At 36.0% G+C, this 72,089-nt stretch overlaps 3 protein-coding genes, 1 long non-coding RNA gene and 1 pseudogene across 4 annotated transcripts; 4 read left to right on the forward strand and 1 right to left on the reverse strand.

Moving 5' to 3' along the window:
* The first annotated feature begins 1,944 nt into the window (after window positions 1-1,944).
* On the forward strand, window positions 1,945-9,047 carry LOC147531517 (uncharacterized). Its single transcript, XR_015227141.1, has 5 exons — window positions 1,945-2,985; window positions 6,998-7,097; window positions 7,823-7,884; window positions 8,721-8,791; window positions 8,871-9,047. It is a non-coding gene; the product is annotated as an uncharacterized LOC147531517 (long non-coding RNA).
* A 23,118-nt stretch (window positions 9,048-32,165) lies between these two features.
* LOC147531518 (uncharacterized) lies at window positions 32,166-35,250 on the reverse strand. The gene is made up of 4 exons (XM_086649731.1): window positions 34,737-35,250; window positions 34,031-34,536; window positions 33,833-33,964; window positions 32,166-33,383 (listed from the first exon to the last, which is right to left on the reverse strand). Exons 1-4 carry the CDS (start codon window positions 35,248-35,250, stop codon window positions 32,166-32,168), a joined length of 2,370 nt encoding a protein of 789 aa, XP_086505857.1.
* A 2,206-nt stretch (window positions 35,251-37,456) lies between these two features.
* LOC147531519 (uncharacterized) lies at window positions 37,457-38,254 on the forward strand (annotated as a pseudogene).
* Window positions 38,255-47,239: 8,985 nt separating this feature from the next.
* Window positions 47,240-49,657, forward strand: LOC147531520 (GDP-L-fucose synthase 1-like). The gene is made up of 3 exons (XM_086650702.1): window positions 47,240-47,593; window positions 47,953-48,476; window positions 49,029-49,657. Exons 2-3 carry the CDS (start codon window positions 47,978-47,980, stop codon window positions 49,475-49,477), a joined length of 948 nt encoding a protein of 315 aa, XP_086506828.1. The 5' UTR covers window positions 47,240-47,593; window positions 47,953-47,977; the 3' UTR covers window positions 49,478-49,657.
* Window positions 49,658-57,133: 7,476 nt separating this feature from the next.
* On the forward strand, window positions 57,134-64,763 carry LOC147531521 (gamma-glutamyl peptidase 5-like). The gene is made up of 4 exons (XM_086648958.1): window positions 57,134-57,624; window positions 58,792-58,968; window positions 63,225-63,392; window positions 64,499-64,763. The coding sequence occupies exons 1-4, from the start codon at window positions 57,289-57,291 to the stop codon at window positions 64,598-64,600; spliced, it is 783 nt and encodes a 260-aa protein (XP_086505084.1). The 5' UTR covers window positions 57,134-57,288; the 3' UTR covers window positions 64,601-64,763.
* Window positions 64,764-72,089: the final 7,326 nt, after the last annotated feature.

Consider the following 72,089-nt stretch of genomic DNA (forward strand, 5'->3'; position numbering starts at 1 on the left):
AACATTATCAAGACATGGTGAATGATGCTTTTCTCTTCCATTTTTCCTGTTCAATGAGCGGAGGTGAAGTTTTTCTACGGTAATTAAGCTTCAATTCTCATAGTTCTTTCTAAATTTTATTGTTAAATGATGTTACTTGATTGCAGGTACTAATTCAAAACTGACATTTTAAATTTTGTTCTTATTAGGTATCTCCCGCGACGGGCTTATGCCAGTCGTGGTCGAAAATTTTCATAGTACAAGAACAGTGGGTTCAAGCATTCGCTCTGATGCACGTACTACATCGTCTGCGTAAATCGTCGTCTGATGTCACACACACCGGACGAAAATCTAGACGTGCTAGCACCACATATACTGAAATAGGCAAAAAAAATGCTAGCACGTCTAGGTTTTCGCTCCGTCTTTGTGACATCTGACCACGATCACTTAATTTATATATAACTAATTTGTTTTGCTTGGGGGTTGTAAAATAATGTAGACATGTAGTATAGGAGATGCTCAATTGGGTTCCAAGGTGATTCAACATAATTCAATTCAACATTTAGTAACCTTCTAAAAAAAAAAAAAAAAAAAAAAAGATTAAGTGGGTAGAGAGATCTACATCCACGTCTCGAAAAAGAGGAACTGGCGAACTGGGAGGCCACTCTTTTAATAAAATAATAATAATGTTTCCTTAATGAAGTAATCATGCTATAAATTGAGTACCATTCAATTGCATCTTCACAAATCAACCATTGGAGGCTAATTAACTTTAAGTAATTGAGATTATGGCGAAAACTTCTCTTATATGCTTTCTCTTTGTTTTGGCTGTCATCTTCGTTTTACGTAAGTAATGTTTGTCTCTCTTGTATTATAAATGTATATATTCTTTTTCACTTAGTTATGTAGAGCAATCTGACTTGAGTTTCCATTCTAACTTAAGATAAATTGCATACTCCTTTTTCATAAATTTCACTTGTTGAATATTATATGTGATAAAACTTTTGATTTGATTTGTGCTGACCCGACCTGTAAGGAATCACTATCAAGAAAAATTGGGTCGGAGTTTCGAGATCTGATTCAAGATTTATCCTAACTAATAATATGTAGGTGCATATGTGTTACTTAGGACCAATCCAGTCCTTATAATATAATGATCGATGTAACAAAATTTCAAAATAAAAACTACTATGTTTCTTTAAGTTGTGATTAATCAAATTAATGAAGTAAATCTAATTACTGTAGAGATGGGAATAGCTGTGGAGGGACAAAGTTGCCAGCCCCTGGAATGTAATTCCTTCCAGAATTGTCTAAAAACGTGCACAGCGTCACTGGATTTTGAGCTCACTGTCATAAGGGGTGACCCGGCTTTCATTTGCAAATGTTAAAGGACTGTTACGTTGTGTGTGGTGATGATTTCTTGTTGAAGATTGATTTCTTTTCTCTTTAGTTTTTTTCTTTTAATAATTGGGCTTGTTAGACCCCTAATTTGTATTACAATACATGTAATTGCATGGTTGTTGAATGAATGTTTATGAATAAAATGTGTCATTTTGTTTCTTTGTCCTTTCACTTAACAATAAATAAAAGTAATTTGGGGGGAGACCCTAGTCTGTATAACAAAACAGGATGGGTTGTTTGCTGACTAGGACAAAATGAACGCTACATGAGTAGGACAAAAGGACAAAATTAATGCACAAAAACAAATCCAACCATCCATCCGTATCCCTTCTCTTTTCCTCTACCAAACGTCATAACCCTCTTTCAAAGAAAAAAAACCGCCTCAACCTTTCCATTTCCCTTTTCCCTCTCACAACTTTATTCTTCTCTTTCGCTCTGCAACACACTGTATGTAATCGCTCATCCTCATCTTCAATCGTCCTCTCTCCATTCTCTCTCACGTCTTGCCAACATTGAAGGTAAGATTGTTCTTTGAAACTAATCACAAATTTTTGGTATTTGATTTTCCAGGCGAGTCAGGTTCAAATTATGCGAAACATAACAAACACTGCTTTAGTATTTAGATACCTTAAATCATTAGGAAAGGGATGGATTTGATTTTCATGTAAGAATTGACGAGTTTCAGGGTTCATTTGCTTTGTGAAAGTAAGATCCATTGAAGGTCATGACCAGCCATATTTGACTGTCTGTGTCCATTCTCGAATTAGGCATTTACTTTTGTTCATGTTACAAGCTATGCATATTCTTCTTCCTATTGAAGGTTTTTTTTAACATATTCCTTCCTCTATCATTCTTTCAGCTATTGTGCATTTACAATCATTAAATGGTGTTTTCTTCATTTTTGCCATGACAGAAAAATAGACCTCTAAACTCTCAAAAGGCAGCTGATGCTTTACAAAAGTACAACAAAAGAAAAAGATTGTTGTGCAAAAGCAATTCTAATCTATTTTTTAATTTCTCTTCCTAATAGTGAGTAATAGTTGAAATCATTGCGGGTTGTTCTTACTCATCCGTTCTATGATAATTAGTCACTGATTTTAACCTATTTATTCCGACTCAGATTTGGAAAGAACATTTCCTTAGAATGAACTCATTACCTTATCCCGTTTCTACAATTTGGTGGGTTTAAGCGAATATGTAAATTTGATAAGGAAGCTTACGGAAATTGCTTACACAGGTTATATTGTCATTATTATTATTGTTCTTCATTCTCAAAATTCTCGGATTTTTGCTTCTTATCTTATAACGGTTGGGAAAGCTTCTTATGAGATATCATAATAGTTTATCATTATTATCTTATAAATAAAACCATAGATTTCCTTTATTAATTTTGGTTTTGCTTGAACGTTGCTCATCCGACCATATTAAAATCGTCCTTCTTTACTTCCAACATTTGAAATTGAGAGTGTTGCAGCGACAAGCTTATACTTACTAAGTTACTATTTCTTATGAAGCTACCATTCCTACGGGTCTCTCAATTGTTCGCACCTTATGTGGGTTACCAAAAACTGATGACAAGATTCTATAAACTGAAGGCTTATCCCGGTTCACTACTTTCCACCTTCTCCAAAAAGTCTTATTATCTTACTTCAAGTTCTTTTTATTTACTCTTTCAACAAAACAAAAAGTTATTTTTATTTAGTAATATGTCGTTCCCTCTGTTCTTTGCTATTCCAGTGGAACTTTGAGTTATATCTTCAACAACCTTATAGGAGCACGAGCTTTCAGTGAAGCTTTTTGATTATGTTGGTGGCATTTCCTATCCTATTTAGCATATTTCTGAATGTGATTTCAACACAGTGCTCCATAAGACTCGTATACATAGGTTAACTTGTGGAGAATCATTATTGCAATTGGATCATTCTTTTCCTGGTTTTTTTCCCTATTTCAAGGCCATTATGATGCAGGCGCATCCGAGACGGGCCCGCGAACCCGCACGTCCATGGCCTAGTCGGCCATGCTAGTAATTTAGAAAGAGTCCTAGTTTAGTATAGATTCATAATGAATCCAGGTTTAGGAAATTACCTTATGTTAGTGTTTCTATTATTTAGGAAGTTTCAATGTTTGAGTATCTTTAATATTTAGGAATCCTAATTTGAGTCTATCTAGGAAAGTCTAATATCCTATAAAAGGAGGTCCAGTCTATTTTTATATCCACATTGAAGAGAAAAACCTCATTGAAGTTAATCAAGTTTACAGTTATTTTATCGTTCTTTTATCGTTTTTTATCGTTCTTTGTTTATTTTATTGTTTTCTTTTAATTCCGCTGCGTTTTACATCATGTGGTATTCAGAGCCACCAAAGTTTTGGGTGAATGATTCTAGAAATTTTTTTCCAGACGAGTTAAATCAGTATCAATCATATTCTATTCCTCAAGAAGATTATAATCAATCAGATTATACTCGTGAAGGAATAACGAATCAATGCTTATGCGCATCATGTTTGTATGCGAATAGAGATTCGTACAATTATCATTGGAATCCGGGAGAAACCGTACGAGAAACCCCATCACAACCTCCACCTTCTTATTATCCGACAACAACAGCACCACCACCACCACCACCACCGTACCCTAATTATACACCACCACAAACTGTCTCCTTTTTTTTCAGAAACGCTTCAATCGAACTATTATACACCACAACAGCCTCCTTGGCAATACCAACCATCACCACCACCACCAGTGTGTTATACACCTTCACCTCCATCTTATTACTATTCTATGTCATATTCACCATCACCTCCATCTCTTTCTTCTCTTTCCTATTCACTACCACAAACACCACAACCAACTCTCCATCAACATCAAATTGATGCACTTCAGTTGGATCCAAGTAATCCAAATGGTTTACTTCCATACTCGATGAACCTCTCATCTCAATACTTGGATAATGATGATTGCATGCTTCAATCTAGTCAATCTCTGGCTGGATTAGAGAAGCCCCTTATTTCCGTCAACCATGAAGAAATAATAAAAGAAGAAAAGAAAATAAAAAGTAGTCAAAAGTGTTCCGAAAGCTCTCTTATTGATGAATTGGAAGTTGATGAAGATGGGTTAAGTAACCTAATTCTAGATGAATTACAGAAGCCACTGTTTCCTAATTCACAGTCTTCTAATTTGGATGTGATTAGTGATTCGATTGTTACGACTACTAGGACTGACGATATGAACAACCGAGCTGCTAGTGTCTTAACTAAAGAAGATGATTCTGATGATATTAATGAAGAAGTTCACAACGAAAACAATAATCTTTCACTATCGGAGAAAGAAAAAGAAATTTGTGTTGAGATCATTGTTAATGATCAAAGAAACAAAACTACTCCATCTTCTGTTGCTTTCGCTGATTCCGAACGTTTGATCGAAGATGCTTCCAAGAAGCAAGTCGCCATGAACCCCATTAACACTATTTTTGATGCCAAGCGAGTGATTGGACGAAGACTCCTTGATCCCACTGTTCAGGCTGATATTAAGCATTGGCCATACAAGATTGTTGTTGGTCATGGAGATAAACCCATGATTTATGTGAACTATAAAAGTGAAGATTTTGATAATAGAATCGTTTATCACTTTGTTCAAGAATTCAGGAGAAAGAACATAGAAAATATAAGTGGAAATCCTAGAGTTTTGAGAAGATTGAGAACTTCTTGTGAAGGCAGAACTCCTTCGTCTACGGCTCGCACACCAGTTGAAATTGGTTCTCTGTTTGAAGGTATTGACTTTTACTTCACCATTACTTTTGATAAATTTGAAGAACTTAATATGAATTTATTAAGGAAGTTTATGGAGCCAATTGATAATTGTTTGAGAGATGCTCAATTTCCCAATTTGTATATGAAGAATCTGGACCAGGATATAACAAAAGAATTTCTTAAGAACAAGTTCTCTGAGTTTGGAAAAATTGCTAACCTGGTTATTATAAAGGATGATTATGAAAATTCAAAGGGTTTTGGATTTGTTAATTTCGAGAACCCGGATAATGCAGAACAGGCAATGGAGGAAAAGAAGAAGGATGAAGAAGGTGACATTGAAGAAGTAGATGATGAGAAAGAAACTGATTCTAAGAAAAAGATGAAAGTGAAAGAGGTCAGCCATGAATGGAAACTAATCAACAAGCAGGCACCAATTTGGCTTCGAAAACCAGAACAAGTCACCAAGGACGCATATATTTCTTTCTACAAGCGTCTAACTCATGATTGGGAAGAACAACTTGAAGTCAAGCACATCTCTGTTGAAAGACAACTTGAATCCAAAGCAATTTTCTTTGTACCGAAGAAAGCTCCTTTCGATCTCTTCGATACGAGGAAGAAGATGAACAATATCAAGTTATATGGCCGAAGAGTCTTACATCATGGACAACTGTGACGAACTAATTCCTGAACCTGTAGGGTTTGTGAAGGGTGTTGTTGATTCAAATGATCTCTCACTCAACATCTCGAGGGAAATACTTCAGCAGAACAAGATTCTCAACGTAATTAGGAAGAACCTTGTCAAGATTTGTAATGTATTAACTCAGGAATATCATAAGTTGACTTATTATGATAGAATTTTCTTCCATAAACTTCATGAAGATGAACGTGGGAAGGAAGGTTTTGAGTGTCATATCAACACTATACGTTTCAACTTAATTGAAGTTGGTTACGTTTATACATTGGCTCTTGATGACGAGTTTTTTTCAGATGGCGAGATGGATGTTCTTCATTCACTGAAGTTAACTTTGCGAGAATCATTGTCATATAAGATTGAGTACGAGGTTGGCGATTTCTTCGTCGAATTACTAGATGACGGTAGATGCAGAAATTTGTTGGATTTTTATTCACTACTATTGATTTTGCGAGAGTCTTCGCAGCATAGGTTTCGGATTCTAGTTGGTGATTTGGTCCATTTTTGTCTTCTTCGAAGTTTCGGCAACTTTCGTGAAAAATGGGAATTAAGGATCGGTGTGGCGAAATTTATCGTATGCGGTTGCGTCAAATTGTTTTCTTCATCGAAAAGGTTCGGGACGAACCTTCTGGGGAAAGGGGAGCTGATGCAGGCGCATCCGGGACGGGCCCGCGAACCCGCACGTCCATGGCCTAGTTGACCATGCTAGTAATTTAGAAAGAGTCCTAGTTTAGTATAGATTCATAATGAATCCAGGTTTAGGAAATTACCTTATGTTAGTATTTCTATTATTTAGGAAGTTTCAATGTTTGAGTATCTTTAATATTTAGGAATCCTAATTTGAGTCTATCTAGGAAAGTCTAATATCCTATAAAAGGAGGTCCAGTCTATTTTTATATCCACATTGAAGAGAAAAACCTCATTGAAGTTAATCAAGTTTACAGTTATTGTATCGTTTTTTATCGTTCTTTGTTTATTTTATTGTTTTCTTTTAATTCCGCTGCGTTCTACATCACATTATCTATCTTTAAATTCTAATGGACTATCAAGTCTACTTTATGGTCGAGCAGGTTAGATCTCTAGTATCTCCGAAAAATTTGTGATGTCTAACCAACTTTATGTATTTGTGCTTTGTAACTGACTTTTGGTCTGTTTTGATATAACTATATTTGCAAGACATCAATACTGAATTGGTGTTGCCGGGGTCATAAGCAAGAAATGCAAAACTGTAGTTTCAGAATACAATAAAATGATGTTGGAAATGTCAATAAGCCAGGTATATTATATACCCCTTCAGTCAGACAATATACTAGGCTAGCCATTTTTTTTTTTGTTGAAAAAGCTTGCGTGTGTAATGAATTTTAGCCAAATCATTTGTGAGAGCCTTTGTAACACAATTTATTTCTATGTATGATCAAACACAACGGGGTTGAAGTGGCACAATTCAATATTCCATCTTCTTGTATGCTTCTCGAAGAGTTAGTAATTTAGCACAAGAGCATTTACACTAATGCTCTGACCTAGATCAACATTGGAATCAAACACTGTTAGCTTCATCTATTAGGAAATAGGGCCCCACAAAAGTAATATGTCAAATTTTGCTAATTCTTCTGTCCAAGTTATGCTTCTTATTTAAACAAAAAAAAATTGTGCTTCGTTTGGTGTCATATTTTTCAGTTATGATCACATAAACTTGCTATAGTTGGTCTACATGAATTCGATAAGAAAAGTTGTTCCACTATTTGTTGTCGTCACCCCCTAAGTTTTTAGTTTATGTTAGTTATGCTCTGTTATTAAGTAACAAGCAAGAACTAATTTTATTTCGAACTCTGGTTTAATGTGTAATGTAGCGAATTCCAAGTGTAGGATCTCAATCTTATCTCACCAATTTAAAGAAATAAGTAACACTTAAATAGTACTTAGGAGTAATTAGGAGGGAGTGACATAAGAAGGTATCTTAACCTTCCAGTGATAAAGATTTATATTTGTATGTGGTTGTAGGTTCAAAATAAGAAGGCAAGGAGATACCTAACTAGCATGAGAATCGGGCAACTGTTGAATAGGTATTTATTATACAACCATGAATACAGATTCTGATTATCTCAATAAAAAATGTTGGTCATATGCTTTCATATTGATTATGATGTATTTTCTAAATCTTTAAATATAGAACTTGCAATGAACTTGAGCTTGGTAAAAATAGTGTCTCACCCGAACTACATTGGTCTTAAGATGAAGTGTTGCATGAATTCTGAAGTTTTACCCATCTTTTTTATTTACAGTTTACTAGAAACTTTGAACATCGGAAGTTCCTAAGATCATTAGACTAAGACACCCTGCCCAATACGAATTAGGCTCTTTGGTGAATGAGAATTTTAACTTTGCAAGCATGCTCACCTTTTATGTTATAAACTTCGGCAATATCTAAACAACTTTTTGTGCTAGAATTTAATTAATGAGCATCATTTGTTTTTTATATGAATACATTTGGTTTTCCTTTTGCGGTATAGTTCGTCAATCTTTAGCGTTGTTGAGTTAAGATTAAGGGTCGTCCATTACACGAGAGATTAATGAATCTTGTGAACTGATAATCATGGCATATTAGTAAAGACTTGAACTGAAATTTTCTTGATTGATCATTTCTCCAGAAAACTGATTTTAGTCAATGAAAATGCACACTTATGCACTTCTTGAGTGCATTGGCTATTGAAGTCCATGAGAGAAAAATGATTTTTTTTATGTTATTTGTTTGAAGATCGCTATATAACATTTATCCAAATTACAGTTCAGATGGGATCTGCTTCTACATTTCCAAGACATATATAAACTCATCCTCTCTTTCTACCCGAGTTGAATAAGTGATAGTCCTCTTATTTGTTTTTAATTTTCTTATGTGCAGTATATTTCACTGTTATTCATTGGGATGTTGGTTGTGATATCTGTTCGAGACTTTTGACAAATCTAATGAAGGTAGCAAATAGTTCTTTTTACTTTTGTCTATGCTTCTTTTTGAACTCAATTATTGACCTTATATTTTTCCTCCCTACAGTTCTTTTTTGTCGTTTCCCGAGTTGGGAATGGAGGATCATTAACAAATGTTGTAGTTTTTCTGTCTGAAATAATGTAAATGTATTTCATTGCATCAATTCCGTTGACAAGGAAGAGTCTAACAACTGAATACATGTATTCTCTTTGTTAAACATTGTTAAGATTTTCATTTATATGCTTGAGTAGGTTATCTTTGTATCATTGTAAAACTAACGAAAGTAAACAAAGTACTATAAAAATAGGAATTAAAGTTTCTGAGCATTTTTCACTGCATGAAATAGATCCTCGTAGTTACATTGGGTCTGATGGTGTTTCGAGATAACCAGGTTATATAGGTGTATGATAAAGCTAGGTATTGGTTTTGATACGAGGGTAAACTTACAATTGGGTACAACCATTATAAGTCATGTTTAGACTTTAGATATGATGGCATGATAAGCTAGGTAACTGCTTGTATCTGCAAAGTGCAGATTCTGCTTAGTATCATGTTGTTCCTTTTACCTCGATATATGCAACTAAGTAAGCAGTCTTTTTCTTTTTGATCTCTACAACCAATTGTTCGATGCCATATTTGGAGGGAGTGTTTTCCTTTCTATGCTTTCACTTTCCGTTCATTACATTAGGTGGCAGGCTGTCAAACACTCCATTGATTGATCTGTTTAAATCTTCACATTTCTTCATATATAATTTTTGTAACACAACAGAGCAATTTATTCTTCATCTTCTTCTTGAGTCCCATTGTTGTTATTGGCAAGAGCCCATTGTCTGTTTAGTTTGTGGGTGTCTTGAATCAGTTTGTAATTATTTTTGTGTAATAGAAAAGATATAGAATTTAGGCCATTACATTGTCAAAAGTTCAAGACAGATTGGAAATGTAAACTGTCTTTTTATTTCTTGTACTTTATAAGAATAACCGTCTACTACAAACTCGCAATTTAAACCACAGTTTAAAGTGATATGTCTCTTTCTCATTCATGTTTTGATATTGGTCTCAACGTTCACATAAATGAATTTTGCTATGGATCTCTCAATTAGAAGGTTTAGAACTAAAGGTAAAAGTATGTATTAGTAAATTAGTAATGGGTTGTATATCATTCAGGAAATGGGTTTCTTTTCAATCACTAAAAATCCTTAGTTTCTTCTTTGATCTCACATTAAGTACATACATTACATTTCCAAGAGATTGAATTTTGCTATAGAGCTCCAACAGGCTGTAGCACTCAAGTAATATGTTATAGTTAAGCCACAAAAAACTCATATCTCTCAAAAAGTCTATTGTTCTTATTATGTTTAAAATCCACTTCTTAATATTGCAATTATAAGACCTTAAGGAGAGAAATAGAATCAACAAAAGAAGTAACACTAAAAGAAAATTTGGTTAATGGTAACTTTTGCAATTGTGTAAAGTGCTTAATAAATTTCACCGTGCCGAAGGCACGGGCTATACCTAGTATATATACATGTCTTGAAATATATTTTGTCTATATCGTATTTAAAGAATACATAACTCGAGTGAGAAGCTAGTAAAATTTTGGTGTCCAGGTTCATCAGATCTTAATCGCATGTTCTGAGCAAGGGTTAGTACATCAATCGAATCCCACAGAGGCGATCTTCATAGTGAATCCCTAACTATTTTCTCTCTTACACCTTTTGGGATGACAAGAAGTATTTGACGAAATCGCCACCCAAAACGCCAGTTATACCACCAAAAGGTCTATTATCATCATGAACATCTTAAAGATGCGACTAACGACCTCAACGCAATATCTATGTTACATTGGTACCTCATCCCAAGTAATAAGCCTTTTTCCTTCAAATACATCCTTCCTATTGCGAGACCCTTCCGTCTCATTTTTCAAATATTTAGAGCTTTGTGCCCCACAAAGCATTGTGGAAATTTTTGATAAGTACAGGCTCTTGCTGCTGGATACGATTTACAACACGAAAAAAACCCCATTAATGTTGATTTTTGTTATGCAACTCTAGATCAAAATAACATCCGCTCCCTCATTAGGACTAAAAACACACATGATGCATCCTTGGGAGATGTAATGCAAACATTATGGATATTGTTCATGTAATAAGTCACCAAAAATTCTCTATGCAGCTTTTGGTGATGCAATGTACCTTGAATCATGATAATGTCGAATTTCATCAATCCATCCATCCAATATTCATCGTTGTACGATCATCTCCTTTACTAAATATACTTGTGAATATATTTCACACATTGTACACTTGCACAGAATTCTACATTGACGTGACAATCAAACAACCTAGAAAGATGTGGATTGTAAGGCATTACATTCCTATTGTTAACCGACTGCCCTCTGACTGTAAAAATTCGACCGCCGTTAAGACAACTGTATATTGGATATCCGTTGATTCACCCAAAAAAGGTAACCGCGTAAGTATGCAGGCGTCAAGTAATAAAACCTGGTAAGACCGGGGTCGATCCACAAAGACTAGTCAAATCTATTCTCGATCTAAAATTAACACGACTTTTTAGATGATTTAAGAAAAATAATAAACTTACTTAAATGACGAAAAGGTAAACACTCGAAAAGTACTTACGAGGTAAGAAATCTAGAGTTTTAGAATCCACACATAAAATCACTTTTAAGAACAAATAATTAGACAAATTAAATCTTTCTTTTTATAACTCAGAATTCAAGATAATGAATTATCTGAATTCTGGAAGATGTTTTAGTTTAAACCGATTGATAATCATAAACTTGTAATCGTTTTATTTTGTAAAACAAACTCTAAACTATTGTCTATCAATCGATAAACATACACCATCAAAGAACTTAACCTAAGTATGGTACATCAAATTAAACGAATAGACAATGAAAAGATAAATCAGTTTACAAACTAAAACAACTTAAACCTTAAGGCACATTAAGAGATTTGATCAACTAACAATATGTCTCTACAAGATCAAGTATGAGTTTCACCATAAAACCCTAGATAAAGAGGTTTAGTTATTGATGTTCATCAAAGAGAGTATAAAGTGTTTCATTATAAAATATAGATAACAAGAATAGTAAGACTAAAAGTGACCAATTGATCCTCTTGATGAAGAAGACACCAAGATGATGGAATCCTCTCTTTGTAGAGCAATTCTCTCTACAATTCTCTCTTTGAAATTATGCAACAAAATGTGAAAAGGTAATTACCTCAGACTTTGAATATTTCGGCTATGGTCGAAATTGATAGGAGAGAGAGAGAGAGAGAGAGAGAAAGAGAGCAAAACCGTGAAAAGCGAGAGAGAGAGAGAGAGAGAGGAAGAAAAGAGATTATGAGAAATTGTTTCTCTTGTGTTTATTCATGAATTCTACATGGTTATTTATAGGTTTACAATGAGTTGTCAACTATGTTTAGATTACATCAAATCTTATATAAAATCCTAACTATGCTTAACACACAAAATCACAAAATTCTACATGAAATCATAACCCTGATCCAACCGGTTGGTGTTGATGGGAGTTGGTCTTTGCTGGGCTTCTCGGCTTCAGTGAGCTTGGTGTATTAGGCCTAGTGTGTGACCTTAATACTCCCTCGCAAGTTCGAGTAAAAATGGATAAGATACCCAACTTGTCAATTGTCTTCTTAAATGCATCAACTTCTAGTGGTTTTGTGAAAATATCAGCGAGTTGTTCAGCAACAGGGGTAAAGTGCAGAGCGATGACATGTTCCTTGATCTATTCACGAACAAAGTGACAGTCAATTTCAATGTGCTTGGTTCATTTGTGAAAGACTGGATTGTTAACGATGTGAAGAGCAGCCTTGTTATCAAAATAAACAGACATAAGGGAACCGTGATTAATGTTAAGGTCGCGAAAAAGATATTTGAGCCATTGAAGCTCGCAAGTGAGCTGAGCCATAGCTCTATATTCTGCCTCGGCCGAAGATTTGGTAATGTAGGTTGTTTCTTGGATTTCTAGGAAAGTGGACTGGAGCCAAGCATAGTGAAGTATCACGTAGTAGAGCGACGAGAAGAAGGGCATCCTGCCCAGTCGGAATCACAATAACCAGATATCTGAAGTGAACTGGTAAAAGAAAGAAATAAACCATGGCCAATAGATCCTTTGATGTAGCGGAGAACTCGGTGAGCAGCATCAAGGTGGATATTACTTGGACGTTGTAAAAACTGACTTAACTTGTTAGCCGCGAAACAAATGTCAGGGCGAGTAACAGTGAGGTAAAAGAGGCATCCAATCAGACGGTAAATAGTGGGATCAGGAAGTGGATCACCATCAGACGGATTGGGACGAAGTTTCTGTTCCATTGGGAACGGAGAAGTGCGACAAGCGGATAAGCCAAAATCTTTGATGTTGTACAAAACTGACTTAACTTGTTACCCGCGAAACAAATGCTAGGGTGAGTAACAACGAGGTAAAGGAGGTGTCCAATCAGACGGTAAATAGTGGAACCATGAAGTGGATCACGTCCAGACGGACTGGGACGAAGTTTCTGTTCCATTGGGAACGGAAAGGGGCGACAAGCGGATAAGCCAGAATCTTTGATGATGTCAGGGGCATACTTTCGTTGACACAAAAATATGCCTTTACAGGAAGGAGAAACCTCGATGCCCAAGAAATATTGAAGATGCCCTAAGTCTTTTAAAGAGAAGGTCTGATTGAGAAACGATTTGAGTTTGGAAATGGCAGATTCATCATTTCCAGTGATAATAATATCACCTATATAGACCAAGACATAGAAGAATGTAGAAGAAGTGCAAAAAGAGAAAAGTGAATAGTCAAGAAAGGGACTGAGTAAAACCTTTCTTAAGGAGGACTGAAGAAAACTTGGAAAACCATTGAAGAAAAGCCTGTTTGAGGCCATAAAGAGATTTATGAAGGCGATAGACTTTGGACTTCCCCTGTTTGGAAAATCCAGGAGGAAGTGATGGGCCTAAAAGTTTCCTAAAATAGGTCACCACCCGCAAGTATACGGGCGTCAAGTGATAATTTCGGTAAGACCGGGTCGATCCGCAGAGACTAGTCAAATTCGCTCTAAGACTTAGAAGTAACACGTTTTCTTTTAAAATTGGGTTTTTTGGTGATGATAAAATCAAATACTAAAACAAACAATAAAAATGAACTCAAATGGGGGGAGGAATCTAGGATTTTAGAATTCACACAAAAAATCACTTTTTGGAACAAATACTTAAAGTGATTAATTCTCTTTTTTATAACTCAGAATTTCGGATAATGAACTATCCTAATTCCGCGAGATGTTTTCGTTAAAACCGAATAACCATAACGATGTAATCGTTTTGTTTTAAATAAATAAATTTCGAAACTATTATCTATCAACCGGTAAGTATACATCATCAAAGGATTCAACCTAACTATTTTCCCACAGAGAAAGTATAGATATGAATTGAAAAGCTATTTAACAAACTAAAACGAATTAAACTATGAAGCATTAATCAAGAGTTAATAAAAAAATATATCTCTAAAAGATCAAAAATGGGTTTCATCGTAAGATCCTAGATGGAGAATCTTAGCTAATCATGATCGAGATTTAAACAAATACGAAAAGTAAGAGAGAAAATGGAAGAAGAATCATAAGTTTTCTTGCTGATTTTCCCGCCTATCTGCCAAACGCGCCTTAGGAGAAAATGATTTTCTCATCTTCTCAGAAATATTTTCTCTGTGGGAAAATAGTTTTGCACTCAATTTTCTCGTCTTCTCCAACTCTTTTCCTCTCTCTAACTTTCTGAAAACTGACTCTCTCTCCTTCTAAACTCTTCCTTTCTCCCTCTATAACTTTCTGTTTCTTCCATTCTCTCACAAAAATTCAGAAAACAGTAGCAAAAGAAAAAAAGAAAAGATGATAAAACTCTTGATTATAATTTCTCAATCACAAACAACCACTATGTCTCTCCTCTATTAATCTCTCTTTTCTCTCACAAAAAAGAAGAGATTACTAAAAAGAAATAAAAGATAATTTTCTGTTCAGGCCCGAGCTCTCTGTTAAAGCCGAGATGCTTGTTCTCTGTTAAAGCCGAGATCTCTCCCTCTCTCTCTCTCTAATCTTGTTGTTCTATTGAGCTCGAGAAGATCCTCCAAGATGAGATGATGAAGAAATTGATGAAGCTCCCCCTTTATACTTCAATGGTTGGCTCTCCAATTGAAAACAATAGTGAGAAGAAAGGAAACAAATAAGAATCCTCCAAAAATCCCCTAAAACCAGCAATGAATCATTCCCTGAATTCTCTCTATATATTCGATTAACTCCAGAAAGATATTGAATTCAAATAATTTCTTTCCCTCTTCATCTCTCAACCAATAATATAATCTTCATGATTCTTCCTTCAACATGAAATCTGTGAAATATATTTCTCAATGTTGCTGCTTTCTCTTAACAAAACCCTTTGAATTCAACATTTTAGAGAGGAGAAAGGAAATAAATCATCTCTTTCTATCTCTCTAACACCAGCTTTCAACCGAGAAGATCAAGCTCTCTCTCTCTAGATTTATTCAGCCAACACTATGTTATTTCATTCCCCCTTTAACCCTTGATTTCTTTCTTTTAAATTTCTTCTCACTTTCCATCTCTATCTCTCTCTCTCTCGATATCCAACCGAATCTCTCTCTCTCTAAGATCTTCCAAAAACCTCTCTGATTTTTAATCTTCTTTCTCTAGAATAGAGATTATCTTCTATCTATCCACCTCTTTCCTTTTCTATAATATCACGTTCCCTCTCTCTCTCTCTTTATTTATATTTTTGAATTAGAAGATAAGAGAGGAAAGTGAAGAATAGGAAAGAGGAGAATCGCCCAAATCTGGGAGCCAACCTGTTAATGACGTGTTGGCAAGGGGAGGGGAATTTGCTGCAGATGGGTGCATCAAGAAAATGTGCTAGCTGTTGTTGGATGAAAGCCATGTGTGCTGAATCTGTCGGATCTCGATAAGTCACGGTTGGTTGCATGGTGATATCTTGTGCTCGGGTGTACCGGATCTGATGCTCTTTGAGAATCCCATGTACCACCTTTACTGACCGAACATAGCCCACAACTGATCCGGACCATCTGATTTACTTCCCTCCTGCGTGCCATGTGTCACTGACCTATTTAGTCAACTAATTTTGGAACCAAACTTTGACTTCCTCCATTTCTCTAACAAGAACTCCGATTTCACTTCCGTTTTCGCCTACGGACTCGTCATGTCTAGTTTTCATTTGAGCACTAAAATTTCCAGAATACCCTAACCTCCAAATGATCGAAATGCCCATAATGCATCTTTCTCCCGATTTTATCTGTTTTCCGCGTTCAGTCCTGTAACAGACATCTGGATAAAAGAAACACACAATTCATCAGAGTAACTGCTCGAAATGGACTAACTAGCCCGTGTAAAGAGATTAAGATGGGACATTTTCATGTCTCATCAGGAAGTTTCATGAAGACCTCTTCATCGAGGTTCCCCTGAAGGAAATAATATTATTGACATCAAGTTGATGGAGGGACTAATTTTTTATATTTGCAAGCGATAGGAGGACACAGACTGTAACTAATTTGGCCACAGGGGCAAATGTGTCATGGAAATCGAGTTCCTCAATTAGAGTGTACCCTTTTGCGACAAGACGACCCTTGTACCATTCGATAGAGCAATCGACCTTGAATTTTATTTTGTAAACCCATTTACAGTCAATAACACGTTTGCCAGAAGGGAGATCTATAATGGTCCAAGTGTGTTAGATTCTAAGGCGGAAACCTCCTTAGACATTGCCTCACACCAATGAGGCGACTTCATTGCCTGAGAGAAGGAAGAAGGTTCTATTGTGGAAAGCACACAAGTGAGAAAGACTTTGTGAGATTTAGAGAATTCATAAAGGATAAATAATTGGTAAGGGGATACAGAATTGTGGAAGGAGGATAACTGAAGGGATAGCTGTGACAAACGTAATCATCGAGATGGGAAGGAGGGCGACTAGTACGTTGTGGTCGATGAGAAACTACCGAAGCGTCATGAGTGAGTGCCTTCAAAATCACTAGATTGGAGGTAGGAAAAAGAGGTGATCGGTTGGGCTGAACAGGGGTTGCGGAAGCGGTGCCTGTAGTGGGTAAGGGAGTGCCCGCATTAATTAAGCCTTGGGTCGTGGTAACGGTGCTTGTAGCCGATGATGGAGTGCCCTCAACGGAATGGAGAGTAAACGTGGTGCCAATAGAGCCCCGGTTTAGTTGTCTTGCCAAAGTGGAGGCGTCGCTAGCAGGCGGAAGAGATAGGGGGTCCATAGTGGCCATAGACGAGCCTAGTGACAACGGAACAATGAGTTTAGATGCGGCTGGGAAGATAAAACTTCCATTGTCTTCAATGGAAATCGATGAGTGTGAGAGAGAAGGAATCGAAGTAAGAGAAGATGAGGAGCGCATGAAAAGTTGTCTTCGTGAAATAAGACATCCCGTGAAGTGATAATTTTTCGAGAAGAGAGATCATAAATGCGGTAACCCTTTTGTCCATGTGCGTAGCAACCAAATATCCCCTCAGATGCGCGTGGGTCTAATTTAGTTTTAACAATGAGGCGCCTAGTATACCAAAGGCAACCAAAAACTCGTAAGTTTGTGAAAGAGGGAGGAAAGCCCAAAAGTTTTTCATGAGGAGAAACTCCATCTAAAAGACGTGTAGGTAATTTATTTATGAGATAGACGGCGGCGAGAAGACATTCTCCCCAAAAAAGAGAGCGAGCCACCTCGAGGATATGATAGTGTTTCGTTCTACATCTCCATTCTTTTGGGGTATGTGAGGACAACGAGTCTGATGAATGATTCCGTTGTCCTGAAACCATGATTGAATTTCTTTGTTCATAAACTCCATGTCGTTGTCAAAATGGGTAGTCTGCATTTTAGGAATGGGAATAGAACTATTACTGATACGAAGATGAGACATAGAGGTATTAAACTGAGTAGATACAAAGTTGGTAATATTTGAAAGAAACCGAAAAGTGTCAAATTTATTTGCGATTAAGAAAATCCACGTACAACGAGTAAATCATCGACTAATGTCAAAAACTAACGGGCAACCAAAATGAGAGTGAATAAAAATGGTCCCCATAAATCTGCGGGGATAAGTTCATAAGAACGAGAAGATGAAGATTTACTTGAAGTAAAAGGTAAGCGAGAGATTTTAGATAGATGACAAACATCGCACGGAGTTTTATTCATATAAATAGATTGCATACAAGGAATCTTTAAAATTAAATACTGAAAACTAAAAATTGAGGGATGGCTTAGGCGTCAATCCCACACATTAAAAGAACTATTACTAAGCTTAACACTCGAAAGTGAAAAATTACATATCCTAAGATCCGTGCGAAGAAAATATAGGCCTTCGTGTTGATCACCAAGTCCAATCCTCGTTCTCGTCGTTGGGTCCTGAAAGATGCAAGAAGGAGCATCAAGTGTTACAAGACATTCAAGAGAGTGAGTAATTTGAGAAACAAAAATTAAGTTAATTTTGAATTTCAGAATATGTAAAACATTACTTCATTAAGGTAATGTTTAGTAGTAAAAGAAACAGAACCGATATGATGAACTCGAATGCGAGAACCATCCGGGAGTTGAACAAAGTAATTCGGGGGGGGGGGGGGGGGGGGGAATCAAGGGCCGACCCTGGGCCAAAGCGAGCAAAGCCTCGCTTTGGGCCACCAAAATTCAGAGGCCACATTTTTTAAGGTGCTTATAGTAAGTTCAATAAGTACTTACAGTATGGGCCCAAAACGAAATTAGCGCATACGAGAGAGGCCACGTTCAAGACGCGTTGCCCGCTGACCCTCTTTTGATTTTTTTTCCCTATAAATGGGCCCCACCAAAATTCTAAGGGTGTGTTTGATATCTCCTATTTCCATGGAAATAAAAAATGTAATTCAAACAACATAAGGACGAAAATGTAATTTTGGTAACATAAAAAAAAAATGTCATTTTGACTACATAAGGAGTAAATAAAAACTCTTAACTGAATGTTATATTCGTAGAAGTTAGTTGTCAACCAAATAACAGAGTTCGTAATTTTACGGAATAATAAATCACTATCAAATGAAATAACTCTTATTTCTACATAATAAATTCTGTTGAAGACTTTCCATGGAACTCTTTTATTTCCATGGAGTTATTTCTTTGATGTCAAACACAACCTAAGTTTTTCAACACTCTAACCTTTTGATACATATTTGTTTTTAACCACCACCCTTGTGCATCTCTCCTAACTCCTTTTATACGGCTTATCTTACTCCCTTCTCTCAGGTCTTTTTTCTTATTCACCTCATCCCTTTTCATCCTTCTTAGTTCTTATTCACCAATACCTAATTAAATTACTAGTATAAAGTTCAACGGAATAAACGACTTAAAGTCCACATAACTACATCACTTATACCTTTAATTGTAGGGTTTTATACCCTTATACTAGTGTTTATAGCGGAAATAAGACATCTAATGTCTACACTAGTATTCCCAGGATCACATGCAAAACTAGTAATTAATCTAATGGAGATAGTAGATTACCTTAATCGCTTTTCCCTCGAACTAGTTGAATTGATTGAAGAAGACCAAGAGCTTCAATTGTAGCTCCTCTACTTGGGACACGAGCAACCAATTTGATCTCCCACCTTGTTGTATAGCTAGCACACCAATGGTGGTTGGATAATAAGAAGACCTTCTTCTTGCTTGACTAGAAGATAGCTTGGGAATTAGCTCACTTTCTCCTCTCTACTTGATGTGGTAGAGTAAGAAAGCTTAGAGAGAAATTCCACACCTTATTCTCTGCCCTAAGAGTGTTTATATAGAACTCTAATAAGAATCCACCTCCTTTTAGGTTTCCTAAAACACCCTTTAGAATAAGATTTAGAGAAATAGTCGAAAACAGCAACTATTGGTATTTTCTCAATTCCCTAAGGATATGACGTCCAAACCCAGCAAAAATTGGCAGATTTAATGTTCATAACATAAGGAAACGTCCCTCCAAAAATCAGCCCAATCCGAGCCCTAAAAGTGCCCGAATCGGCCTAGGCCCAAAAACCCTGTTTTTGGCCTTTTTGTACTATCTTTGCCTAATTCCTTTTTAGGCCTATGAGATATGTTTATGGGACACTCCCATGATTATATCTCACTCCCACTAGTCATATCCTAGATCAATTTGTCACTCTTATGTGTAACCCGTTGTAGGATCCGATCGAAGTTAGCCGCGAATTACTTCGTAATTCGACGATCGTAGTTGGTCTCTAGCTACAACTCTACGATCCCTAAATCAATCGGACTTGATGATCTTCCACATCAATTATCCTATCCGACAAATTGTTCGCATTGACACCTTGGTCGAAGGACATCTCCTTCAACTCCTTCATTAATAACCGAAGTTCAATCAACTATAGATTCCACTTTCTATAGGAATAATAAAACTTGAGACCTCAAGAATTTTTTGAGTTTATGTCAACACAAACAACTACTTAGGCAACTAAGTGTTGACCTATATGTGTTTAATTGTGTTACTAGTTTGTCCCATCCATATAAAAAGTATGATCTTCTTGTGGATATGTTATAATATATTAATGTTTATTATAAATTGAATTTCATCTATTAATTTTCATCTTGTTTTTCTTAAGTTTGATTAATTTAATCATTTTTTTGAGATGATTTTCGTCATTTTTCGACATGCTAAAGCTATGTCGATTGTCAAATAAGAGTTGGTGAAGAAATAGGAGTTTTCATTCCAGATATGCTTCTTTAACAGCGAAACTGATTCTTCTCATCAATGAAAGTTCCAAATTTTGGTCTACTGGCGAAATTTTTTGTGTTCTCTCCCTAATTATGTAAACATAATTTTTCTTTACGTAACTACAAAAGTTTAAATATCTCGTCATCCCATTAGTATCACAAAAAAGGCGTACGTTTCTGTTGGCTAACTATTGGATGAATCGGGTCAAGATTTTCTTTCTATTGAATGGGCTTAGGAGCGCCTTAGGTTCATGACAACCTAAGGTGAACTCTGAATTTGCGTTTAAAACAGGGGGCCTCATTTTTGGACTTCGGTTCTGGCCACCGAAAAGTCAGGGCCGGACCTGGGCAGTCACATAAGATGTAAAATGAGATAAAGAGGCACATATGTGTTTCGCAACTCCTGAATCAATGACCCAAGGGAAAGAGAGGAAGTTAATATATGTGAGGTTGAGGCCCGATTCAATTTGAACATTTGGGTGCACGGTGGTGCCCATAGAGTGACATTGTTGATCAAGGAGGGACATCAGGCTTTGATATTGCTCCTGAGACAGAGACGTTGCTAGAGGCCCACCAGTGTTTCCTTGCTGCTCGGCTTGGCCATGATCGGTAGTTGTTAGTGGGTCGACTGCTCGATTGGGCCTGGGACAGTTTCTTGGGCCTGTTCGGCAGGGATAACCGTGAAGCTGAAAACATGTTGTCTTAAAATGACCGTGTTGATGACATAATCACAAAAAGTTCTTGGATGCTTCGACCGTGGTCGGTCGATTTTTCTGATCGAGAAAGGTGTCGTTCGGTTTGATGGACATGAAAGGCAGCAACCTCGGGTTGATTGGTAGTAGCCGCCATGATGTTTTGTTGGACCTCTTCTTGTTTAACAAGTGAATGGATTTGTAAAATCGAAGGAAAAGGATCCATGAGCAAAATTTAACTCCGCATTGCCGAAAAACGGTCATGACGTCTTTGAAGGAACTCCACGACGCGTTCTTGATTAAAATGATCAATGATCGATTTCCTATGTCAACAAATACACGGGGCGACAACTAATAATGATTGGAGTTCATCTTGGAGAGACTTAAGATGAGTGAAGTAGGAAGAAACATCGTTTCCTTCTTGTTTGAAAGAAGAAATAACACGCTGTAACTGATAAATCTTTGGTGCATTCGTTTGAAAGAATCTATCATGAAGATTACGCAATATATCGACCGCATTATCATCATAGAGAATAGAAGACCGAATGTATTGAGCAACGGAGTTGATAATCCAACTACCGACAAGAGCATTACACCTTTCCAATGAGTGTAGTTCAGAAGCAGAAGAGGGTTTTGGAATTGAACCATTAACAAAACCTCACTTGTCTTTACCACGAAGTGCCATCTTCATGGCTCTTGACCAGGCGCCATAGTTATCTCCGGTTAATAGGAGAGTGATGAAAACCGTAGTAGGGGAGTCAGAGTGATGAACATCAAACACCGGATTAGAATGTGGAGGTGTAGTAGGAACATAATCAGAGGAAGCATCAGTGGGAATTGACATTATGAAAAAAAATGATATTTGCTTTGAAAATAAAATCGAACGTAGCTCTTATTGAAGGAGGTGTCCTTCGACCAAAGGTGCAATGCGGTGCAGTGCGAGCAAATAGGAAATTGATGAAGAAGATTATCAAGTCCGGATGATTTAGAGGTCGTAGTGTTTAGCTAGAAACCAACTACGATCGTCGAATCGCAAAGCAATTCGCGGCTAACTTCGTCCGGATCCTACAATAGGTTATACAAAGAGTGTAAACTTGATTGGAAGATATGATTAGAGGGACGAGACATATATAAATGGGTAAGACCTTATGTCCAAAAGGCCTAAAACAAGTTTAGGCAAAGATAGTACAAAATGCCCAAAGAAGGGAAACTTGGGCCGGGCACCAAAAAGGATGTTTTGGGCCCAAAAGAGGACCGGCCATGCTTGGTCGTGTGCCCCTATAGGGGCTGGCCATATCTGCCCAACATGGGGATGTTATGGTCGGCCAAGAGAGAGGGAAAGATAAAATAGAAATAGGATTCTATTTTTTACTATTCCCTAAATCTTATGCAAAAGGGCTTTTAGGGAAACCTAAATAGGATTTCACTCTAACTTAGGGTTCTATATAATGTCTCTTGAGACTTGTATAAGGTGTGGAAAATTTTTTAAAATGCTTTCAATCTCTACAACATCAAGTAGAGAAAGAAAGAGAGATAATTCCCAACACTATCTATCTAGTCAAAGAAGAACTGTTCTTCAATCTAACCACCGTTGGAGTACTAGATAACAACAAGGTGGGAGATCAAGGTGATTGTTCGGTGTCCCAAGTAGAGGAGCTACAATTGGAGCTCTTGGTCTTCTCAAAAGCGATTGGAAAGGTTCGAGGAAAAAAATAACGATTAAGGTAATCTCTAACTCTTGGTTCATTATTAGCTTATGCATTATATCCTGGGATACTAGTGTTAGACATATTAGATGTCTGAGATTTCGCTAACAACAGTAGGAGACACCATAACCCAACATTGGTGTCAGAGCCTCTTGCACATAGCTAATTTTTGTTAAGTTTCAGACTAATCTATGTTTTTTTAGATAGATAGTTATGTCTAAAAGTTTTGTAGGCATCAATTTGATTAAGTTTTGAATATGATTTAAAGTTATTGAGGTTGATTTCAAAGTTGACTAATGAAAAAGTTTCAGAACGGTTCAATTTTGATCTATTTTGATTTTTGAAAAGAGTTGTTTTTACCAAATTTAGAAATTGTTTAAAAACATAATTTGGGTTTTTAGAAGTGTTCTAAATTGATGGGACATCAGCTTATGAAAGCTAAAAGAAACAAAAAATTTAGGAAGCTTTTAATTTTGGAACTTCCCAAAATCAGGCCAGGATGCGTCTGGGATGTGTCTCAGTCTCATTGACCGAGACCTCCTGGACCCGTCTAGGACGCGTCCAAGGACATCCGAGTAGGGCTCGGTCTTGGATACTGAGACGCTGGGATCTCAGACTCGACCAGACGCGTCTGGAATGTCCTGGGGTGTCTCGGTCTTAACTGAGACGCCTTAATCAGACCCGTTCTGTTGATCAGACGTGTCTGGGACACGTTAGAGACAAAGACCAACATCCTAGCCTATAATAAGGGCGCGTCCTAGCCAAGATCGGCATGGGACAGAACATGACGGCTTAAGGTCGTGCCATGTCCGACCCATGCCGAAGGCCTTCTTTGGCCGAGGCCGGGACAAGCTCTTGGGCCTTGACCAAGGTTTGTCCCAGGCCGTTTTGAGCTAGTTTATGGGCCTTGATTCGAGTGGGATTTTTGCGCCTAAAATCTTATTTTACTCCCGGTTCAACCAAAAACTTTCTGAAATTCATCCGGACCATCCGAAGGCCCAAACGAAATTTCTCTTAAAACTGATTTTGGAAATCATAAAAGACAACAACTGATACACACCATTAGTCAAACTCTTTGAATATAGACTTAAGGTCCGGATGTGACATAGAGATGTCGACAAAAACATCTCCTAAATAATTATGCATATATAATTGTTAGCCTTGAATATAATATGAATGCATGTAATGTGAATGAGGAAACTAGTATGGCCATAAAAAATTGTTCATTCATTCTTGTTTTAAGCACGGATGGGTGCACATTGTAATAATTTTAATTTCAACTTTTTTAGATATGCGTATCGTTCGAGTCTTGTAATTAGAGTTTAGGGTCTATGAGTCCATTTCTCAAAAATCACCACCTGGCTTGCTCTAGCTAAACAGCCCCGACAAGCAGAACTGCACCAGCGCAGTTTAAGAGATAAGGCTCTGAAACAGCTCAGCCAAAGTCAGCTTCAGAACGCGGAGATTGGTCACACGGAAATCGGCCCCGAAACCCGGAGGTCATCAAAACCAAGGGAATAATCGAGCCTCACGAAACGGCTCTGGTCCAGGTAAACCCGTTGTCTTCAGGGTTATTTAAATTATTTCATGCTTAGAACGTGAGAGTACTTCCACTCCTTAGTTTCTTTACTTTCGACTAAAGAGTGGCGGGACTCATATGATGAGGCACAAAATGTCCAGACGTTGACTAAAGTCGAAGTCAATAATGGACCAGAAGTCCAGCGGGTCAACCCAGCTTAGGGCAGCAGGATTGCTGAACCCGCAACGCTCCGCCACGAACTGGGAGGTCGGTCAGGATCAGCTAAGAGGTATCAACCAAGTTTCGTTTACAACACAATTAGATCAGCCCTAGACCCTCTAAAGGAATGAGGGGGTCCACGTAAGTTAGGTTGATTCCTCACGCCCTAAACGGGAAAACATAAGCGCGCTACAAACTTACCGACTCAATCCCGAAATCTCCCTAAAAGATCTCAGTCGGCTAAAGATCTTAAGTGTTTAAGCAAGCTTGGACTTCAAGTCTCAAAGGAGGAAACATCTCCTAAAAGATCTATCACCTCGGCAGGATATCTACGAAGGATCCTTGAACTTAGGACTTTTATCCTAGATACGAGATAAACTAGAAGGGAAATCCTAACCACGAACAGTGGAAAACTTCCCTAAACAGTGGATCACAACCACCTAATCTACACCGTATAATCACAGTCGGTCTAATTCAGCCTATAAAAGGACCCTCCATCGTCTTCCACAAGACATCTTTGAATACACTGAGTTCCCATAACTCGCCCCTAAAAGGTTCAATCAATATTCAATCTTTTACTGCAAAGAGCAACCTGATTGTCTTGAGCATCAGAGCGGCTTTCGAACCCTTTGCAGGTTTTCCCCCAAGTTCACAGGGATTCAGGAGCGAGGAGCAGGATTAAGGAGCAGGAGCGGGAGCAGGCGAAAGGATCTTAATCAACTTAACGGAATATCGATCATAACGAATGTTGTCATGCAACAAGTCCTTATTTTATGACTGATTAACGGAAAGGAATTTTTCGACATCAGCAGTTCCCGCACATTCTCCAATCTCGATGTACATCATTTTGCTCATGTTTATCTTCCCTTCTCTGAGTCTTTGGTCTTCCAGCAACTCTGACTAGTGTAGGTGGCTTCACTACTTATAAGCTATGATACCAAACACAATAATAAGTTTGACATGCATAGAGATATACAAAAATATTTATAACAATGAGAGTTAAGCTATATCTCATTCCATTCTGTCTCATGTTCAAATGGTTCGATGTGCCCACTGCAAAGACCTCATATAAGCACTTACTAGGTGACACAGATCAACGTAGCTACAAAATCAATGAATTATTGGTATGTACAAAGCAAAAATACTCATATCTAACATGCATACCTATTCAAATTAATTAGGTACTCTCAGTGGTATTAGCACTACCCCAACGTGAACACAAAGAACACCCGCAATCTGTGAAACACAACATGAGCAAGACATACCAACTTTCCATGCCATCTCTTTCACATATCTTACTTATTATTTAGTTGTTGATGGCTCACAATTATATACATGATACTTTTCTGTAAATCCAATATCGCCTTGACTCGATGAACTAATAAGGTGACCTCCCACTCCTGAGCTTTCATTTTCTCTCATATAACAGCCTCATAACTATAGTTTGAAAGTGTTCAACAAACTTACATAGTGGTCGGAATAGTGGTTAAACCATCCAAGCGTTAGATGCTTGAGAGAAGTTATTAGTGATATGTTCATACTTTGATGTGGTATCAAAGTACGAGCTTGCCAATGATATATATTTTCTCTATTCATCCATACTTTCGCTTCTTTCTTAGTGGGTTCTAATTTCACAAACCAAGATTTACATTCGACCTTATTGTAGGATCTATCAGCCTTCCATTCAATGCTTTCCAGATTTGATCTGGGATGAGATTTCTTGAAGTTCTTATACATGTGCCTGAAACAAAATATATAAAAATGATTAACATTACCAAATACATTACTAACAACATCTATCAATCCCTTTTGCCTATTTTGGATGATTGTCAATGGCTTCAGATGAAGCATCAAATGCGCAACTACAGTCCTAAGGAAGGATGTCCCGTTTTCCTTGCAGTTGTTCATGCAAAGATAAATTGCAACTGGGAACCACCCATTATTGGCATAAAGAGACCTGATACATAGACACATTTTCCTATACTTATCCTTCAGAAAACACCCATCGATACCTAGAATTGGCCTACACCCACTAATAAATCCATACAAGCTTGCCTTGTACGCAATGCACAATGATTTGAATTGGCTATTTCTATCATCCCTACTAGATGTAGCAATACTCCTTGGATTAGACTACAAAATCTACATGCACAACTCAGGTAGTGGCCCATCGGATTCTTCGTAGTTGCCTATGATAATCTCAGGGCATTTATGCTTCGCGTACCAAGAGGTCCAATAAGACATCCTTGTCTGAAAGTTACGCAATACAAACTTTGTAATGTCTTTTGGCAGTTTATTAGGATCGTCATGGATGTCCTCAAGAATTTTGGGAGCGACCCAATTGTTATTCGCCATAGGGTTCACATGGTCAGACACTGACTGGAAAGTGTGTGTAAAAGTACCAGTCCTTAGCCTGAAAGTTTGTTTATCAGATAGGGTAATACAATAAACTCTCCAGCTACAGTTTGGGTCTCACTTTAACCATTACAAATTAGTTCTTAATAGCATGTTCTCTTATGAAAGTCTAACATTCCTCCATACAAGATCATTGTCTCCCAACAGATAATTAATAATTGTCATATATAGGATTTTCAATGTCATCATTTCGTACAAGTTACTTGTATCTGTGAACTCCTCGTAGTTTGTCACATTCAATCCTATTCTATTTCATAAAGATGATCCAACTTGGTTCAGATTAACCTTACGTTCGACATGTCCAAACAATTCACTTAAGTCATCCTCATATTCGTCATCCTCATCATTGGATCCACTTGGATCCAAAGTAGAATGATAACCCTCTTCTGGATCTAACGAATCTATACCAAGGTCCTTCGAAGTTCTTACAAAAGTTGGAGACAATCTTAAGCGTTCTTCAAGGTTATTCATGAAATTAACAATTGTTACCCAATCAAATTTTACCTCTGGAAGGAAGTTTTCCAGATCTCGTTTAATGGACAAATTCTATTTATGTTCAGACCCTCATGTCTTATATAGAAGAAAAGATGACATACTACTCTGAAGTTATTAATTATGTTAAAATCCATAAGAAATGTGTGTTCATTCATATTCTAATGTTTATTCAAACAAACAAATCTCTCACATCAATCAAGATTAATTTTGGGGGCATTTATTCGTTAGCCCAAAAATTCATTTGATTGGATTTTGGCCCCCAATCTTCATCTCTCTTTCTTTGTTTCTCTCCCTCACAGTCTCTCTCTCTCTCTCTCTCTCTCTCTCTCTATCTCACTCTTAATTTGTTGCTCTCTTTTTCTCGGTCTTCTCTGGCATTTTAATAGAAAACAGTTTGAGCATCTTAAATGTTCCCATATTTGCTATACATATCGATTAAATCATAAGATACAAAAATATCATGGTCAATCTCATGACTCCATTCTCAATACACAACCATACAACTGATTTCCTGCAGAAATAAATATTTACTCTTCCAATGTGGTCGTGTGGCGATGGTCTCTTTGTTCAAATACTTGCTCTTAATATCATCTTCTCAATTTTATTCATTTGGTTTGTATTATTATTCACAACTAAGTATAGTATTGCATGTTATTCTTTGCAGATGCACTCAAACTCCATCGATCAAAGCATTCTAGGGCATCACATTTGATTTCGAAATATAATGAATTCATTTAAATTTTGGTTTTTTTTGGTTTTCTTCCTCATACTTTCATTTTCTATAGGAGGAAAACAAATTATTAAGAAGTCAGCTTCATTGGATATAAGTTTAGGTATTTCATACGATTGTGACTTTGTTGATGTCATTATGAAAATTGAATGCTAACTTTGTTGTGACGAATATCAATTCATTTGGATGGAGATTCATTTTGTGTTTCTTTAAATGTTATTTATTTATTTTCAAAAAATTCTTATAATGGTCATCTCCTGCTCATTGGATTTTGCAATAATTAGGATTTTGTTTATGGGTTCTTAATTATTGATGTTTGCGGTTTAATTTGGCCATATAAGATAATTTAACTTATTATAATGATTTTACAAATAACATGTTTTGAAGATACTCAAATATGAGATTCTCGAAGGCAAAGCATGCTAAAAAGTAATCTTTAAAGGTTCCAAGGAAGGAGATTATGGTTTTCAGCTGCTATTTATATTATATTCGCAAATCTAATTGTTGTTTTAGCGTAACAATTTAGTTTTTATTTAGGTTATTACTTGATTAAGTAATTGTTAGTTAAACTTTTCTAAAAAAATTATATTGTAAATCCCAAATCTCACTTTTCCACCGAAATAAATGTGGCATAAAATTAAACGCTACAAAGCCCCCTTCCTTTTCTTTTTTCTCTCTCTAAAATTTATGTCGTAAAAAGGATGGTTTGGTGGTTGTCTAATGAAAGAGGTAGGCTGGTTTCAACTGTTGATTTATTTCTCTTCATCTCTCTAAAATTTTTGCGTTGCGTAAAGGGCATTTCGCTGCCCGCAGGGCGGGGACTATGTCTACTTTTAATACAATTTACCTTGTCAATTATAAGATTTGTATTAAAGCTGATTCAGCTTATACATTTACTTTTGGCCCATAATATTCTAAATTTTATCATATCAACTTTTTAATGTCGTTAATAGCCACTTATACTTGAGTTTAGTTGATTTTTTCCTTAATCACATTTTTAAATCTACTTACTTATACAACCCATTAGGATACATAATAGAATGATAAAAAAGGTTAAGATTCATATAAACCCAACGGTATTTGGTATTTAGTATTTAAGTACAGTCTGATTTAACTTTTTTTACAAGAAAAAAGAATCTCATTCCCATATAAACATTACTCTACTTCTAACTCTCATTCTTTATATTAATACATCAAACATAGAAAGTTATGACATTCATGGAAGACAAATCTGAGTTTAGACAGAGAAACAAAGAAGTAAGAAAGATTATGGATTCACTGGAAACAACCCATCTCCGAGAAGAACATGAAGTAAAAGAAGAAGAAGAAAAGGAATAGTCCCGTTTGGAAGAGCTAGAGGAGATATTAAATTATAGATTTTACGACAACAAATTATTATTAGAATCACTAACCCATCCTTCATATTTTTATCCAGAGAAATTAAGTTCTTGCGAAAGATTGAAATATATACGTGATTCAATTCTCAATGTGGTAATGGATAAATTACTTTTTTTTTTTTTACTTACCCAGATTTAAGTCCGGGTCAATTAACACGTTTACGAGCGGCTAACGTCGACATTGAAAAACTCACTCGGGTTTCAATAAAACATGAATTTTATCGGTTCCTTAGGCATAAAGCTCCTCTTATCATTGAACACGTAAGTATCTATTTTTTCAAATTTATTTTTCTGGTTGTTTTTTAACAGTATGAACTTGTGGAAGTTTTAAAATAATATGATTAGTTTTTGTTGATTAGTTTAGGTCATTATCAAGTTATGTAAAATCTTTTGGGAGCCAAAAAAATGGCGGCATGTATAGAGACCTTACTTGGTGTAAAGAGGCACCAAAAGTTTATTTTTCATTTTAATGTCTGGCATCATCCTTAGTTCTAGGGTTTTAATGGAACCTGAGGTCCAATGTGAATTTTTTTCAATAAACTGTTACATGTAATATGTAAATTTTTATGAACTGATTTAGGGCCCGACACTAAAATATGTTATATGAGTATATATGCTACATACGCTACAATTAGTACGTGCCACAAGTGAATAAGCAAGATTGAATTCGAATACCAAATATTACTAGGTTAGGGTACCCACTAATTTAATACTATCGTGTACTCGTGCTAGATGATTTAGTAAAATATGAAAGCTGTTTTTCAACTATAATAAATAGAGGGTTAATTGTTAAATCTGTGAATTTAATTTATCTTAATTCTTAGTTGTTTCATTAGTATTTCCACTTGACTAAACTATCTTTTTTTTTAATATTCGACTAAACTATTGTGTTTGAATATGAGATCTGAGAGTTCAGTAAGGAAATCCTTGATTACCCAATCCATTCGAATGAGCTCGTAGATACACCAAAATTTCTTGCTGATATCGTTGAATCTATCATGGGAGTTATTTTTATCGATAGCAATTGCTCAATTGACAACGTATGGGAGGTAATTATATTTTAATCTTTAGTATCAGTGACCTTATATCTAAGTATTAATTATTTACTAATATTTATGAGGATCTCACATGTATTTAAAGACTTACTACAACCACTAATAATTGAATTCTTATTTCTATATATCTTAATTCATCTTATACATCTCTTTATATAGTCTAAATACAAATCAAATAATAGAAATACAAATCAAATAATATATATAATCCTAATATATTATCCTAATCTTAATCTAACAATGGGAACTAAATATTAAGGATAAAAATCATATATTTCCTAATTCCAACACTCCCCCTCAAGCTGACGCGAAGATGTTGACGAGACCCAGCTTGACAAGAGATCACTGCAGTAATGACGGACCAACAGGTTTGGTGAACATATCTGCAGTTTGATTAGCCGGTGGCACAAAATTTTGTTTGATAACACCTGAGCGCATTTTTTCCCGAATGAAGTGGATATCCACTTCTAAGTGTTTTGTTCTTTCATGAAGGATTAAGCCAGATGATAGCAATATGGCAGACTTGTTATCACAAAATAATGTAGATGAGATCGTTTCAGGAAAGCCCAATTACGTTAGAAGGGAACGAAGCCAAACGATCTCACATGTGCCTTTGGCCATGGCACGATATTCAGATTCTGCAGAAAATCGTGAGACAACTGCTTGCTTCTTACTTTTCCAAGCTATAAGATGACCACCATTAAACACACATAAACCAGAAGTGGATCTCCTATCATCTTTTGATCCTGCATAATCAGCATCAATAAAGCAAGAGAGACCGGATTGTTGACCTGTGACATAAAAGAGACCAAGACCAAGCATGTCTTTAGGTACCAAAGAATGTGGTAAACAACATCCAAATGTGCAGTACGGGGTGAGTGCATGAACTGACTTACAACACTTACTTCATATGTGAGATCTGGTTTTGTGTTTGTCAAGTAAATTAGGCGACCCACGAGTCGTTGATATTGTGATGGATCTGGTAATAACTCTCCAAACTCTACCGTTAAATTAAGATTTGGGTCCATAGGAGTAAAGGCAGGCCTAGATCCGAGCATACGAAGAAGACCCAAATCCTTAATCTCGAAAAATTTCTTAAGGGCCTTTTTAACTTGAACCATACCAGACAAGTCATCTCCGGTAATTATGATATCATCAACATAAACTGAAAGGATAATACACTTTCCTTCGTGGTGGCGATGAATGAAACATGTATGATCAGAGTGACAATGTGCAAATCCTAGAGTTTGGACCACATCACTGAAGCGATTAAACCATGCTCTAGGACATTGCTTAAGACCGTAGAGGGATTTTCGAAGGCGACATACTTTCCCTGAATACACCCCTGAGCCTAAAATCCCGGTGGAGGATCTATGTATATAGTTTCTGATAAGTCGCCATTCAGAAATGCATTTTTGACATCAAGTTGATACAAAGACCATGAATAAGACGTTGCAAGAGATATTAATAAACGAACTATGTTTAGTTTATCAACGGGAGCAAAGGTAGCGCCAAAGTCCTTTCCAGGTACTTGAGTGAATCCTTTTGCAACAAGGCGGGCTTTGTATCTGTCAATAGTACCATCTGCCATGTACTTCACACTAAAAACCCATTTACACCCTACTGTGCATTCACCGGGAGGTAAAGCAACAAGTTCCCACGTCTGATTATGTTGAAAAGCATCCATTTCAACTTGCATAGCAGCCACCCAATTAGGGTCCTGAAGAGCTTCGTGGACAGAGCGGGGAATAGAAATTGAATCAACCTGAGTAATAAAAGACTGGTATTGACTAGAAATACCCTGATAAGAAAGATAATCAGAAATTGGATGGTTAATGCTACATGTAAGAAGGTATCGAGAAGGCAGGCGTTGCTCCCGAGTGGGATATCTAGGAGGGACAATGTCAGAAGCTAAAGGGGATGAAGGGTTACCTGATTGCCGAGAAGAGTCTGGCAACGGATTTTGAGAGCTTGATTGGTGAGAGTAGACTCGTAGAGGAGCAACATCTTCGGCACCTGGAGGCAAAATTCGACTAGAGGAAGCAGAGGAGGACAATGGAGCAGACTCAAGGATAGGAACTGGTCGTGGAAGAAAAGAATTGTCCTCCTTAGAAGGCTCCCTAGCAGTATCTGAGAAAAATAGAACTTCTTCTAGAACGGTTACATTCTTAGAATGATAAAAACGACATGTGATGGGATCGTAACACCTATATCCTTTAGACATTGAGGAATGTCCTAGAAATACACACCTAATAGCCTTATCATCAAGTTTGGTATGCGTAGGACTACGGTTTTGGACGAAACAGGTACATCCATACACACGAGGTAAGATAGGAAATAAGGTGCTATCTGGTTCAAGGACATGGAAAGGAGTCTTTCCTTTCAAGACCCGACTAGGGGTTCTGTTGATAAGAAAGACTGCAGTAAGGACTGCTAAGTGCCAGAAGGACTTGGGAACACTCATACCACGCAAAAGACATCGAACTACTGACATAATGTGACGGTTTTTTCGTTCTGCCACACCATTCTGCTCTGGTGTGTATGGACATGTAAGTTGTTGAAGAATTTCCTTTTTGTTAAGTTCAGAACGAAATTCATTAGTTATATACTCTCCACCATTATAAGATCTAATGTTACAGACCGTAGTGTTGAATTGAGTTTTGATCATTTGAAGAAAGTTGGTAAAATGAGTGTAAACTTCTGATTTTGATTTCATTAGATAAACCCATGTGCATCGAGTGTAGTCGTCAATGAAAGTGACATAATAACGATGTTTGGACAAGGCTGACACTGGAGAAGGTCCTCAAACATCCGAATGACAGAGATAAAACGCACTAGGTGCACGATGCATACGAGGAATATAAGACGTATGAGTATGTTTTGATAATTCACAAACCACACAATTAAACTTGAAATCTGAGCAAGCTTTATTTAAAGAGGAAAACAGCCAACATAAATTTGAAAGTTTGCATGTCCTAAGCGTGCATGCCATAAGTCTAAAGTTTTTAATGAACAAACAGACGAAATCGAGGAAGGTAAAACAGAAGCTTGCAAACTAGATGAAGATACATGAGAAGGCAGTGGATCGCCAAAGTAGTAGAGTCCATCACGCTCATATCTCTTATCAAAAATCTTCTTCGAAATCAGCTCCTGTAAAACACAAGAGTCGGGTAAGAAAATGACGACACAATTTAGTGTTTTTGCAAGACGACTCACTGATAAGAGATTATAAGCAAACTTAAGAACATAGTGCACTGAATGAAGAGTTATATCAGAGGATAACCGAGCACTTCCTTGACTACAAATGGGCATAAATGTCCCATCAGCAATACTTACTGTCTGATCAACGGGAGTAACATTAGAGGTAAAAGTAGAAAGCTCACCAGTCATATGATTATTGGCTCCCGAATCTAAAATACAAGTAGGCTGATCTGACTTACCATGAAGAGCAACGGAAGTACTAGCAGCAATAGCAGCCATAGGTTCAGAAGAACGTGTTAAGCTCAAGTGTAATTGCAATTCAGCAATCTGGGACTGCAATTGGGTGTAATCTGGTTGAGTAACAGGAGTAACAGCAGCAACAACACCAGTATGAGTAACACCTTTACCTTTTCCTCGACCATGACTTCGAAAAACTTGTTGTTTCAATTCCGGGTGCAGAACAAAATAACGATCAATGAGATGACCAAGCTTGTGACAATGTTGATAATATGGGCGATTACCTGCTGGATGTGTACTTGAGCAGGCAAGAAAGGCCACCTGATCTTGATTTGGAGAGACAACAGGAGGTAGTTGCGGTGGCGATAGGAGTTGACGTCATCGATCATCACCGTCCACAGTAGAAAATACCTCATACAATGATGGCATAGGAGATGTGTTCAAAATCTGCGTTCGCAGTGACTCAAACTCAGGTTTTTTAAACCCATCAAAAATTGATATGTGTAACGTCGATCAAGACGTTTAGACTCCACTTCAGCATCATGTGGGAAATCACTTAGAGGTTCATTTTGAGCCAATTCTTCCCATCGTGTCTGGAGGTACCCAAAATAACCAGCAACAGAGACACCTAAAGCTTCTTGGGAGGCATGAGAGATATCGCGATAAAGTTCAAATATTCGAGAATCACATCGTGCATGAGCATACATTTTTTTTAACGCTGTCCACAATCCATAAACTGTATTATGATACTCCATTGAGTTAAACATCAATCCTAGGATAATACAATTATCTACATCCCATTGATCAAAAGCGGTATCTGTTTCAGCAGGTTGAGGCTCATTTTCGAGAATCCATCCAGTCTTACGTTTTCCACCAAGATATAGACGGAAAGAACGGAACCAAGCATGGAAATTTTTTCCATTAAGAAATACACTTGTAACACGGTGAGTTGGTGCTGGATGGGAGAGAGATAAATCTGTACGAGAAGCTAAAGCCATTGCTGTCCTATAACCAGCTCTAAGAAAAAAAAATGCAGATTCGAGACAACACATTAATATAATGAATATACCAGAATTCCCAAGACTAATTATGATAAATTTAAATGAAGAGAATGATGATTTAAATGATTAAAAAGAAAAATTAAAATTAAGAATCTGAATTCAAACCTAGGGTTTTAACTTGAGAAGTTAAAATGAAGAAATCAGAACAAGAGATTCAGACCAGGATAAGTTGATTTTGGTTTATTCTTGTCTGGATCGATCGTCACGAAGGAGAGGAAGACTTCTCAAAGTTAATAACAATCACCCTAGCTCTGGTACCAAATTGAATTCTTATTTCTATATATCTTAATTCATCTTATACATCTCTTTATATAGTCTAAATACAAATCAAATAATAGAAATACAAATCAAATAATATATATAATCCTAATATATTATCATAATTTTAATCTAAAAATGGGAACTAAATATTAAGGATAAAAATCATATATTTCCTGATTCCAACACTAATAAATCTAGAAAAGATGGGGATTCATCCAGTGACAGAGCTTTTTGAGCTATGTCAAAAGAATGGGAAAAAAGTTCAGTTCGAGCGAAATTCATGGAAAGAAAATTCATGTATGATGTTTATATAGATGATATTTTATTCGCTACAGAAAAATATCATCAGAAAAAGATATTGCTCAAAATCGTGCAGCTAAAGCCGTTTTAGAACATCTTAAACGAAATTTAAACTAAAACTTTTTTGCGTTAATTTGTTGTTATTTTCAGGGATGATTGTAGTAAGACAGTAATTCGACCTGATGTTGGGAATATTAAGAGTTCATTTCAACTGTGGTTTGGAATTTAGTTTTCTTAATTTGCTAATTTTATCCACTAGAACGTCTGTTATAGACCCACAAAATTAATGATTCGGAATTTTAGGTCGACCCTCTCTATCTTAATAGATTTTTTAACTCTTTTGATGAACGATGAATTCCCATTTAAATCTAGTGTAGTTATAATATTTTAGTCTTTTATATCATTCTAGCATCCATAACCAACCTACTCCCTTATTGCGTCTTTTTTAGTCCAAATTTTAAAGCGAAATCGCTTTTTTACTTGGGGATGGATGGTATGAGATGGTGAAATAGATTCGTATAGAAATTCTGAAAGGTATATATACTGATAGGAGTACCTCTTGGATCTCAAGATCAATATGTCTCTTGTAGTTATAACTCTTGAGTTTAGCAACGACATCAATCCCTTGTATTATAACAAAGGAAAATGACTATTTGGGATTAAAAAGATATAAATATAATAAAATAAAGCCTACATATTTCTCTTGTACATAATTTTCCATTAGTAAAATAAAGCCTACATAATTTTCCATTAATCATTAGCTAAGCCTACATAATTTTTCAATCAAGGAATGAAACTACAATTTCTCTTTGTTGACCATAGAAATTATACTTAAGTTGTTATAAGAGCTGAAAATTTTCATTATAAAACTCCTCAAAATAGGTTCAATCTACTACTGGGTTCACATATAAGAAATAAGTTGAATTACAAACAAAAATGTTTTCGTGAAGTCATTAATTTTTTTTTGATTAAGTACTGTAACAACTATGAACAAAGACATAATATAAAAATAGTAATGTTATAACATGATTATGTGATTCATATAATAGTAAAGTTCTCGAGTTAAGCATCTCCACTATATACTAATTTTTTTTTTTTTGTGTAATTTACAGTGAAGGTAATGTCGATATATAGTTCAACATCGACTTCTGATACTTCGACTTGCAGTCACGATTCTGATAGTTCGACTTGTGATGACGATTCTGATAGTTCAACTTGCTCATTAGATGAGATAGCAATAGTGATACCTCAAAATATGAAATATCAAAGAGCTTGGCAGGAACAGTTGCATTATTTATTCAACCTATTGCGGCAACTACAATGGTGCACAAAAAGCGCAAGTGTGGTGGATCGACCCAGTAAGATACTATATTCATCATGATAAAAAACATTTCCATGATATAATTATAAATGACTATTTCAAAGGTGAGGATTCGAAGTATTCACCTGAACATTTCGTCGTCGTTTTCGGATGGACATCAATCTCTTCAATCGAATTTTAGATGCAATTATGAAGAATAATAAATATTTTACACAAAAAGTTGATGCAATTTGAAAAGAAGGACTGAGTAAACTACAAAAGATGATTGCGGCAATTCGTATGCTTGCATATGGGTGTTCAACTGATCTTCTTGATGAATATGTTCAAATAGGTGAAAGCACTGCTATTGAAAGCCTTAAACATTTTTGTGATTCTGTAATCTAGATTTTTGAGAAAAAATATTTGAGAAAGCCCAATAAGGATGATATCAAGAAGTTACGAAAAGAAGGAGAAAAACGAGGTTTTTCTTGTATGCACGGTAGTCTTGATTGCATGCATTGGCATTGAAAAAATTGTCCTAGAGAATGACATGGTACACACACAAATAGTTTTAAAAGGGTTCCTACTCTCATTTTAGAGGTTGTCGCATCAAAAAGTTTATGGATATGGCATGCTTTCTTCTGGTATGGCAGGTACACATAATGATATAACTGTTCTTGACAGATCTCCACTATTTGATGACCTTGTACATTTAGTAGCTCCGTCGTGTAATTTCACATTACAATGACATAGTTACAATACGGGTAACTAGTTGACGGATGGAATTTATCCAAAATATGCTACTCTGATTTAAATAATTTCTCAACCATCTAGTATGAAAGAGAAAATATTTGCGAAGCAACAAGAAGTCGCAAGAAAAGATGTGGAACGTGCGTTTGGAGTGGTGCAAGCAGATGGCATATTATCAAGGGTTCATCACGTATGTGGAAGGTAGAAGATCCTGGCAAGATTATGAAGACGTGCATCATCTTGCACAATATGATTATTGAGAGTGAACATAATCAAAGAATCGATCCTAAGTGTTTAATTAACTTGGGCTTCAAGAGTCTCAAAGGATGAAACATATCCTAAAAAATCTATCAACTCGACAGAATACCTATGAAGTATCCTCGAACAAAGGAACTTTTAATTATCCTAGATACGAGATAAACTAAAACGGAAACCCTAACTACGAACAATAGTCTCAATCACGAACGGTGGATCGTAACCGCCTCATCTACACCGTCTATCTCAGATTCTAAATCGGCCAACAAAAGGGTACCTCATCACCTTCACCAAGTAAGCTAAATACGCCCCACAAGGATAACTCAATACTCAATCTTTTAACTACAAAGAGCAATCTGACTGTCTTGAACATTAGAGAGGTTTTCGAACCCTTTGCAGGTTTTCCTCCAAGTTTCTAAGAGCAAGGAGTGGGAATCAAAGGAAGGAGAATCGTTCATCCGAACGGAGCATCTATCAATCGGACGATCCAGTATGAAGGTCTCCATTCCCTGACTGATAATCGGAGGTGATATTTTTCGACATCAACACTCGGTATACCAAAATTGTAAAGACCAAGCCCTAGGCCTCCGATACTAGACATTTTTTCTTCCTTATGTGGTTGATTATCCGATATGATTTTTCATTGTGAGTTGTAAATAGAATGATCTTCTCGAAAATAAAATCAAACATATTATTGATTTTAGTATGTACACAATGCGGTGCGAATAATGTATAAACAAATCCAACTGATCTCGTGCAAAGTTTAATTTATATAGACCAATGTTTGGGGTGAAAGTATAACTGTTGAAAATACATTGGTATTTGATGAAATGTGAAAGAACATGTGGATGCGTGTAACGCAATGTATAACATGCGCGGAGGACTAACTAATTTGTAAGTAAAATTCAAAATGGTCTGAGTGGTTGGATATGTAGTTAAAATCACAAGATTGAAAATGCATAGTAATTTGAAATATAAAGAATGTGTGGATATGAGTAACACAATGTATATGCTTCGCACAAAAGTCTAAGTAATTATTGCATTTCGCAAATTCGAAAATGCATCAAAACACTTTTGAAAATAGTATCTACAATTCCTGATATATTAAGTAAACATTTTTTGAAGAGAGAAAAAAAATCGATCAATATTTGAACTTTTGTGCTTTTTTACAGAAAATATCAAGATTATTCTCACTAAAACAAAACCAAACGGTGTTTTTCACCAAAAAACATGAATAAGTTTGTGCATATTAAGCAAATAGAGTTTAAGAACGAAAAAAAAAATGTTTCAAAACCCATTAATGGTGGTAGGAACACAAAGTTCTTGCATGAAAAAAAACCTATTAACGGATTAAAAAACACAGTTATGAAGAATGTTGAACTTAGAAGGGTGATAAATAAGATCCTAAAGGCTTTCTTTGTTTTTGGTTTTGAAGTAAAAGAGGTTAATTGGAGGGAAAAGATGTTGAAGATGATGACGACGATGGAGATGACCATGAAGCAGGTGGTTTGAAAGTGGTTAGCATACTGTTTGAAGGTGGATTCCCGGTTTGAAGGTTTCCTATAAGAGATAAGAAGAAATTTGGTTTTTGTTGACATCGAAATTTGTCTTTCTAGAAACAGTCAAGGGGTTGAGACTACTATGTTTGAATAGCGTTTTTCTAACTCTCGATTTGGGAGTGAAACCTACAGGAAACTCGGAAAACCTCTATAATGTTCATGTCACCCAGATTGCCCTTCAAATCAAAATATTGAGTATTGAATGAACTCGAATTTATGGAGTTGTGACTTATTTATCGATTTGGTTTGTGCCTTCTTCGAGGCAATGTAATTACCTATTGATTGACAGTGTTGATGAAGTGGCTAAGATCTACTGTGTTAGATTGAAACTAAATTATTTCGTAGTCGTGAGATATTAAGATTCCTCTTTGGAACAATCCCGTAAGTTTGATATTTAAAAAGTAAAAAACTTAAAGATACTTGATAGATTGTGTTTCCGAACTTCTGTGTTTGTAAGGAGAAGTTTCCTCCTTGTGGGACTCTCGAAGCCCAAGTTTGATAAATACTTAAGATCCTCACCGACTAGGATCTTTGATAGGATCTGAGATTAAGTCGGTAAAGCATTAGGCACGCTTCTACCCCATGTTTCAGGATTGAGGTATCGGCCACACTTACGCAAACCTTTAATTTTCTCTTAAATCTAAGGGAATAACTGATTGTATTTGAGTATAGGTGGGTCTTTAGGCGCCTAAGACTATCATATTGACCCCCAAGTTCCGGGCTTGAGTGGCAAACCTCTTTCGAATTCAACCTTTTTGTTGTCTTGATATGGGTTGCCTGTTGGGCTTTTGGTCTTTCTTGACCTAATAACCGTAGTCAACTGATGACCATTTTTTGGATCATCGACTTTAGTTTTGATATGAGAGAAGAGGAGAATACTTGTTATCGTAGAAACCTAAAAGGTTCCCAAAAGGATGGACTATATAGTAGGTTAAAATGGGAACAATAAAAAAAATTATGTTTATTAGAGGTTGGATTTGAAGCACATAGATCTAGTTTTAGACTAAATGTGGGTTATGAATTATATTTTGCAATAGGGTTGGTTTTTAGATTGGGGGTAAATCAAGAGACCTATTAGTGTTGGGTTATGGTGTCACCTAGTGTTTTAAGAGGGAATCTCATACATCTAATATGTCTAACACTAGGTACCCGGATCATATGCAAGAACTAAAGGTGAACTAGAATAAGATAGTAGATTACTTTAATATCTTTCCTTCGAACTAAATCCGATGCCTTTTTCCCAAAGATGATAGCTTCAATTGTAGCTCCTCTACTTGATACACCCGAGCAAGTTGACTTGATCTCCCTTCTTTAATGTCAGCTAGGACCTTATAAAAGGTTGAGAAGAAGAACTATTCTTCTTTGACTAGATAGACAGATTGGGATCTTTTCCTCTAAAATCTACTTTCTAGTTGATACACTAAAGAATGATCAAGCTCGGCTCGTTTACATAAACAAGCATGATTTTGGGCTCGTGTTAAGCTCGTGCTCGTTAATATTCGAGTCGAGCACGAGCAATAGTCGAGCTGAGCTCGAGCAGCTCGTTAAGAGCTCGACTCGTGTACACCCCTAGAGATAGATTTTCTCTTGAAAAAAGTTCACACCTTTTGTGTTCTAATATGAATCCTTATATAGAGAACCCTAAAGTATGAATTATAATCCAATTAGGATTCAAAATAAGATCTCCAGAAAAGATAATGCTCGAAAACCTTTTCAAAGCTGGACTCTGGATGGGATTTCTGCCCCATCTGGGACTCCTTAATGTGGCTGGCCTGGGAAACCCTTTTAGTGGGTTGGGCCTGGCTGCACACCCATCTCTTTTTTGCCCGGGCCTTCTTTAGGATCTGGTTCTTTCTATCTTTGTCCGGACTCTTTCCGAACTTTTTGGGTTTATCAAACCGGATCTAATCCATCTAGTTGCCTAGTTCTCTCTAGTCAATTCTCTCCGATCAAGTCACCACTCTTTGGTGTAACCCGTTGTAGGATCCGGTCGATATTAGCCGCGAATCACCATAGTGATCCGACGATCATAGTTGGCTTCTAGCTAAGCATTACGACCGCTAATTCGACCGAACTAAATGATCTTCTGGATAAAGTCTATTCGACCAATTGTGCACATTTTCATCTTGGTCCAAAGATACTCCTTCAGAAGGATATCTCCTTCAGACCGAAAGAACATATCCTTCAATTAGGACGCGTTCTTGGGATCGTAGACCCAACATTTCTCTTAAGGCTAACCCATTGGGCCTAAAACCCATTTACTGGTAACTTTACTTTGTTTAAGCCATATTCAATAAATTATGAATTTCCATTTCCGGTAAAAATCAAACTTGCAACCTCTAAGGTCCAGAGTGGGTCTCCAACCCACAAACCAACATTCGTTAGACTATGTTTATTTAATTTAAACCATTGTTCCAATTAGCTCCAAAACTATTTACCATTTACGTAATGTTATCTTTAACAAAAAAAATTACAAGAATATATCTTATTATCTACAAGACATGACAACTATAAAAATTCTAAATATTAAGGTTATATTACCTTCTTCAGTCCCTTTATACCTTCTCTAGTAAGTAGTAACCATCTCCCTTGTATCTCTGGTGAAACTTTATCTTTCCCACTTTCTCTCTCCTTCAACTCCTTTTTTGCTCACTAGCTATCTTTTCAGATGAATAGTTTCTCTTTGAGTTTTGACAAAGAGGAAAGGATGGAGGGAAGAAGAGAGAGGACGAGAGAAATAGAGAAAAATGAAATAGCGGAGATCAAAATAGAAAGAAGTATGGTTAAGGCTCTGGTTCTGGCTCTGGCATCAACTTTTACTAAACGCAGTTTTAGATTTTATTATTTTTGCCGTTTAAACTTTTCTTTTGCTTCCTCAGTAAATTTTTAAATCTTAAGTTGATCTACAAATAATACTGTTTTATGAAGAAATTTTTTCAACTTTTGCATTGTCATATGTCAGGATCCAAATCAAAGTCGGCGCGGGATTTCTCAATTCTCAATTCCGCATTCTCGACTACAACATTGAGTGACAAAATCTATGTCTCTCCCCGTCTCCCGAAGTGTGAATCTCTATCATTTGAAGAATAAAATCTATCCATGCCCTAGTATGGCATAGAATATTCGTATCTTTCTTTGGGCATGGATAAGGCCATGTGCATCAGAAATAAATAAGCACCTTTCTAAACACTATTATAATGTAAAACTAATTTTTTATATTTTTCGTAAGACTATATAGTGAGAAATAAATTGTTCTTTTGTATAAAGTCACTCGTTAGTTTCAAATCCCAACAAATTCTATAACGATTTAATTGATTGATTACCTTCCAGAGACACCTCAATAGAAGCAGAGGTTTTAGTGGGGTTGATGCAGCCTGAGTCTTGCCTTCCAATTTTTTCTAATAATATAGGAGTAATTAACGATTGTTAGGCTAGCTGATTGTACATCTACTCAATAAATAAGGGGTCATGGTTCGGGTTAAATGTCTGTGTTATTAGTTGGAGATATTTGAAATGTCCCTAAATATCTTGTTATTCGTCTGAGACATTTTCAATGTCCCGAAATATCACTAATACTCATTTCAGACACTTCAGATATCTCGAAATATCCTGAAGTGTCTGTGTTATTGTTTGAGACATTTCAAATGTATCCCAGCATTTGTGTTATTTGTCTTTATTATTAGTTTGAGACACGAAATTACAGACATTTTCAAGACAAGTTAGTTTGATAGATACTTGAAGACATTTTTATGTAAATTTGGAGAGGGAATATATTTGAACATATATAAAACACATGGAGACATTTCGGTAAGGAAGATAGTAAAAGTAACAAATTGTTATTATCATTATAATTAAATTAATAATATATAATAACATAACAATATGAATTATTATTATTATGTTACTCTATTACTATATTACTATATTACTATATTATTGTAATAATGTTAAAATGATAAATATCTACAAATATCTTCGTATTTCTCCGAAAGAACAAAAAAATTTAACTTTTATATCAATATAAAATGTTATTTCATATGATAAAACAATAATAGTAGTAAAATAATAAATATCCACCAAAAGCTCATCAATGTGCAAAGATATCCTCAAATATCTACAAAAGTCAAAAAATATATTTTTGAAATTTATATAATAAAACAGAAGGAAAAAAGTTGACTGGACAAACATCCTTTTTTAATAAAGGATATTGTTCAGGGACCAAATTTTAATTTTGTTTCTTCTTGAAAAATTTGTATTTCTTTCGGTTTAAACCCTTCTCTATAACCAACAAATCATCTTTTAATTTGGGTTAGTGAGTGAGATCAACATTGGGTTTTTTACAAGTAGCCTGTGCTCATGATTTCTCAATTTTGTAGAAGTATACTTTAGTTATATTGTGAAATTACAAGGGTTGCAAATCTTCTGGTTTTTTCTCGCTTGTATCTCTTGTTTTCACCACATTGGATTATTCAGATTTGTCTTATGTAGCTTCATTCCCATTCTTAAAAATATTTTTTGTTACTAGTTAATAGTGATAGTACTCTTAAAAATGCTCATAATTCTTTTGATCAGTTACCTTCACATTTTAATAAAATATCGCTGTCAAAACCACAAGAGATACACAATATAAGAAGATAGCTGTCAACTTCTTCCTTCAATTATGAGTGGTCAGATGTGTCTAAAAAGTTGCACTGTCGAAGAAGAAATGACCCCAGACAAGTTTGTGTACTTAATTTTGATAGTATATAATTAAATTGATACTTCAATATCTCTACATCTTTTTCTGTACGAGCAATCTCATTCTGGTTTTTGTTCAAAACGTTCAAGCGTATATTAGATACTTTAAATGTCCGGACGTGTAAAATATTGTTAGAAGCGTTTGTGGCGTAGCCACGAGTTATACCTAGTATTTATACAATAGGTTATTCATGCAAGACAATTATAATAATATTAAAATAATAAATATTAACCAAATGTCCATATATACTTATGAATGTCTACGAAAGTCGAAAAATAGGTTCTTAAAATATTATTAGAAATACGGAATATATTATTTCATATGATTAGAATATAATAATATTAATATAATAAATATCCACTAAATGTCTATAATATCCATAGACATCCATGGATGTCTATGAAAGTCAACAAATATATATGTTGCAATGTCATCAATTAATGAGACAGTAGTAATAATAATAATAATAATAATAATAATAATAATAATAATAATAATAATAATAATAATAATAATAATAATAACAATAACAATAACAATAACATCAACTACTCAATTTGTTTATGGGCTCAATATCTTGAAATGTCCACCAGACATTTTGTATATGGATCGAATGTCTTGAAATGTTACAAGACATTTTGTTTATGAACCAAATATTTTGAAATGTCGAAAAGATATTTTATCTATAAAGTCAATGTCTTGAAATGTCTATAAAGACATTTTGTGTAAGGATAAATGTCTTAAAATTTCTTGAAATATTTATGAGATCTAAATCCCTATCCAGTACCCGTAAGTCACTAAACTTATTAGATTCATGTATTATTTAAAGGCCAGCGCTTTGGGGAAACCTAAATAGTTTCCGAAGTGTGAAATTTTAAAGGGAATATGTAAAATTTTAGAAATTTTGTGGAGAAATAAATTTTAAAGGGAAATAAAAAAAACACTCCACCTCACCTCACTCTCTCTCCACCTCACCTCACTCTCTCTCCACATTACCTCTTTGTCTTCTCCGATTAGGTCTGTTCTTCAACAGACCGGAACTCCGACGAAGGGAAACCCCTTCGCCGGAGTTTCTAGAGAGTGAAATTTATTTATTTATTTTTTTCATGGTCGCCGGCCGGCGACCTAATCGGAGAAGATAAAGAGGTGAGGTGGAGAGAGAGTGAGGTGAGGTGGAGAGAGAGAGAGAGCTGAGGTGGAGAAGTATTTTGCTTTCCCCCTAAATAAAATTGTCAATTAAAATTGACCAATTTTTGACTAAGTCTTCAGACCCCATAAATTATTTAGCTTTCCCCAAAGCGCTGGCTTTATTTAAATTATGTATTATTTCATATGAAATTTACCGTCAAGAATATTTTTTTTTTGGGTCATTTTCTTTTTGCTCCGTAATTTGTGACCACTTTCTCTCTTGACTCCCATTTTTCATAAAATCATAAATGACCTTTTTTTTTATAAAAATTAACTGTAGCAACTTTTATTTATTTTCCCTAATTACCCTTCTTCTACAATTAATTCATTCTTCTACAATTAATTCCTTCTTCTTATTTTTCTTCTCACCCTCCTTCTTTCTTTAATCTCATTCTCTCTCTAACTTTCATCCCTCTCCCATATAGGATATGTTTAGATATTCACACATGGTAAGAGGATTCACCATGTCACTAAAAATCCCAAAATTGAAACATGAAAACCTCGCAGCACGCTCAGTACATTGAGAATCCGCTTACAAATATGATAAGTGGTGTCCTACGAACCAGAAACACTTACCTGTACATTAATATCACATAAGGCCAAGTTTTGGTATCCCCACATATTAGGGACGAATGAGTCCACCATGGAAGCAGAAGAACCCATCATCAGATCCGTTGTTTTCCCAACGGCCATGGAATTATCATTAGGAGCTAAACCCATAGATTCATGTGCAAGATTTAGAGAATACAAATTGAAAAATCTTTCATCTTTCTTGAAAAGTTCATCGTAAAGATGTGCAAGGTTCAAACATGAAATTAATATTAGGAACTAAAAGCATAGATTGATGTGCAAGATTCAGCCATAGAATTATCATTGGGAGCAGAAGAGTCCACCATGGTTTTATTGAATAATCTTTCATCTTGTTGTTTCTTCTACGATTGGTTGTCGGAACCAGTGAGAGACGAAACCTGAATTTTTTTCCTATCAAACTTGGTCGTCTCTGGTTTAGTAAACGATCATGACAGAGAGGGGCAACGACTTTTCATTAGAACACCTATGCTTCTTTGGTAAATCCACCGACAAAATCGTCTGGGGGGCTAAACTTTTCAAGCTTATCGCAAATTGGGGCGAAATAACCCTAATTACCAAATAAATACCTGCACCTCAAATATTTACGCGAGAGCGAGGGTAAATAGGAAGAGGGTGCCCAAATTTCCCTTATTACTCTCACTAAAAAACAACCTCTTCATATAATGGCTGCAACAACAATTGCGTGTTACAAGTGGGTACAAAATGTAACCCTTTCTCACATAGCCTCCAAGTCACCCCACCATCATTAATGGAGAGATTCATCATTTTGTCTAAAGTCATAGATATTCTTGAGATATGATCATTGCCTTAGGAAAGAAACTGAAGAAGAAAAGAGAGAGGGCTGTTTAGATTTTGAGTCTTGAAGATATTGCAGAGAAGGGAAAACAACCTTTTGGAAAAATACCCAAATCTCACCGTTTCATCTTTCCCATCCTATCTTTATTTGTGGTTTTATTACGTAGTAGATATGTAAATTTATAAGAAGAAGAAGAAAGAAGAAAACGAAATATAATAAATGAGAATTAAATTTAGAGGAGGGTAATAAAGAAAACAAAAGAATCAGGTATTAAAGTTAATTGACGGTTAACGGTTTTCCGCTGATGGTTTTATAGAAAAGGGATTAGTTTTAAGTTTGTGAGAAATAAAGGGCCAAAAACGAAATAACCCTATCTTTTTTAAATTACGCTCGTGAATTTGCATCCCATAAATAATTGTCTCTCTCTCAAATTCTCAACTCACAATCCCCTCATTTCTCCAATTCTGTGAATATTTTTCATCATCTTTCTCTCTTACTGCCTTTTGGTATTCAGGCAGTGGTTGGAATCGACTTGTCTTCAGGTACGACAACCAGCTCTCTTGAAGCTTAGGGTTTTTTCTTTAGTTGATTTAGGGTAAACTGAATCTGTCAGCATTAGGGGTTTCCTGTAGTTCATTTAGTGAAATTAAAATCTGAAGAAACATTTCGGTGAACCTAAATCTATTCAGCATTAGGGTTTTCTGTGGTTTCACTTTTGGGGGACACCTAAATCTAAGTTTTTGAAACATTGATTTTATTTCTTGACAACCTAATTGATTTGTCTATTGTTCTTACAAAATCTAATTGATTTACCTGAATTTTTTTATTATACTTCTTGCAAATTTAACTGTTTTTTCTGTTTGCATTGTCCTTCTTATAAAATGATCGTGTTTATTCTCAGATATAAAACCTAACTTTGAAAAGAAATGGATTCATTCATGGCGGATAAAACCTCGAAGGTTTTCGTAGCCGGTCACAGAGGTCTAGTCGGTTCAGCCATAGTCAGAAAACTCAACCAAATTGGATTCAATAACCTCATCCTTCGAACTCACGCCGAACTAGATCTAACTAGACAATCAGATGTTGAATCCTTTTTCGCTCAGGAAAAACCCAAATTCGTAATCTTGGCAGCAGCTAAAGTTGGTGGAATTCACGCTAATAGCACTTACCCAGCCGATTTCATCTCTGTTAATCTCTTGATCCAAACAAATGTAATCCACGCTTCTTATATTAATGGTATTAAGAAACTTCTTTTTCTTGGATCTTCTTGTATTTACCCTAAAATGGCTCCTCAACCGATCAGGGAAGAAGATTTACTTACAGGTTCATTAGAACCGACTAATGAGTGGTATGCTGTGGCTAAGATTGCTGGAATCAAAATGTGTCAAGCTTATCAGTTGCAATACAACTTTGATGCAATTTCAGGTATGTCCATGGATTAGTATGGCCTGAATTATTCCAATTCGTTTGTCTAATTCTGTTTAAAACCGAATGGGCTTGAGCTGAATCACAACAATTCTAGTGCGATGTGAGGTGCCTATTAGTTCTTAGTTCTTACTGATAAAATGTCATCCTCATTTTAGATTTTTCATCTAGTGTTGTAAATGGAAGAACGGAGCAGAATGGAAAGTGCAAAATAGTTTTCTGTTTGTTTGAAAATCAGAGCTGTGGATTTTGTTTCGTTTTTGTGGAGAACTCTTATTCAAGTAGAAATAAGCTTTAGCCAACCATCAATGGGGACTACAGAGCTAGTAACTACTTAATAAGCTGAAAAATACATGAAAGTTTTTTGAAAGAATTTGAACATTTGCAAGTTGAAATACGTCCCACTGCATAAAACATGGTTATAGATATTTTTGTTGGATTGAGAACCTCTTAATGTTAGTTATCGAAGAAAACAAAACAAAAAATTCATTTATCGGAATTGTTCATTCAGCTATTATTTATGTGTACTTTTTCTGTTTGATGCAAATTAAGGTATGCCGACAAACTTGTATGGTCCACATGACAATTTCCACCCCGAAAATTCTCATGTTCTTCCGGCTCTGATGCGGCGGTTTCATGAAGCGAAGGTTTCTGGGGCGAAAGAAGTTGTTGTTTGGGGAACTGGTTCACCTCTTCGGGAGTTTCTTCATGTGGATGATCTCGCAGATGCAGTGGTGTTTCTAATGGAGAAGTACAGTGGATTAAGTCATGTTAATGTGGGAAGTGGAAAGGAGGTGACCATCAAGGAACTTGCAGAGCTAGTTAAGGAAGTTGTTGGATTCGAAGGTCAACTTGTATGGGATCCAACAAAGCCAGATGGAACTCCAAGGAAGCTCATGGAAAGCTCAAAATTAGCATCTTTGGGATGGGAACCTAAAGTATCACTGAAGGAAGGACTTGTTGATACCTACAAATGGTATTTGGAGTACTTGAAGAAGTAAAGCAGGTGATGCATTAATTTATCTTGACCCGGATACAGGTTTTCTGTTTGTTTCATTATTCTGTGCTTTAACCAGCACTGAGCTGTATCATTGTTTTCCTCATGGTAATATTGTCGTGAATCATTTCTCTTGCTTATAATAGTAAACTCAATAAAAAGCAAATGACCCCTTTTCCTGTATTACGTCAGAATCAAGGCGGTACAAGTTGTTATCTCTCGTTACGTGCTATAAAGTTGGTTTTCGTGACTTGTTATAGAGACAACTTATCTTTGAATAGAAGTAGAACAACTCATTGTTAATGCAGCAGAACTATATTCAGTCGGTGAATCAAATGAGTTGCTCCTGAAACAGAAGCTATGGTTCACTTTTTGTTTGTCAATAAAATGATATGCATTCCTTTTACGAGGACCAGGTCCCTGCTTGAGAGGCGTCGTACTTATTGTTGTTGCCCTGTGTGCAACTGCGATATCTAAGAAAATGCATGCTTGAAGGTTATAGCATTTTGGGTGTTGTTCGAGAGGTCTGTATCTTTTAACTTTGTCCCGCAATAGCATAGGCTATGAATGTTATTTTGATTATGCATGTTTTATGGATTAGTGACCTGAGTAATTGTGCTCTCGAGTCGGCTCGGGCTGGTGGTTGCTAGACCGTTTATGCTAATTCAACTTTGTTTATTTAAAAGCATGTGGATATACACCATAGATTTGTTTAACTAAAAGCATGTGGATATGCACCATATGAATGTCTGCTAAAAAATTGAACACACTTAGAAGTCATGCTTCGTGGCTGAAAATTCGATGCGAAATTAACAATATATTGGTTCGAAAGGAATTAACTTTTCGCACTAAAAAGTTTCCAACAATAAATATGATTATTTGTCACTTAAACATATTTCACAATATATTGGTTCAAAAGGAATTAACTTTTGGCACTAAAAAGTTTCCAACAATAAATATGATTATTTGTCACTTAAACATATTTCACAATATATTGGTTGGAAAGGAATTAACTTTTCGCACTAAAAAGTTTCCAACAATAAATATGATTATTTGTCACTTAAACATTAAGGGATTATTTGTCACTTAAACATTAAGGGTTTTTATATTTGCCTATAAATAAGATAGGAGTATGAGTGAATGGACTTTCATGTTCTATAGGATGGACTTGGTCTTTATATAGCCCTTACGGACCGAGATGTTTTTGAGATGGTAGTTATTGGTCCTTACGGGTCTTTATACAACTCTTAAGTCCATATAAAAAAAAGTGGGATTATGCTAACTCACCTTTGTTTATTTAAAAGCATGTAGATATATACCATATTCATGTCTGTTAAAAACTTTTTTTTTTTTGTTGTTGTTGAAAGGAATGTAGTAACATTAACAACTCAAAGTATTGTTACAATACATATATAGTAATAACAATTGAAATCCAGTTTCATATCTTGTCGTGATGAATTCTTGTTCATTATGTTAATTTATCTGCTTGAACGTTGCATTCCCTTTGATATGAGAGAATCAAGTGCCACTGAAATGCTTAGTTAGCTGCTTTATCTTCTTGATGGTCCATATGGTTTGCCATTGAATGACAGTTTTTAGGGTCCTTCAAATGATTGATGACATCCAAGTTGTCACTCGGACACTCTCTATGTCAATAAATTTATATGCTTTGTCTACCGCCCGTTTGATGCTCCATAATATCGCTTTAGCTTCACTTTCTTCACTTGTTCTTGCTCGTAAGTTAGTTGTTCCTGCTGTAATGAATTTCGCACGGTAATCATGTATAATAAAATTTATTCCTATTTTCTCGTTACTTTTAGTGAAAATGCATGTGTATTAACTTTGAGGTATGGATATGCAAGAGGTAACCATTTTATGTGGTTGTCTTTTGTATTGGCTCTGTGCACTTTATTTATTAATGGCGGAATTTTCACTACCGTATTGTGGTTCATTTGAAAATGACAGATATCTCCAAATACGATAACATCTATCGATCAAGTTACAGTAGAATTCTTGAAAGTAAATTAACAATGGATTTGTCCAAAAGGAATTAACTTTTTGCATAGAAGTTTCCAATAATAAATATGAATATTTGTCAGTTATACTTTAATTTTCTAGAACGAAAATACATTTTAAGAACCACATTCATTTTGGTGATTCACAAGTTTCACAAAGAAGACAAATTCTTCTTCCGATTGTCTTCTTCTGCTTTTCCTAATGGGGCTATTTTGAGTAATCGGTAGTCGGACGGGTTAAATGAAGATAAAGGCTACTTTGTTAGATCTACGTTGATTTGTTACAGGAAGACAACTAAGTAAATAAAGTTGGGGGCCAGACAGGAAGCTGGTCACAAAGTTGGGGGTCATTTGAGAAATAACCCTTTTACTTTTATGAAAGTAAGAGGTTGACTGGTTGAGTACATATGGCGGCCAAACTACCCTAATGTATTCCCCCACCTCAGATAGAATAGAAGAATGAATATATGTATAAAAAGAATTATGAGGTGATTCTATGTAGATAGGGGATTATTGTTCTCCACAGTTAAGGGTGGAACATATGCTAAATATCATCCATGTGGGCATAAGCAATAATCCAAACAAATTAGTTGAAACTTTAAACCTAGTTAAGAGAATATGATACCCCAAATTATCAAACAATAACAACAAGCTAGAGAGTGCGTAGGCCTTAAAGCTAAAGAACCACCTCTTCCCTTTGTATTTGCAAATTCATTTGCATAAATTCCAAAATTAAATTCCTTATCATATATATATATATAGAACATTATGAATATTTTCGGTCTTCAACTAAATACCTTTCGCCTAGGCCTTAAAGCTAAAGGACCACCTCTTCTCTTTCTAGTGGCACGTACATTTGCATAAAATTCCCAAATTAAATTCCTAGTTATAACTAAGAATATTCAGTATATAGATTTAGACTTACTAACATATGAATATTTTCGGTCTTTAACTAAATACCTTTCAAAGATACCTCAATATACCTTGCCATTTTGCGTGGCATATTCGCCTGTGCAGGATTCCTATTTGAGAGTCCTACCACTATAACCTCCTGCAAATTGAATCACGGTTGAGATAGAAGGTTCAATTGGGGACATAGCTCCGAGTAACAAGCACAGGACAAGATCTTCGTTAGAATATCCGCCAACTGCTCATCAAAAGGAATAAAACGAATTTGAAGAGAGCACACAACAACATTCCCTCGAACAAAGTAGTAGTCTAAAACAATGTGCATAGACCTATCATGGAAAATCTGGTTAGCCATCATCATGATGGCATTCTTATTGGTGCACATAATCCTAGCACGGCTAGATATCTAAAAGATCCAAGCTGGTCCAAGTGACGTCGGTGGCAATGGTAGCAAGTCACGGTATTCTACCTCGGAATAAGAACATAAAACTATAAATTGTTTCTTAACACTCCAAGCAATCAAGTCAGGGCTTAAGAAAACAAAAAAAAGGATAGTGGAGCGACTGGTGTCTAGACATCCTATCCAATCTGACTTGGAGTATGCTCGTAAGTTTGTGTGAGAAGACTCACCATACAAATGAAGACCCATATCAACTGTACCCTTAATATACCAAAGAATATATTTTGAAGTGATCCATAGTAGGAGCATGCATAAACTGACTCAAGTTAAGCGAGAGTTAAATACTGGAGATACCCAACAATTTTACAATATAAAGTAGCATGGAAAAACAAGTCACCATGAGAAATCAGGACTGAACTACCTGTAGACATAGGGATAAAGGATGGCTTAACTCCTTCCGTATTAAGAAACTGACGTATATGACACACATATTTAGACTGTGTTAACAACAATCCTTTATCATTTCTTGTTGTTTCAATACCCAGAAAATAATGAAGGGGTCACAGGTTGTTCATATCAGACTCAGTACTCAAAGAGGAAATAATATTGACAATCATAGTCGCATTACCACCAGTTAACACAATATCATGTAAATGAAGCAACAAATAGGCTTAACAAGAGGAGGTGAAATAAATGAAGAGATGTGTGTCTGAATGAGTAGTTTTGAATGGCAATTGAAACAAAAAAAAAGTACCAAAGCAATCATACCGTGCACGATGAGTCTGTTTAAGACCATAGAGAGCCTTATTAAGACGATAGACATGAGAAGGGTGCTTGGAGTCAACATACTTGGGACGTTGATCCTTAAAAACTTCCTCACGAAATTCATAATGAAAAATGCATTCTTGAAATCTAACTATAACATGTACCATCCACAAGAAACTGTTAGGTCCAAGATAATGTGAATATTCATAGGTTTAAACATTAGACCAAACGTCTCATCATTGAAAATGTTGTTTCTCTAAACCTTGAGGTTGAGAGATAATTTGAATAAGAGTCGACCATTTCAGATATATAACATCAGCCAGATAATATCCTATTTATCATATTCTTTTTTCATGATATTATATTTTACTGAGGAGTTTTACCTTCTGCTAAATCTGCAAATAAATTAGAAGACTGAAGCACATTAATGTCATTGTTAGAACCGGGTAGTCAAAAGTAAGAATGCCATATCCAGAGGTCATAAGAGGTACCTGCCTCTAAAATTATAGTTGGATGTCCACTACGTCCAGTGTATTGTCCTGCCCATGCTACATGACAATTTTCCAAACCTAGTGCATGCAATCAAGACTCCTCAATACGCCAGGAAAACAACTTTCTTCTCCTTTTTGCAAGAGCCTTGCAATATCATTAACGTTAGGAGTTATCAAGTATTTAGTACCTAAAATTTCGATTTATGGCACGTCGTCATTGCTTCACCAATTCTTACATAATCATCTATTGCATCTGTTGTTATTCCATATGAGCTAACATCCGCATAGCAGTTGGCATTTTTTGCGAGGGAGATGATCAAAGTTTCTTTGTTGCATCTTTTAATTGAACAAATTCCTTGTCATGTGCTTCGACTGCACTCTAAATCCATAGGAACAGATTCTTCCCCATTCTAAAACGTTTACGGAACTGAAAATCATCGAATGATGGAGTTTCTAAGAAATAATCATTCTAGATTTGTTTGTGCCCTTTTTCTCTTTCACGATTAATCATTATATGTCCAGGAACTGAACCCTTACAATGTGGTTCATCATCTTCATCTAATAAATGATGTATTATCCCGTCATCACTGATGAGCATAAATTCGACCATGTTTTGTTGGTTTTACTGCACATAAGGTGTTGAAGAAGTATGAGATTTACTCTATAAGTTATGATAGATTTAAAGAAAAAAATTATAGTCTTCAAGAAAAACATTTAACTTCACAATCTTCAATACTTCTGTCTATGGATCTCATACTCAGAAGATATGGTTAAAACAACAACGTATCTTGCAAACAAGCTTTCTCAACTACTGATGATATAGTCTAATGTACGACGTTTCTTGGGTCATCTCAATGTCTAATATATGGTACAAACCAAACCAAAGATCAATTATGCGCTCGTATTGGTACAAAATATAATGAAGAGATGCAAAAATCTTGTGGCTTATGTAGAATAGATAGGTCTCTAAAGAGTCGTGGAGTCTGATCACTACTACAGTTTCAAAATTTCAAGGGTGTGTCCCGCAAATTGAGAATCGAAATTGGAGTGGCACCAATGAGCTAGACACTGTAGGTAAATATACCTATATATATATATATAGAAAAACCGAAAAAATATGCTTAATACATTTAGTTTGATTTATTTGAAACTTGTAGCTAATAAGTGCGAGAACTTTGGACGCATAAGAAGTACATGAAAGGAAAGGGTTCTTGTTTGATTATGTATGGCCTATAATAAAATATTGCGAAAAATTTGTGGCTCTGGTACAAAAAGAATAAATTTAATGGATCCGTTTAGTGAGACGCAATTAAGGACCCCTTCATCTAATTCTCCCGAGTTAGCATTCTCAGTTAATCTTAATGCAGATGATAATCAAACTACACCAGATTCCTCTAGTCTGCCAACTGGAAGAAAGATAGAGAAGACAAGACAGAGAGTATGCAAGGAAAAAACTAGAGACACTGCTTGATTTCACAATTAGCGCGATGAAGCCCTTGATATTATGAGAAAGACCAAAATAACACAACTTGAAAGGAACGTTCAAAAGATAAATATACTGAAAATGACCATGAAATTTAGATGGCGAAAGTTATTAATGAACGAAAAAGATCGTAAGAGATGGAGTATAACGTTATGAATATGGACGTCAATTGTATTACAGAGTCGGTACGACAAGAATACTTTCGTAGAGAACAACGAAAAATATTGTTTGGTAAACGAAATAGTGTAGTAAGTGGTAGCTCGTTTGGAGGTGCATATGGAGGTGGCTACATCGGCGGGTGCGGAGGTGACTATGGAGATTACGGTTTACCCCCGTATTAACGAAGTAGTTTCAGTTTGTAGTTTTCGTAAAATGTTTTAGTTTTAGTGAAATTTCGTATTAGCTTCAAATTGTAGTTTTGGTAAAATAATGTAGTTTTAGTCAAATATCGTATTAGTTTCAATCTGTAGTTTTAGTAAAATGCCGTAAAAGTTTTAGTTTATACTTTAAGCCTTGAAGTTTCAATTAGTTTTTAAATAAGTTGTTTGTAATCTTATTTTATTTAAAAATGAGTATTAAAAATGATAAAAATGAAATTTGATACGATAAACAGTGATTTGGTGGGAGTTTTAGAGTTTTATTTTTGTTTCAAAAATTTGAAAGGGTTATTTTCCAAATAACCTCCAACTTTGTGACTGGTTTTCTGTCTAGCCCCCTACTTTATCAAAAATACCCAGATGGCCCCCTTTTTAAGATTCCGTTATAACACCATTAACTAGTCATCACCTTCTCTCCTCCATCTCATCAACTCTCTCTGCCACCTCATCGTCTTCACCGGCGACCTTCAAACATAAAAAAAAAGAAACAAAATTTTTTCCTCTCTCTCTCTCTAAATTTTTTTTCTTTCTCCTCTCTCTCTAAAACAGATCTAGAGATAGAGGTATGTTCATCACGAACAGACCAGATCTGTTCGTGTGCTTCACGAACAGACCAGATCTGTTCGTGTTCTTCACGAACAGACCTCTCTAGATTTTTTCTAGAGAGAGAGGAAAGAAAAAAAAATTTAGAGAGAGAGGAAATTTTTTTTTTTTTTTTTATGTTGGAAGGTCGCCGGCGACTTTCGCAGGTGAAGACGATGAAGTGGCAAGAAGGTGAGGTGGCAGAGAGAGGTGATGAGATGGAGGAGAAAAGGTGATGACTAGTTAACGGTGTTATAACGGTAACTGTAAAAGGGGGCCATCTGAGTATTTTTTATAAAGTAGGGGGCTAGGCAGGAAACTGGTCATAAAGTTGGGGGCTATTTGGGAAATAACCCAATTTAAAAACACCAAAAAAAATTGGTGATGATCCACATTTGTTTTTTTTTGGTGCTAACCATTAGAGATGGTCTTAGTTTTTCACAGATGATTTTGTAGCTGAAACCATTTCGAATATCCTCAAGCTCTACTAGAATAGAAGGTCTGAAATGATAAGAACATGTATATATTCAATGAATCTAGAATTACATTCTTAATGTAGGGAGAATCGTTAAGTAGAGCTAGTAAGATTACACTAAGATTCTCTTACTATAAATAATTGATTTAACCAAGAAGGTTTCCTACCAACTTAAAACTAGCTTATATTGCTTGCCTCTTCTCTCTCTCTAACACTAACAAGTCTTCTTCTTTGTTTTCTTTTCTTTAACTTAGAAAATTTATCAATAACTAAAGTTGGGCTGTTTATTGTTACTCACTTTAAAAGTTAGAACTAGAGATGAATAACATGAATGAAGAACAAATGGTGAAAAGGAAACGATATGCACTACTTCTGGCTTGTAAAGATTCTGATTATGTGATAAAAATGTATGGTGGGTATTTTAATGTATTTGTTAATGCTTTTGGAGATGAAAATGATGAATGGGATTCCTTTAGGGTTTTCGAAGGAGAATTTCCAGAGATTGAGGATCTTCATAAGTATGATGGTTTTGTAATTAGTGGAAGTCCTTGTGATGCTTATGGCAATGAACTTTGGATCTTGCAACTTTGCTTACTCCTTCAAACTTTGAATCTCATGCAAAAGAAGTTGCTAGGCATTTGTTTCGGTCACCAGGTATTACTACTATTTTATGTGTTTTTATTTTTTTTACCATATTTTATGTGTAATTATCAGTAAAATTCGAACTCTGATCACCTTAGTGTGAAGGTTCATCAACCATGATAGGGCAGCCGGAAAAGTTGTCGTAAATTTAGCGTGAATCCAACAGTTGGATTTCGATTCACGCCAACTTTCTCGTTTACTAGAACATTTTCCAAGGTACATATGTTACTACCTTGGATTTGAAGCGGTTAGTTTTCTTTTAAAAGAGTGAACAGAACAACATCCCACATTTACAACTTTATGAACACAATATAGAATAGAGTTAGGCGTTGGCTTTTTTTTTTTTACATTAGTAAGCGGGTTAAAGGGCCCGACCCTGAACAAGAGCAGCTAGCTAAAAAGCAACAAAAAAACAAGTAAGAAACAAAAACACTATACAATTCAACTCCAACTCTTTCTTAGTCTAATAACACCATTTTTGTCGTCTCCGACTATAGCAATCAGCTCAGCTGTTAGCCTTTGTAAATCAATTTCCTGCTCCTCAGCCGGCCCACTCTTAGCAAGGAAGTCAGCTGCCATGTTCACCTCTCGAACCACATGCTTAATAGTGCATTCTTGAAAACATGTCCAAAGTGCTTTAATCTTCAGCCACACATACCACACTAGCCAATTGAACTTGCCTAGGAGCATTCTTCATTTATTAATTGATCCCCAACAAGATTCTCCTTCTCTATAAATATGTGAAATTTGGAACTCCATATCTTTAACCTGAGCTACTATATTTCTTCAGTAGTTCTGCATACCCTGAGAAACTATACAAATAAGAATAGCGTCACCCCTACACTAGGATGACACACAACTCGAAAAATGGTAAAAGGAAAATTCTCACTTTCATTATACGCGGTTTTCTCATAAGAGTACTTTTATTGTTACAACTGTTCTTCTCGATTTAACAGGGCTAAAATGTATTGACAGGGATTTTTCGCTGGAAATACTAGTAATTTGTTTATGGTTTAATTTTGTTTTGACCCCAAATTTGTAATTAATGGACCATTTCGACCCCACCTATTGGAGGTCATTGTGGTGATGACTGTAAAAGCGGATTTACATTTAAAAAAAGGCAGTTAAGGATTTAGTGTTAAAGCATTTCTAACTATGCATTAGTATAATTCAATACAGGTATTGTGTAGAGCATTTGGAGGGAAGATTGAAAAGGCTTGTAGTGGTTGGGATATTGGGTTGAGGAAAGTGAGCTTGGTGGAGGATTTGCCCTCATACTTTGGCAACTTCCTAACCAATTGTGTGGGTGATAATATTGTTCCTCCTCTATCTATTCTTGAGTGCCACCAAGATGAGGTACTATATAGCAACTCTCTCCGGCTCTCTAAAATTCAGTAAAGGGCCTGCTGATACATGTGAAACATTTGATGTAAAAACCATTTTTTTTATGCTGATGGGAAAGAAAACTAATGGTGTGTTTGGTTGCAGGATTCCTATCAAAAGTAGGATTTGGTAGGAATCATGAATCCTTGGTCTATTTGGCTACCAAGAATCATAGGACTCTTGAATTCTAAGTATTCCTAATTTCAAAATTTGTATTGGACCAAAATCCCACCCTATCCCTTAGGATTTGCTAAGATTTTGGATTAATAAATCTAAATTTCAAAATTAAAATCAATGAAAAAATATTTCCTCTTACAAAATAATTATTTTAAATTTCAAAAATATTTGTATTTTCCAAAAATTATATTTTTTTTCAAAGTTTTCTTTCCCGAAAATTAATTTTTCCCACAAAAAATCATTTTTTCTCAAAATCTGATTTTTCCGACAACCATTTTTTCCCTAGAAAATCGATTCTTCCCCAAATAAGTTTTTTTTAGAATATCAAATTTTTTTTTCCAAAAAACAGATTTTCCTTTAAAAACTGTTTTTCCTCCAAATCTGTTTTTTTATCGAAAAATTGTTTTTTTTCTCGTTTAAAAATATTTTTTCGAAAACCAAAATTTTATAACAACTTTTTTGCTTGATAGAGCCCGTGTTTTTCCCAAAAGAAAAAACAGTGCTCGAAATAAAAGGTTTTCGAAAAAAAAAATCGTGAAAAAATACTTAAATAATAATAAATCATAGGATTCTTATTAGTTGTCAAACAAACCAAAAAATATTACTTGAATTCTTGAATCCGTGGAATCATGAATCCCAAGGACTCATGAATCCGCGGATTCAGGATTCCGTCACCCGAACACACCATAAGTTTTTCTTACAACAATCCAAAAAATGAGCTAACTGTCCAAATAATGGAGGGTAAACGAGAGCCCAGACCATTTTTGTCAAAATAATGAGTTTCCAGTCTAAATGTCAGGGATAGCTCATTGTTTCCTGGTTTTCATTTTTTTTTTCTCCCCCTTTCGCCCTAGGACGGGGCATTCTGGCGTTTTCTGACAATCTGACTCAGGATAGTATATTTTTTTTTGAAAATTCGAAATTTTTGGCCGAAATTTCGGGATCCCGCCCGGCAAATTCTCTCTTCCCGTTTTCTTTCTCTCTCTAAAACCTTCAAAAACCCATTGGATGTTGATTATCTTCTTCCTTTTTCTCTCTAAACTAATCTTCCTCTCTCTGAATTTTTTTTGGAAAATTCTTCCTCTCTCTCATAACTAATCTTCCGAAGTTGATTATCTGCTTCCTCTCTCTGTTTCTAACAGTTTATCAACTTCTAATCTCTCTCTCTAAAAAAATTCTTTAAATTTTTCCTCTCTCTATACAAATATTCCAAAATCGATTATATATTTGCCCTCTCTATTTTTATGAAAGATTATCGACTTATGAAAATCTATCTTTTTCATTAAAAATCTTTAAAAAAATCGACCAACATATAAGGCGAGAATGTTTGAGAAAAGTAAAGTAGTAAGATTAGAGAGAGAAAATATGTTTAAACAAAAATAAAAAGAATAAAAATAGAAAATATGGGAAGAGAAAAATCTGGAGAGAAAATATGAAAAATGAATAAAATTTAGAGAGAGGGGAAATAGAAAAAATCTAGAGAGAAACTCGAAAAGTGTCTATTTCATAACCAAATGGCTAGTACATAAAACAATTCCTGGTACACAAAAAATTCCTAGTACAAAAGTGTCTAGTATATAACCAAATGAATAGTACATAAAACAATTCCCGGTACACAAGAAAATTTCCAATACAAAAGTGTCTAGTACATAACCAAATGACTAGTACATAAAACAATTAGCAGTACACAAGAAAATTCCCAGTACAAAAGCGTCTAATATATAACCAAATGGCTTGTACATAAAACATTTCCCAGTACACAAGAAAATTCCCAATTTAAAAGTGCCTAGTAAATAACCATTTGGTCAGTACATAAAAAAGTTTCAAGTACATAAGAAAATGGAATTGATTAAATAAATAAATCTGGAAAGTTTGAGAGAAAAATTCGAAAGTGGTTAAAGTTGGAGAGAGAATAGGTTAAAATATGGAGAGAAAATCGGAATTGGAGAGAGGAAAATTCGAAATTAGTTAAAAGTTTGAGAGAAAAAATCGAAATTGGTTAAAAATTGGAGAGAAAATATGAATTAGAAAGAGAATGAAAGAAGGAGAGAAATTCGAAATTGGTTAAAAATTGGAGAGATAATAGGAATTGGAGAGAGAAAAAACAGAAAAGTAATTTTAAAGAGAGAGAGAAATCTGCTAAGATTGGAGAGAGAGAAAGAAAAAATAAATAAATAAATCTGGAATATGGAGAGAGAAATTCGAAATTGGTTAAAAATTGGAGAGAAAATAGGAATTGAGAGAGAAATAAATATGGGAAAAGAAAAGAAAATGACAAGTCCATAAATTTCATAATGCAATTCCGTTAATTCGTGGAAAGTGCAGATTTTGATGGGAGGGGCGTCAGATTTTGGTTCAGAAATTTTGAAATTTCTCGGGCATTTTTCAATGGCATTTTCCGTAAATCTCGAAAAGGATCAGGATGTTTCGGATTTTTCCCATACCCGTCTGACGCCTTGGACCTGCATTCCATTTTTTGGCAACAATGGACTGGGCTCCCATTTTGGGCCCAGTTTTTGGCCATTCGTCCAATCCCCCTTTTTGTTTGTTAGGATAAGAAAAAATTTGAGAAACTTCTATGGTTATCCGGGGATTTTATTGTTGACGTCCTATTTTATACATAAAGGGGCGCTATTTGCAAGAAAGTCGGGCGCCTTTAGATAATTCAACATCAATCCCCATTGATTCCCGTGAAGAAATCAACAGAAACCTTAATTGTTTCCATTGAAGAAATCAACATCAACCTTAAGTGATTCTTATAAAGAAATCAACAAAACCTAATTGATTCTAATGAAAAAAAACAAAATTACATTGAAATATTTTAAAGAGAGAATATAGTTTCATGAGAAAACTTCAAGCAGCCTTATATCTGCAAAGAAGCTTTGGTTGAAATAATTTTTTTTGTTAACACAAACACTCCAAGCAACCTCAGCAAAAAAAAAAAAAGAACACTCCAAGCATGGACGGACCTACTATACATAGACCAGATTAAGCTCTAGCATGGGCTGGTCTACACATGTTTAATAGGAAAAATACTTAAATCCATAAGGAAGCTTCTATCAGCCTAGTTGGTGTTCCATGTGGTTGGGGTGTTATATTCAATTTCCTTGTCACCATTTCAACCATTTATTTGAGTTTTATTTGACATATTAGGTCAAGTTTCACCACTTTTTTATTATTATTTTTTTTGGTTGAAAGCAAATACATTAACTTAAGAGTCTATTACAATATCCGAATTAAAAACAAACATAAAGGTATACAGAGTACAACAACATAAAGGTAAACAAAGTACCACTTTTATATTAGATTACCATGGTTCACTGCCTAAGGTTTTATAAATTATATACTAAGATACTATTTGCTCGTATTCACTTAGTTGATAGTACCTCACTTAGACCCTCATTAACCTAATATCTAAAGTTACATTTATTTCGAGCAATAAAAATTGTTCATTGTGCATCTTTGGTAGGCTTTAATATTTTTTTTCTTCCAAGAGTGTATCAGTATGTTAATACTGACACATGATCACAAAGCTTTTAGTTTTCAACATTAAGTAGAATCTAAACTTAAGCGACTACCGTTTATGTAGTTATATTGGCATTTGAGTAGAAGACATCTAATCCATCGCATTTTCAATCTTTTCTTTTATCACAAATAAAAATACCATTACAATTTTTGAAAAATTTGTCAAAATTAGTTGTACGATATGTTAGATGATTCCATAATGAATGAATGTATTAGGAAGAAAATATTTCAGATTATTTTTTGTAGTCCTACTCTTAAAACTGTAATTTTACTTCATGAAAGTTCATACTTAAGCCATGTCTGAAATTTAATCCTGGTTTTGGCCTTACCTCCAAGGAGTGTTCCTCTGTCAAAAACCCTTTTCCCAGATCAGGCCTTTACGGGCCAAGGGGCTGGGTGTATTGCCTCAACTTAGGCCTGATAGAAGCCGCAAGGCCCGAGCCCCTTTTAAATCAAATGGGTAGGGCTGCCAATTTACATCCTCCCGTTGAAAGTACAAAATATAATACAACAACTGTCTATGGCAGGTGACGGAGGTTCCAGATGGAGCTAAAGTGTTTGGTTCCTCGGATAAGACGCGAGTGGAAGTATTTGGAATTGGAGACAACATTTTAGGCATTCAAGGTCATCCTGAGTATACTAAAGACATAATTATTAACCTAATAGATCGTCTCGTAAACACTAATTACATTGAGGTAACCTATTCTTAAACTTTCCCAAAATAATATTTTATAAAAATGTATTTCACTAATGCTTATACTCTATTGTGTATTATTACATCATGTTAGGTATTTCATTGCCTTTTATTTTTGTTAAATATGCTGCATATACTTTTTTTTTGGAATAGAACCTTGCATTCACATAATGTTGATATAAACCAGCCCATAAAGTTACATAGAGGACTGAAAAGTAAATAAATTTTAACTAAAGGCTATAAATAGCAAATTGTTAATTATAAATTCTAAAAGATGACGCCAAAACATGGGCCAGCTCGTTGCAAGTTCTGTGACAATAAGTAACCGACACGTGCGTTTGGGAGATTCTTTCACGTGCTGCTAGGATATCATCCAACATCTTCCTAGGAGTTTGATCCAGACCGTCCGTTAGATAGGATACGATTAGGGTTGAATCACCTTCTAGTATAAATCCTTGTAGTACTTTGATACTTACAAATTAAGCTTGTATAAATCCTTGTAACTTTAGTTCGCCGCCCATATAAATAGCAAATTGCTAATTATAAATTCTGCATATACTTGATACTTTCAAACTGTACAATGGTTAGTCAGTGCCTTTAACCATTCCATGAGGTGCCTCTAATACTTCCCAAATTTATTTTCTAGGAAAAAGGTGTCGAAATGGATTTGATACAGATACAGTATCAGAGCCCAGACAATAGGGAATACTAACTTGGAAGAGATTAAAGACTAGCTGTTTTTATCTTTTTTTTTACATGGACTCTGAGAGTATCATTCCATTCAATATAGTATGGATACATCTTGGGCCCTAAAGGCTATAGAAAAGACCCTTCAAACTATTTTGAGGGCACGAAAGTCTAGTTTTACCTTTACTTTATTTATACCTTTAAAATAAGTCAATAGATTTGGATGTCATTTTCACTGTGAATTGAAGTTGTGACCTCCAGATTTGTGGAGTAGATACACAACCAACTGACCAAGAAGTTATTGACACCATTTTTTTTATTCTTTATTATTAGCCAAATGGATGTATCAATTGATGCTGCAAAGAAAAGTGTTTATGGTTTACGATGAAGTAACTAAACTCATTGATTGTTATTATTCAGATTGATTTCGGAGAAGATGTAAAATGGAGATTGGAAGAAGGTGAGCCTGATAGAAAATCATGGGGGAATATATGCAAGAGCTTTCTCAAAGGAACTTCCTAACTTTTTTTGTTTTGATGAAATAAGGAACTTATTAACTTAGAAATCTTATAATGTCAAAGTCATCCATTTCTCACTTGTCTTTATAGTCTCTACTATTTAAGTGGGTCTCGAAACCTAACCACGTATTTGGAGTTTCAAAATTATATAAACACTTGTCTTTTGTGATTAATATTTATGAACTTTTCGTAAGTAACGATGGATTGCGTTTGGCGAACATATTAACGGCAAAAGGACTAGATAGTTGGTTAAAATGCTTTTCTTGCAGACCACATTACAAAGAGATAGAGGATTAGAGGGAGTCGTGAATTTCACATTGTATGAATGTCGCACAGAAGGCCGTTGATGCCCTGATTTGGCCATTGGTAACCGCACATGTCATGTACTCATGTTAGCGCGCGTCGAAGCTGACTTCGGTTCGACTCGTCAAAATCAAGAGATCTTTTCATAAGTAGGTTATTATTTTTGAGCTTTTCAATCCAGAGCTAGAATTTGTTCAAATCCTATTTCTGGATAAATGACATATCGAGATCAAAGTTTCATACAATTAACGAGTGTTAGGATCTAGCTCAGGAGAAACATGATTTATATGTTAACCCCTGTCTAGTTACAATAGAAATGAAGTGTGAAATGGCACACTTACTATCTTCATGGATCAAGTGTAAGCAGCGGCATATTTAGGATTTACTTTGAGGAGGTCTAAAAAATCTCTGTAAACAATTGCAGTCATAGAAATTTAAGCAAATAATAATACTTTAGTATTAAAATTAATAACCACAAATAATTGATACCAAGAGATTCAAAAACTTGATATTTTAGACTTGTTTCATACTTTTATAATCCATATATACATAATTGACCTCTACGAGTTTACATTGCTTGGAAGTTCTTCATAATTATCTAGTGATCAATCTCGTTAGGTACATCATTTTTAATTTATACAAGCATACTGTTACTCAACCATTCATCCCTCATCCGATTGCGCAGTTGACTTTTAACAGGGGCGGCCCAGGCCCAAAGCAACCAAAGCTGCTGCTTTGGGCCTCACTTGATGGGAGGGCCCCAAAAATCTAACTGATTAAATGCACCTCCATGCAGAAAAAACTAAAAGACAACACCCAGTAAAAATAAAAACGCAGTGTAAACAAAAACCTTCGCCTCTTTTGCCGAACAAGCGGGTGGCCTGGGTCGACTCGCAGTCTGTGTATTGTAATGGACGGGTTTATGCCTGTCATGTCGGCGTGTGACCAAGCAAAACAGTCGTGTTGTGTAGTGAGGAAGTCTATCAACTCTTTTCTAAGAGCTGGACTTAAGCTAGACCCTACCTATACTTTATGGTCTCGGTAGTCTGGATGGATTTGTACCTCATCCTGCTCCTCTATGCTAAGTTGGTCAGGGTCAGCACTATGTGGCTGCTTAGTCTGTAATTGCAATAAAGGGGTCTTGGGAGATTTCATTGTATTCTTATAACAATTACGAGAGGCCCCTTGGTCTCCTTTAATCTCCCTGACTCCCCAAGGTGTAGGGAATCTGACTACCTGGTGAAATGTCGACGGTACTGCTCGCATAGCGTGTATCCATGGGCCATGGCCTACCTAGAATCATGTTGTATGCAGATGGGCAGTCCAGTATGACAAATGTGGTTGGCAGGTTGAGTCCTCCAGCATAGACAGGTAGAGATACTTCCCCTAAGGTCTGCTTCTGTTCACCACTAAAGCCAATGAGTACCGTCGATCGACGACATATGCTTGTCTCGTCTAAGCCCATACCTTGTAAAGCATGTAGAAATAGTACATTAGCAGATGATCCATTATCAATTAAAATTCTTTTTACCAGAACGTTAGCAATTGTAAGAGATAGGACGAGAGCGTCATGATGAGTGTTGACGAGCCCTGTAACTTCGTTGTCTACGAAGCTGATGATCTAATCAGTACAAGTTGGTGATGGAGCATCAGTTGAATGTGTTGCAGGGAATGAGCTATCCTTGCGCTCCTTTTGGCGGTTGAATGGCTGACTCCGCTTACTTCTGAACCTCCATTGATCATCGAGCATGTCCTTGTTGGGATTGGCGGCGTTGGCTCCTTCATTTGTTCGTCCCTAAGTGCCAGCGTCCTTTTTCATTTGTCTGTTAGCAAGTCCGTGAGGTGCCCTCTTTTTAAGAGCTCTGCTACCTCCAATCGCAGGGTTATACAATCTCCAGTAGTGTGTCCGTGATCTGAATGAAACTCACACCACTTGGAGTTGTCTCTTTTGTCGTTTGGAGTTTTGATCTTACCTGGCCATCTCACGGTGTTGCCCATACCTTTCATTACGGCTATTACTTCGTTGGGTTCACATTGAGGTTGTACTCTGGGAGTCTTGCCCTAGGAGGGGCATTGATGTGGCGTTAAAACGCCACATTTGGATCACTTAACTTCGATGAGTTAGTTCGTTTCGGGTCATTTCTAACGATTTATGTGTTTCTCTTGTTAGGTACCTTATTTGGAGTTTGGCATTACATTCGGAATAAAACGGAACAATTCGTCACATTTTCGTCTCATGTGGAAGAGATCGGAAGGAGAGGGAACCAGGGGTATTTTTGTCATTTTGAGAAAATCAGAGGTTAGATGGAAAGTGAAGTCAATGGTGAATCCGACGGCGAAAACGGAAGTTGAATCGGAGTTCGGACGGAAAAGTTACGGAGGAAAGAAGTCGAAGGACATTTTTATCTTTTCTGAAAATTAGAAGAAGTAGAAACTTGCAGGCACCCCTTGGTTACATAATGGAGCACATATCCAAGGCCCAAGAGTTCAAATAAAATAGAGAAATGAAGAAACTTGTAGGCACCCCCATCTAATGACTTAATATTTTGGAGAGTTAGGCTTTGGCTGCCTTTAGAAAAGGAGAGGGGAAAAATAGGTCATCTTCTACATTCAAGTTTTTAGGGTTTGGAGAGTTAAGAGGGGAGAGAGAAGGAAGCCGGCCAGCAGCTCGGCCGGCACGGCAGAGAGAGCACCATTAACACCAGCTCGGGTTCTCCATTGGAGTAGCTCGGGACAGCCATTGACGGCACGGGCCGAAGCTCGACAACAGCTGCAACTCGGGTCTAGGGGTTTTCACCATTGTAGCAGCTCGGGTTTCATTGTGGACAGCAGCAACAACTCGGTTACTTGAAGGACAACTCGGCACGGCAGCAGCAAGAGCTCGACAGGAACAGCAGCTTCACTCGCCATTCTTGGCTGCAATAAAGAACAACTCGGGACAGAACAGTAACTATTTGGCCGGGCTTTTGATCTCTTGGCCGAGATCTTCAAGGGTTATTCCGGCCATTCCTTTGGTCGGAAAACCTAGGGTTTTACTTGGGAATTTGTTGTCTCCATCTCTTTGTGTTTGCCTTGTGTTTGGTTGTGATTTATTTGAGATTTGATTGTTGAAATTCTAGAGAGAGAAAGCTTAAGTAAAGCTTTCATGGTGGATTTTTAGTTTGGAGGAAGAAGATGGTACTGTTACTAAGGGGAACCCTAGTTTTCACTGAGGGGACACCTAATCTGCTCTGTTAAGGGGAAATCAGGATATTGCTGGGGGGAGATTGGCAGCACATACATATTCATATTTTCCAACTATCCTAGCCTCGCGCCATCATCGAAAAAGGGGGATTTCAATCTTAATTTTGTCTTACTTTATCTTCTTACTTTTATTATTTGTATCGCCATGTCTAGCTAGCTTTTGTAGTCGGATACTCGTGAAACATGTTATGATGTGACACAAGAGTTTTATTGCTTTTAATGATAAAATCTTCCGGGTTTTTAGACCGTTCATGGACTGGAATCTGAGTTAAACCAAGAGTTCGTTGACCCATCCAAGTAAATGGGTGAAGTTAACTAACTTTTTATGCTTACAGATCATTAGTACTAGTCACTATCGACTTTGTGGATCGAAGTATCCCTCTCATTCGATTTTTGTTCGACTCTTCCCGAATCTCTCACCTTTAGTTTAGTTAGCCTTATTTGTTTATTTATTTGAAATCAATCCAAAATTATCTTTTCGTTTTTAGTCTGAGTTAGTGACTGACACTTAAACCGGTGGGTTAGACTCTTTCGGTATTCGTATTACCTTCCTATCTTCGTGGATCGATCCCGGTCTTACCGGGTTATTACTTGACGCCCGTATACTTGCGGGTGGAGACCTTTTAGGGTAACCTTTTAGGCCCATCAAGTTTTTGGCGCCGCTGCCGGGGATAGGTTTAGTAGTTTGGATATTGTTTGCTTGTTTTGTTCATTAGTTTAGTGTTATTTGTTAACTTAGACGTTTTTGTTTATTTTCGTAGTTTCTGACTCTCTCTTGTTTTCAGGAACTACTTTAAGAAAAAAAGCCAAAAAGAGAAATAGGAGCGAAGGAAAAGAAAGAAATCGAAGGAAAAACGAAACGAGAGGAGCATCTGCTAGTATCGTATTCTATCTCTTTCTTTCTTACTTGTGTGTGATTGGTTGGATAAGTTTTGATTTGCATTGATAGCTTGTTTGTTAGTTCCTTGAGCATTGTAAGATCATGGCACGTTATTCTAACGGTTGGCCATTCCATGTTGATGATGATGATGACCTTGATCTGAGGAGTTCCATCACTACCCGAACTGGTATGACCTTCGGAGAATACCAGCAGATGAGTAGAAACGAGCCTGACCGACCTGGTATGATATTTGGGGATTATCAACGAATGTCTAGAAACGGTCCGATTAGTGAGTGGAGTAGACCGGAACCTGATCGATCTCGTATGACATTAGGAGAATACCGACAAATGTATAGAGATGGTCAAATTAGTGACGGATATGGTCTGACACCGAATATGTATGACAGACCTTATAGTCCACACTATTTAGAGACCAATGATTTTAGAAGCAAGTATTATCCTAATATGTACGATGAGAGTTATGATCAAGAGTCTTCATTGAACTACACTAGTGAGCCTTATTATGAGGAGACTCTTGAAGAGTCCACGAGTCGTCTTAGAGAGATGATGTTACAATTTGCGACTCAAACGACGCAGGAGATTGAGTCATTGACTCAACAGGTAAAGATGCTTAAGTCACAGTTATTCGTCGACGAGGAAGGGGTTTCACCACCCCAAACTCAAGAGGGTACTAGGTACGATGACGAGGGTAATACGTCTAACCCTAGTACTAAGTTAAATGTCGATGAATTTACTGATAGTACCTTAGAGCCTGAACAGTCTGATGACCTTGTTGTCTTGTTTCCTCCACCAGTGTCGTCTCACCATGATAGGACTCCACCAGACTTTGATGTTCAAGGTGATGGCTCTACGAGCAAGTTTGAGGATGACACGATTATGAACTATCCGATTTTTGACACTTGTAAGGAGTCAGTCTTAGATGCAATGCTAGGAAGGCCTGATATTATAACTGTCTGCGAGGCTCCAGATGCCTTTGAGGATGTTGATCACATAGTAGTTAGAGACATGTCGGATAGTTTGTCAGATTATTTACCTAAGGAAACCATGGACCTTGACTTGGTCCCCGAGCATACTGCCTTACCCTTAGAGTCTAGTTCGACTTTCCACATGATCTCAAACTCGGTTGTTGATCCCTTTTGGGACATTTCAGACGTCTTTCCAAAGACGTCTATGGACATAGTGGATATTCTGTCCACTAAGCTTCCAGATGATTTTTTGCCTTCGACTGATATTTTGACCCTTCACGTGTACGTCTATCCTTTTGATGATTTCTCTGTTGTCATTCCTTCTATTTATGCCTACTTAGTGGACTGTGCACCCACTAAGTTTGGGGATGGCTTGTTTTCTTTTATCGTCTCATGTGCACTTTACATTTCTGATCTTTTTGTGAGACGATTAGCACCAGCATATAGCTTTCTTTGGGTTGACCCCCAAAATTTCCGTCTCTTATTGTATGATCTTTGACTGATTGAGATGGGTCTTGATGTTTGTGGGTATCATATCTGGAAACCCTCCACGACACAGAACTCGTGCTCTTGCGAAAGCAAGAGAATCAACGGCTAATTGCATAGCTCAATGCAATCGTGTTTACCCGCGTTAGTGGTCATTTTTATGGTCATGATCTTATGTGTTTCATTCTAATATTGCTTGTTGATCATAGGAGCATTTCTTACTTGTTTAGCTTCTGAGGCATAGTTTGTTCCAAGTTTGGGGATGGCGACGAGCTTGACATCAACTTGGAACCTGTTCATACACGAGTCTCGGTAGTAGTATCTTTTATCTCCTCCGGCTATGGTAATATCTTTCCATTCTTCTCTTTAAATTAATATGTCTTATCTTTTGGTGAGTATACGGTTGAAACATTGAGGACAATGTTAGTTTTAAGTTTGGGGATGGGGTATGACTTTCAGCTATGACCATGGGGTTTCAAAAGACAAGAGGGTTCAATAATTCGACCAAATTTGAAATTTTTTGGGTAGATTTGATATGACTTTAGTGGTATGCTTAAGTATGTTGATGCATGTGTTTCAGTTTTGGTGAATGTTATGCATGTTCTTAGTCTTTTTCATAAATGTTAAGTCCTTTAGTGTTTGTTTTCTGATCATATGAGTAGCATCCTAAGGAAAAAGAAACATTTCTAAGGGACCTAGAAGAGTCATTAGTGGAGACTTAAACCCATGTGAGATATCTGAGCCTTTATATTGTTTTCGAGTGTACTCTTCTGCGTTAACTCTGAGTAGATTGAAGAGCTACTCAACCTCGCAACTTTTAAAAGAGCTTAGACGATCTCATGAGCTCAACTTTCTTAGCCACTAGGAGTGACATCAGGATAGCGACCTTACTCTTGTAGTCCATGAAACCCGATAATAGTGTCAACTTTAGGGAAACGGATACTCCACCACCTATTCATCATCTTACTCCCGAGAATGAAGGTATGATAGTTATGGAAAGAAGAATGTGAAAGCAAAGTGTGAATGAAGAAAAAAAGTTGTTTGTTGAGAATACTAGTGTTAGTATTTGTTTTGTTACGAAAAAAAAAAAGTGAAAAAAAAAGAAATAAAGATTGAGTTTACTTGTTATTTTGTTTGTGTTGTGAATAATGAAGTGTTCAAAGCAAAAGCTAAATTTAGTAGTTGTTTGAGCGTTCTTTTTATTGAAGACGTCGACATTCTCGGGTTGTCATCACTTCCATTTCATTACTTGTATCCGTTGACCTTTAGGAAGCATTGTTAGAGGGTATAGTGGGTGAGAAGGGTGAGTGAGCTTCCCCATTCCATTTTAGTGGTTATTTCCATTCTTTAGAGATCATTTCGTTCTAAAACTTGTTATCCTCATTTGTTTTGTATGTGTTGAGTTTCTCTTTATTCCATGCTCACACATTAGAGTGAACCGTATTATCTATTTTTGAGTGATTTCATGTTTAAGAGTGTATAACCGTGAGGCTAAAGTCGAGGCGAAATGTACTAAGATAGGAATCGAGGTTTTGCAACTTTAGACTTAGATGATGCTCATTATGATTGGACGCTTACATTTTAGGATGAGATTA

The sequence above is a fragment of the Eschscholzia californica genome, unplaced genomic scaffold (genome assembly GCF_041429995.1).
Source record: "Eschscholzia californica isolate CP2 unplaced genomic scaffold, dmEscCali1.0.p SCAF_6, whole genome shotgun sequence".
Lineage (NCBI taxonomy): Eukaryota > Viridiplantae > Streptophyta > Magnoliopsida > Ranunculales > Papaveraceae > Eschscholzia > Eschscholzia californica.

Coding starts and splice junctions, on each gene's coding strand:
- LOC147531518 (XM_086649731.1), bottom strand. CDS start 35,250: ATGGCTTTAGCTTCTCGTACAGATTTATCTCTCTCCCATCCAGCACCA. Junction 34,537..34,736: donor CACATATCAATTTTTGATGG/GTTTAAAAAACC, acceptor CACATCCAGCAG/GTAATCGCCCATATTATCAA. Junction 33,965..34,030: donor TTGCTTATAATCTCTTATCA/GTGAGTCGTCTT, acceptor TGTGTTTTACAG/GAGCTGATTTCGAAGAAGAT.
- LOC147531520 (XM_086650702.1), top strand. CDS start 47,978: ATGGATTCATTCATGGCGGATAAAACCTCGAAGGTTTTCGTAGCCGGT. Junction 48,477..49,028: donor CAACTTTGATGCAATTTCAG/GTATGTCCATGG, acceptor ATGCAAATTAAG/GTATGCCGACAAACTTGTAT.
- LOC147531521 (XM_086648958.1), top strand. CDS start 57,289: ATGAATAACATGAATGAAGAACAAATGGTGAAAAGGAAACGATATGCA. Junction 57,625..58,791: donor GCATTTGTTTCGGTCACCAG/GTATTACTACTA, acceptor AATTCAATACAG/GTATTGTGTAGAGCATTTGG. Junction 58,969..63,224: donor TTGAGTGCCACCAAGATGAG/GTACTATATAGC, acceptor TGTCTATGGCAG/GTGACGGAGGTTCCAGATGG.